We start from the raw sequence: 70,585 nt of genomic DNA on the forward strand, positions 1-70,585 counted from the left end.
CCATCTGGAACCAAGAAAAAAAAATTAAACGAAAGAAAAGAGGCGAAGGCGAAGGAAGGAATACCTGGGGGCGGACGAAATTATTATATTTTTTTATTTGGCAATTACTGGGAGCCGGCACCGTTCTCAACGGCAAGGCCGTACAACACGCCCGTGTACTTCTCCATCGACCCGTTGAAGAAGAGCTCCTTCATCTTCCTGAAGGCGGCGGAGGTGAGCAAACTATCGGATCCAGCCTGGTGGCAAACGCCGACCCGCTCCACGTCCAGCAGCTCCGCCAGCTTATTCAGGCCCCCGTGCAAGCTATTGCAGAACTTCATCAAGTGCTTCACGTCGTAGAGATTGGGGAAATAGAGATTGATGAGCTCGAAGAAGCCCGCCTGCGAGTCCGGCAACGGCCGGCAAGTGAGAAGCTTCAGGAGATAGCCGAAATCGTACCCGCTGTGGAAGGTCACCCAGTGGACGGCGTCGTTGAGAACGACGCCGGACGACATCAGCAGTTCCCCGAATCGGACCGCGTCCACGCCCCTCTCCGTGTTCTTCGCGAAGTCAATCCCTGATTGGCGGAGCAGCTCGACGGAGTCGTTGGCGAAGACGTCTTCCTGGGGGTTGAACTCGCGGAAGTTGAACTGCCAGATGCAGCGCAGGCCGGCCTCGTTGGTCGGTATGTTGCCTCGCTCGTCGGAGAAGGTGAGCCCGAGCTGGATCAGTTTAAGGAGGTCCACGTTCGCCTTCAGGGTCTGGTAGTTGTACTCGGCGTTCGTCTTGAAGCTGCCGATCGGGCGGAGCACGATACCGGGAAACTCCGTGTCCATCGCCACGTACGGGTAGTCGTCCACGATCTGCCGGATCAGCGCGAATTCCTCCTCCAGATTGTCGTCCCACACTTCCCTGATCTGGATCGCCTCCCCGTTCTTCCGCGCGAGCGCCATCGGTCTGATCAGAAATCAGATCAGAGTCCAGATCCGTGATTTCCTGATTGATCTGATGGAGAACTCACCGTAAAGGAATCGAGAAGCGGCGATCACTGATCCCGTCGTTCGCAGGAGTCTGCCGCCATCGCCACTGCAAAGAGGAAAGGTGGATTTGGGACGGGGGGGGGAGGGGGGAGGAACTAAGGAAGAGGGTTTCCGGTAAAATGGACTCGCGGAGGGGGGTGGAATAGGGAGTGCCTTACACGTGGCGTGTTATGAGTGGTGGACGAATGCCGACGTGAAGGGGTCACAAGTTTCTCTGGGGGTGTAGGTTACCGGCGGGGTCCAGTTACTGATAGAGGACACGCGGTGCTCCGTGGTTCACTCTTTTTTTTTCCTATTTTTTGGAATATTTAAAACCGCGTAATTGCAATCATTAATGAGAAAAATGACAGGCAAAAAGTCCAAAAAACTTGGACTTCGGTAAAATAAATTTTCGTTTTTAAAATAAAAGAGGACAGAAACTGACCCGGGGGACAAGGATGGCAGGGTGCGTCAATTAAAGCCGGAGAAACAGGAAAATAATGCCCGAAATTTGGACCGATGCCCCCCTGAAAAGACAAGAGAAGAGTTAAGGATTTTGCGTTCACCAGCCTACATTTTATCGTTTTCGAAATGCTTACCTTCGACTTGTCTTCTTCATCTTTACTGTCCTCGTCCACTTCATCATCATCATCATCATCATCTTCTTCTTCCTTATCATCATAATCATCGAAATTCAATATACAATCATCTTCTCATTTTTCAGGATCGTCGACATCAGCATTATCCTCTTCCATTTCATTATAACTCTCGGTCCCTTTTTCATCTTCATCATAATCCTTCTGTTGCAATCATCATCATCGTCATCATCTTCTTCTTCGTCAACTCCATCGTCAACTTCTTTCTCATCATCATCATCATCTCTTCTTCTTCTTAGTAGCGTCGTCATCGACATCGTTTCTTCTTCGTTGTCATCGTTTCCTATTCATCTTTTCTCATAATCATCGGCATCATCATCAACATCTCTTCTTCTTCTTCATGATCATCAGCATCATCATCTTCTCCTTCGTCTCCTTTTCCTTCATCTTAATCTCCATCATCAACAGCATCAACATCATCATCTCTTCTTCATAATCATCATCATTTTCTTCGTCTTTTTTATCTTCATCTCCATAATCGTCTTCCTCGTCTGCTTCATCTTCATCTCCGCCATCAACAGCATCATCATCATCATCAAGTGGGGAGCAAGTTAGCTCGCCGCAAGACCCTCGTCGTCGTCAGTAGAAGGCTCTGCTGCACCAGCTGACTCACAGCTCGCCGATCATCACACATCTCTCGTCCTTCTCCCGCCATAGCTTCAGTAACCCGAGCTCGAGGACGATCCTCGGACTCTCCATCGAAGGCGATTTCTTCTCCTGCAAGTTTCAGCCATTCAAGAATACCTGCAGCTCGATACTGCGCCAGAGGAGATCCGATCAGAGCAAGCTCGAGGAGAGACGAAACGATCCCTGTCTCGATCATCATCCGACGGTGGAGAAACGATCTCTGCGCCATCGCCAGAAGCACGAAGCTCGCCTCCTCTTGACACCTCGGCGAATCCGACCAATTAAGAACATCGATCAGGATCAAAAACGATTCCGACGTTTGGCTGATTGCTGTTCTTCCCTCTGCTGTAGAAACGATGAAGGATAACACGGAGAGGACCTTCTCCGAGACTTGCATGTCTCCGATGGCCGCCATGAGATCAGGAACAAGGCCGGAGGCGATGAGACGTGGCACGTTGTCGGGAGACATGGCGAGGTTCAAGATCGCGCGGATCGTGTCTAATCTCGCCTGATCGCCGAAATCCACGGCTCGGAAGGCCTCCACGAGGAAGGCGATCGCGCGGGACGATCCGATGATCTCTTTGTTCTCATCCAGAGCGCTGAGATTCAAAAAATTGGCGATCACCGCGTCGGAGACCGACCTGGCGATCGATCCGCGGTCGATCAACTTGTTCATCTTCTCCACCGCTCCCGCCGCCACGATCGCGGATTTGTTCCTGCAAATCCAAAAACCTCCTGAAATAATGAATCAGAAGGAAGAAACGAAAACGGAATTTCGAGGAAGAACTGAACGCACGCGTTGTTACCGATCCCCAGGTTGAGAATAGCATATAGCGATGCCACCTGCATGTCTGCCTGATCGGAATCGAGCATTTCGATCAGTGGAGGAATTGCGCCGAGCATTGCAAGAGTCTCGCGAGCGGAAGCGTCGTTTCTCGCCAACCGCCTCAGCTCCATCGCCGCCTCCTTCCTCGATCGATTCCTCTCGCATTCTTCCGAATCGTAGGCCTGCAATATACGCACCGCGCTCTGAAGAACCGCCAGTTGCTCGTTCTTCATCTCCGCCTCGTCTAGCTCCAGATCCGACATCTCTACTTCGAGAAGCTTCCACAACCGCTCCAATGGCGGCGAGACCGCGGAATTCTTCGGATTTTTTCTACTCACCTTGAAATTTCTCCGCCGTGGAAGACCGCAAACGAGTACGCCGGCGATCTTTTCCTCGATCTTGATGCTGCGAAGACGATCGAGCACCGATCTAGAGTTTTCGCCCTCGAATTTCGCCATCAAGGGCTGCGACAGAGAGTTCTATCCGGTAGTCGTGGCTCAGCTACCGAAACGCCTCAACCGTTGGTACCGGTCGCTTTAAATAGGGATAAGGACTGAGCAATTCCCTTTATGCCCCTTGTCTTCTCAACAAAGCCAAGGTAACTAAAAACGTTATTTTGAGAAAAAAGCAGTGGCAAAAAGAGGATTTCTTCGGGTAATCATGAAGGGGAAATCTCGACCGCCGGATGAGAGATCCGCAATCATGATTTACGCGTGGGAAACATTTTCGAATGGGTGTTGCCACGTGGCGTATGAGGAGTGGCTGCCATGTGACCTGTTTAATGCTGACGTCAGCTCCATGGGTGGGCCCGCAAACTACAGGCCTCGCTTTGAGCTCTTGTGGGCAGGGAAGGTTAGGTAAGAGCAACACTGAACTGGACCGACGGTCAGCCTTTTTACTATCTCTCGTGTCTGGTCACTGAACATCCAGTCTGGTTTTCATATCATGTCTAACTGCGGCGAAGACCGAGGATAATAATAGAATTATTATAGATAGCAATAAAGAGAGAAGTCCCTCGTTCGGTTCTTCTCAAACCTTCGCCGACACTGCCGCCGTTGCCACCACCAGTCGTTGCGCGAGCCACCACGTGAGTACTTTAATGCCGATATGGGCTCCGTTGGCGGGGCTAATCGTTAATAGCATACCACGTGAGTACTACAAATATTTGGAAGCAACGAGGATTTACAGGAGCTTGAGACTAATCGTTAATAGCATATCAGCTCCCTGCGTTACCCACAAATGCATTCTCATTGTGATCTATGATACATACAATTAATCACAATATGTGTTAAGTAACAATATGTGTGTGTCATCTAGCCGAAAGGTAATTAAATATATTTCTAAAATGAGATTATGAATTTTTTGGTTTTGTTGGTTAAGGATTTTTTACGTCATATTCTTAAACAAATTATTTTTTCTAAGTTTGAATAATCTTTTAAGATTTTTTCTGTTATATTAAAAAATATATAATTTTATGACTTGAATTTAAATTATGTACATTTTGTTGACTTATATTTTATTTAAATGGACTTTCTTTAATAAACATTTATTAATTCTTGCTCTTTATGTGTCCCCATTCAATCAAACGACGAGCAGTCTCAAAAATTTTGACAACAATTTTAGCACTTAATCGTTCCAAAAACATGCAACTGAAAAGTTGTGATGCCATCACAACCAATGATTTACTCAACATTTTTTCATTATGCAGGGTGGCATAGAAAAATAGAAAAGATGTATTTAGAATTGAAATAAATACATGCATGGATACCAATAAAAAAATTTAATCACTTTATATGTTTCTCAAGGTTAAAGAACATAAATGGTGGCATGTTCGTATAACATCATGTAATTGGAAAACAGATTGGAAAAAAACATTTGTTAATGTGGTGTTGCAGTCTGTACCACCACACCATAATTTTATTGAATTCATATTTCTTCATATCAGTAGTGACACACATTTACATGTCATTAATCAAGAGGGGAAATGATTGACATACTATGCGTCAATGTGTATATTGATTGATATAATGTGTATATTGACATAACATGTGTCGTCATGTCCTGCATATATTAAATATAATTATAGTTCTAATAGTTGTTCTCTTATTTTGTAGGTGGCATGTCCCTCTCAAATTTGTCAATTAAAAGCGGCAAGGAACACAATAACAAATGGTCGTAAAAAAATTAAATATAATTACAGTTATAATATTTTTCTCTTATTTTGTAGGACGCATGTCTCTCTCAAATTTGTCAATCAAAAGGGGCAACGAACACGCTAACAAATGGTAGTAAATAAATCAAATATAATTATAAATATAATGTTTGTTCTTTTATTTCGTAGGTCTCATGTCTCTCTCAAATTTGTCAATCAAAAAGGGACAAGGAACACAATAACAAATGACCGCATGTCTCTCTCAAAATTTTCAATCAAAAAGGGACAAGGAACACATTAACAAATGGTCACAAACAAATTAAGGGCCCAAAAAATATTAATGGATTAATACACAGTGATAGTTACAATGAAAGACATATTAATATCAATCAAATGAACATACAAGATTGCTATAATCATGTTGGGTTTTCAAGGCATAGATTTGGATGAACACAAGGATTCCATGAAGTAGAAGTTACATAACAAAACATTGAAACAAAGAACCTGTGCACAAATCATATTCGTGACTTCTTGAATCTTGGAGTAAAATGAGTTGAGCTACTCAAGTGTGCAACCTCTCGACGTATCCAGGTGATCCTCCTCACATCGAATCTCCTCCTTCATCCTTACGAACTCCATTGACCCTCCGTCGTCATCGTCGTTGCGTCATTCCAATCGTATTGAGAGTGAAGAGGAGGTGTGGAGAGAAGTGAGAAGGGGAAGGCCCTTGAACAATTCTTTATTGAGTGAATTTTGTTCACTGCCTTCCCTATTTATACTGAGTTGGTATTTTTCATAAAATACATGAAACTTAAGTATATCTTCTGACGTCTAAAGATCATTAGCATGAGACCCTTTAGGCCCATGTATCAGTCTAGCTAACGACTTCAATGACCCAATAACTTCTATTGGCCTTCAAAATTAATAAACTATATCATCATATAGATTAATTACAGTTAAATTGATTTTAACCTAATACATAGTTGGAGTCTCTAATACGTAGGGTGTTAAGCTACACCTCGTGCTCTATAAGACACAAAGGAGTTTGTATCAACTCGCTAATGGAACACATTCATCATCAGTTCTATGCATGTAGAGTCCCTCATCCATGTGACACTACTAGCATGACTTAAGGTATAGGTATGGTCAATTGTCAATCCCTAATTGGTCATCCAACGTAAAATTGATGCATTCTGAAATCATCTAAGAACGCTGCTATGATATTTCACTACCTTCGCCAAGGACATCATCAGATCATCTTCCTTGAGCTATCTCCTCTTATACCAAAGGTAGACAATCACATCTTGAATACTTACTCATGCACTCAAAGTAAAGACTATTTAGAATCTTATGATTAGAAACACATGTATCTAAATCAAAGTACAACTATGCATCGCAATATATTTTTGGTGTCTCCGATCAAAGGACCACTTATGCAACCGTGACGTGAATCAATCTGATTGAAAAATTGGTGTAATACCATTCAGGGATTTGTACATAACAGTGCAGTGAAATCTTTCCACTAAAGAGCAACCATTATTTATCCTTAGTGTCTCTAGACTAATGGTTACGAGATCGGCCATACCCATCATATGAGTGAGGCTATATAGTGTTACTGTTGGGTTCTAGAGGCCTTGACATGGATGAATAAATCAAAACATTATGTAGCGGAAGACTCGAGCGGAATTGAATGACATCATTAAAACTATGAAACGAAGTAGCTTTGCACAGATCACATCCTTGATTTCTTGGATTCTAGAGCGAGACGAGTCGAGCTGCTCGAGTGTACAGCCTCTACGCATATCTACACGATCCTTGGCACGTTTAATCTCCTCATTATCGTTGATGAATCTCGTTCTACCGCTACCATTGTTGTTGCGCTATTTCGATTGCATCAGGCATGGAGAGGGGTGTTGGGAGTGGAGAGAAGAAGGGAAGGGCCCTAAACAATTCTGGACAGGGTAAATTTAGTTCAGGTCCTTCCCTTATTTATGCTAAGTGGGTATTTTATAAAAAAACTCCAAAGCTTAAGTATATCACATGACGTCCAAAAGAACATTTGCGTGTGACCCTCTAGGCCCATGTATCAGTCTAGTTAACGACTCCAATGGGCCAATAACCTTTACTAGAATTCTAAATTAATTAACGATATCATCATATAGATTTAACCCAATCGATAGGTCGAGTCTTCAACACCTGGGGTGCCAAGCTACACTTATAAGATATAAAGGAGTGTATCGACTCACTTACGGAACTTGGTCATCATCAATTACCATGTATGTATAGTCCTCATCCACTTGACCTTCCTTAGATGACTTAGGGTATGGTCAACTGTCAAACCCTAATCGGTCATCAAAGTTAGTACTAATGCATTTCGAAATCATTGGAGAACTCTTCTACGATTTTTTACTGCTCTGGCCTCGGACTTCATCACATCGTCTTCATTGAGTTGTCACGTATTATACTAAGTGTGGACGATCCTATATTGACCACTCAATCGTCTTCGCGAACTTGTTGATATACTCGAACTAAGACTATTTAGAATCCCATGATTGAAGACTCAGTGGCCATCGTCAAAGTACAACCGTCCGTCCACAAGACGTCTTTGGTGTCTTAGGTCTAAGGACCACTTACACAACCGTGACATGAATCAAACTGATTAACAGTTCGGTATAATACCATTTAGGGATTCGTACGGATCAGTTCAGTGAACTCTTTCCACTAAAGAGCACGCATTATTTATCCTTAGTGTCTCCACACTAATGGCTAGGGTAACGGCCATACTCATCATATGAGCGAGGCTAGATAGTGCTATTCTATCTGGATACTTCGATGTCCTTCTCGCATATCCTTCAAATAGAAATGTGTAGAACACATACATAAAGACTAATAATCTCCGTTTTATGATCTCATCATAATTCATTTAGTCTGATCATGTATTCATGAACTTCATTATAAGCATCACACGTGCACTATAATGAATATGTTCTATTAATGAACATAGAATGACATGTGGAATGTGTGATTAGCTTGCCGGCCACATATATTTCTATTTATTACTCTATTCGGATGTTTCTGTGTAGTATCCCTTGAATAAAAATATTTAGAATACATGCTTAAAGAGTAGTGATCTCCATATTACATTTCATCATAATTCATTGAGTCAGAACATGCATCCATGAACTTCATTATAAACATCACATATGCACTTTCATGAAAATATTTTATTAATTAACATGAAACAAGATATGAAATGCGTGATTGGTTTGTCAGACACATATATGTTTATCACTTTAAAGATTAATGTCATAAATCTAAAAATTTTGATTAAATCGAATTTTGAGGACAAATTGATCTTTCTCCCATCTTTTTGTGCCCTTGTACTAGGAATTGATGCATGTTTCTTTGTGAGGATATCATTAAAATTGTTTCCTATATTTTTTGTGGAAATTTTGGAATGGAGCAACTTTATTGAGATCCATTGAGCTCATTCTTGGTGTCGTGGGTGTTTGAGAGAAGACAACTAAAAAGATGAACTTACATGCACTCGCAAATCACCGTGATCATGGATGGACATAAGAATCTAAAGTGTCTTTGCCTTACATAAATTGTTTGGTTAAAGCATTAAAATCACCGTGATCATGGCAGGACATTAAAATTTTCATTATCATTGTTTGGTTAAAGCATTCATCCGTATCACTATCACGTCCTTTTGCATGTCTATCATGTCTTCCCTTTTTCAATGCATCACGTGCTTGACATCTTTCTGTCATCCCGCTTACATAAATTGTCATATCATCACATACTATCGATACACCTATTTTCATATTTTGTGATCATCACTTCATCCCCTCTCTTGCTCATTCTCATTGTATTGTTAATATCATCATATCTCTCTATAGTCCTTCATATTGATTGTCTTAAATATCATTAAAGATTAACACTTCTTGCCTCACATTTTCCATGTCAGTTTGTCTATATTTTAGAAGCTTTCGTCTTATTTCCCGATCAATATTTATTAATGAGAGGAAGATCCTTATGAGTAACGAGACATATTTTATTTGGCAAGTTCTTTAAATATTTCATTGATTAAGCTCTGAACCCAACAATGAAGAGCCATGTAATGACCTAAAAATTCCATACACGTACGTGTTTTTTACATGTATTTATAATAAATGCTGTGGAATGGGCTAAAAAATGCAATATACTTTATTATTTTTAAGACTAAAGATATGATCAAGAAAACAATTTCTCAAGATATTTGGAGAGCATTGTCTCCTATGAGATCAAATACTATTCTCTTAGGGTTCCCTCCTTTGAATGAATGTATGATTAGAATAATTAAGTTACAACTTATACATTGACTTCACAATAGCAAGAACAAAGTTAATGAATGGAACACAATGATTGTCACATCAATGGACCATTCTTGCCATGGTGGCACCATGAACGAGACAAGTAGGGAATGACCGTTTTGGTCTCGGTATCAGTTTTTGGCAAATACCTATATCTATAGCTATATTTAGGTACGGTCTCGGTTTAATCAAAGATTTATTTCAGTTCCGTAAAACTATAAGTTGGGTCACATGCCAATGAAAAAGAAAATATTGAAAGTTTAAAAATTGAAGTCTATATTTAGGTAAAATATTAATTAAAGAGTCAAATAAACAATGTTACTAGGTAAATATTCCATATTTGTCCCTATACCTCTGATGGCGCAGCCCCACCGGACGTCATCGAGCCAGCACGTGAGGAGCCACCGGACGTCATCGAGCCAACACACGAGGAGCCACCGTCGTCATCGAGCCCGCCACCGACGCGTGTCCAGCCGAGACGACGAGCCGCCGCGGGGACAGGTGACCCCGAATTCAGATACTCGGCGTGACGTACGCATCGTCTCACCATCAGAGCATTCTGTCTATCTTCCCTTTGTTTTGTTTTCGTTTCTTATCTCCTATCTAAGTGTTTCTCATGTTGTCGTGTAGTGAGGGGAAGAGCCCATATGAGGACATCTTCCCCTCACATGGGCCTGACAAGCCCATTTCCCCCTTCATTTTCCTATCTATTTTTATTTTCCTTTGTTGCTTGAAAGGGGGGCCCACCTTCACCCATTACATAAGGGGGGGGGGTGGGCGTCCAGAGACTCACTCTTGAATTTGGGAAGTTATGTTTTAAGAATTTGAAGAGTCACGTACGTGAGAGGAAGGATGAAGAAGAAGGAATAAGAAGAAGAAGAAGGAAGAAGAAGGAGAAGGAGAGGAAGAAGAAGGAAGAAAGAAGAAAGGTCGCCGCTCGACCCCCCTCCCCCGCCGCCGCCCGCCATCGGTCGCCGCCGCCCACAGCGCCGCCGACCGCCGGCCGCCGCCGCTTGCGTCTTCCCCCGACGCCGTATCCCTCGCCGCCGCCTGGCCGTCGCAGCCTGCCTCCCCTCGGACCACGCCCTCCCCATCTCCCTCTCACCTCCGTCCTCTTCCTCCTCGCGTCGACACCGTCACCATTTCTTGTTTTTTTTTTAATCTCCCGCCCGCTATTCTCTCACCCCGCTCCATCGCCCCGCATTCTTCCCCTCCGCTCCTGCGACGCGAACGTCTCACCCCCTACCAACTGATCACAACCACCCCGTCCCTACTCCTGTCTTTTCTGCCACCCATATTCTCGTCCTGCGGCCGAAAATCGAACCCGCTCCCCCCGCTCACCGGATCCGCTCGCCGCTGGCTGGCTCCTACCGATCTGTGCGACCGTTGGGGTGGTTGCTGTGAACGCCCAGCCATCCGAAGCGCTGCCCGGATCGGCACGCCGCGCTCGTTCGACGTCGATCTGCTACCGGCTTGCGACCTGCCCTCATCGCCGCCTGCGGAACTTGTTCGGTTCCCGACTCTAAGATCCTCACCGGCTTCTGCGATCATCCGTTGCGGGGTGTTGGCTGCATGGGCAGTACCCAACACGGTTGCGCGCGTGCCGCGCACGTACCACGCCCCGCCTGCGCTCGTTCGCCGGACGCTTTGCCGCCTCCCTCCCTGCTCTCCACGCCTTCAAGACATCGTGGACGACGTTCGTTGCCCACAACCGATCCGCGAGGACGCCTACGCCGCGGAACCTATCGATACGATCAGGTACTCCCTGCCCTGCTCTCTTTTCGTCTCTTACCGTCTTCAGTATACTTTCGCATTGCCTCCTCCGCGCTCTGGTTAGATAGGTGAGAGCGAGACAGGTTGAGAAAACGACGAATATTTCTCGAGAGTCTTGACCCGTCCGGTACGAGTCGGGAAACCCCGACGCGTGTGAGCACTTCAGCGGAGATTCCCCGTTCGGTGACGTACTCGCCCTCGACCCCCTCGGGCGAGGTTCAGGAGGTCCGTCAGGCCTCACTCAGGCAACCCGTCACTTCTCTGGAACGGCACCCACTGCTCGTCGGCGCACGCGCGTACGACATTAGGACTTTCATACATTCATTTTCGTCATTTATATCTGTCCACTCGCCTCCATCGGACGATATCACTTGACGTAGTCCGATTAGTTATCGATACGACACCGAGCTCGTACCCTCGGTGACGACCGGACGACGTCATGACGCCGTCCGGCACCAACCTCTATGTTGGGTCGTTAAATAAACAACGTTACTAGGTAAAGATTCCATATTTGTCCTATACCAGGAAAGGACTCTGGAGGAAGATATTCCATTTAGGTAGAAAATTAATTAAATGAGTTAAATAAACAACATTGCTAGGTAAAGATTCCATATTTGTCCCTGGGCTAGAAAAGTTGGGTCGCTAAATAAAACAACGTTACCAGGTAAACATATACGTTGTGTCACATGCCACTGGAAAAAAACGGGTTGGAAGTTTAAAAATCAAAGTCAAAATTTACGTAAAATATTAATTAAAGAGTTAAATAAATAACGTTACTATGTTAAGATTCCATACTCGTCCTTAGACCAATATGTTGGGTTGTTAAATAAACAACACTACTAGGGAAAGATTCCATATTTGTCCCTAGGCCGGGCAAGTTGGGTTGTTAAATAAACGGCGTTTCTAGGTAAATGTGTAAGTATGGTCAGATACCATTGAAAAAAACATATTGGAAGTTTAAAAAAGAAAGTCAAAACTTAGGTAAAATATTAATTAAAGAGTTAAATAAACAACGTTACTAGGTAAAGATTCCATGTTTGTCCCTATATCAGGAAAAAACCCGAGAGGAAGAAGTTCCATCCTGGCCGTTCATCTCGTGGTCCCAATTTGGACGATTCAGATCCATCTCGATTGGAAAAAAGACATCCGGTTAGAAGGAATAATTACTGTCATTTTACATTTATTATGTAACTAGACCGACCCATCGTGGCCGTCAGATCAATGGACCTGAAGAGTTTTATACGAAAGGTAATCTTGACCGCTTATCTAATGCCCCTCAATTTAACGGTTCAGATAATCTCGAAATTGGAAAAACAGACGGATTGAGCCTTGTCCCCCTTTAAGGGGACGGACCCGCACGTGCAAACGAGCGAGATAGGAGAGAGAAAGAGAAGACAGAGAGGAGAGAGAAAGAGAAGAGAGAGAGACGAGAGATGAAGAGAAGAGAGAGAGACGAGAGATAAAGAGAAGAGAGAGAAGAGAGAGGAAGAGAGTAAAGAGGAGAGAAAGAGAGAAGCGAGGAGAGAGAGAGAAGAGAGAGGAAGAGAGTAAAGAGGAGAGAAAGAGAGAAGAGAGGAGAGAGAAAGAGAGGAAAGAGGAGAGAAAGAGAGAAGCGAGGAGAGGTGTAGGAGAGAGAGAGAGGTGATCGTAGAAGAAGCGGAGAAATTTGCCAGGGGAGGAATTCGGAGAAGGATCGTCGGAGGAGAGGGGAAGATGGCGGCAATCACGACATCTTCATCTTCGTGTTCATCTGTTTGTCGTAGAATTGCACTGTTTACTGCAATTTTTTCGTTTCAAAATGCGATGGATTTCGACGGATTTTGACATGCAGAGATATTCCTCGTAATTTACTCCTTAAGATGTCTCTGATCCGCAAACTTTTTAGCCGGAAATCGCCTGAGGGGCTTCTGGAAATATCAGAGAGAGTCTACGGTAAGATTTCGGCCGTCTTTTGCTCCCGAATAATATTGATTTGCTATTTTCTACGTTCAGATTCTCGATGTTGTTGAGTTCTCTACCACATTATTCTATAAAGTTCGTTGCGCGTCGAGTCCTAGGCGTATTTCTTATTTTTTATTTTTTCTAGTTCATCCAGGATGAGACCGTTTTTTACACAATTTTCTTTCAGAAGACGTTCACGTTACTGTTTTCTTAATTGATTCGGCGAAATTTTCTTAACTTGCGACGTATACATGATCTAGCCTAGTTGATGAATGCATCAACTTCATCTGCGTTCTTACTGTGATGATTATGCTGAATATTGATTCAGAATAGTTTATTTTGTACAAGCAATCCTGACTATTGCAGCATACATGATGTAATCCTGACGATTGATTTGCAGTTTTCTCTATTCAAATGCTCGCTGTTTTTGATTTCTCCATCTCATTATTCTATAAAGTTCTTTGTGCGTCGATTCCTTTCAGTTCGTCAAGCATGAGAGCGCTTTTTACACAATTTTCTCACCAGAAGACGTTCGCATCACTGTTTTCTTAAATTGATTCGGTGAAATTTTCCTAACTTGCGAGGTATACATGATCTAACCTAGGTAATGAATGCATCAACCTCACCTGTGCTGTTACTGAGATGATTATGCTGAATATTGTTTCAGAATAATTTAATTTATACAAGTAATAATCGTGAATATTGCAATATACATAAATTAATCGATATGATGAATGATTCTGCTTCGCCTGTGCTGTCACCAAGATGATTATACTCTTGGTTGATTCATAGATACATAAACGGTTTTATAAAGATTACTGACTTCATTTCTATCCCAAATGTGTCCCAGTTTTTGACTGCTGTCTCTCAATTAATGTGCTGGAGGAGAATTATTATAAGGCCCACTTGGGAGACGTTGCTTCTCATCTCAAGGAGCATGATCCAGATGCATCTTTCATGGTATTTAATTTTAGGGATGGTGAGACACAGAGTCAGACGGCTGACATACTCTCCAATTATGATATGACTGTGATGGACTATCCAAAGCACTATGAGGGCTGCCCATTGCTAACAATGGAAATGATTCATCATTTCCTGAGGTCTTGCGAAAGCTGGCTTTCTCTTGGTCTTCAAAACGTGTTGCTTATGCACTGTGAGCAGGGTGGCTGGCCAGTTCTTGCGTTTATGTTAGCAGGACTTCTAATTTACAGAAAACATTATACAGAGGAACAGAAAACACTAGATATGATTTATAAGCAAGCCCCTTTAGAGCTTTTGCAGTTTTGGTCGCCTCTTAATCCGTTGCCTTCACAGATGAGATACCTCCAGTATATTTCTAGGAGAAATGTATCATCAGAATGGCCTCCACTAGACAGGGCACTGACATTGGAATGCATTATCCTTCGGAATCTGCCTCAGTTTGACAGAGAATTTGGCTGCCGGCCTATATTTCGTATTTATGGCCAAGATCCTTTAATTGGAAGCGACCAGACCCCTAAAGTCTTATTTTCAATGCCGAAGAATTGCGACTCTGTTCGTCACTACAAGCAGGTGAAGCATAATTTTACACAGAACCTCTTTTTATCGATTTTTATGATAGAAATATCTTTATGAGGGAGTCTTGAGTAATCAAAGTTAACTCACTCTGTCTGCCATTCCTTTTTATTTACCTGTTGTAGGGCTTCAAGTTTTACTTTTAGATTGGAAGTTATATTTTTAGTTTCTTATGACTGCTTTTTGATCTATTACCAATCGTTTCATGCAATTATTTATTGTCCTAGAACTGACATTCAGCCAAAACAGACAGATTGTGAACTTGTTAACATCAAGATTCACTGTCATATCCAAGGAGATGTAGTACTGGAATGCATTAATGTTGGCGAGGACTTTGAACGGGAATTGATGATGTTTAGGATCATGTTTAACACAGCTTTCATCAGATCTAATATTTTAATGGTCAATCGAGATGAAATTGACGTTCTATGGGATGCTAAAGAAAATTTTTCTGACGACTTCAGGGCAGAGGTATGATCACATGAAATTTGCTAGGACTTCCATTTCAACCCGTTTCCTTTTAGAAAAATGAACTTAACTTTTTCATTTTTTTGTGAAGATTCTTCTTTCAGACATGGATACTGCCTCGTCGTATGTTCCATTTGAGTGCTCTTCCCCTGATGTGAAGGAGGGTCTTCCTATAGAGGCTTTCTCTAAGGTGCGAGAGATGTTTAACAGTGTTGACTGGCTCAATCAAAGCGCAGATGGTGGAATCCACTTAATAAATCAAATGCTGTCATTGAACATCTTGGAGGACGAGGAAAGCAGTTTATCTCATCATCAGGAGGAAAGCATTTTGCAATTTTTCTTGAAATCAAAGTCTGATAAATCTGAAAGTAGGACGAAGAAATCATCACTTTCCCACATAAACGTGAAGAATTTTCACACTACTTCAGGAGGGAAAGAGGAGATTGACATCTGCTCTCCAACTTCTCAATTAGCTCAGCACCCTTTACTTTTTACGCCAAAGAATCATATTTTAAAGTCTTCTGCTATTTCTTCCCAGAATCTCTCGCAGCAGATATCATCTCCTCCACTCTCACCTATTCAAAAATCACATGATTCAAAAGCATCACATGCCAATGTCAAAAGCACTCAACTGGCCAAGGCATCGTCACTCCCTTCCTTCTCTTCATTTTCATCTATGCCTTCTCTTTTGCCTTTATCAATTTTTGAACATCTGCCTCCCTCTCCTACTCTCCTTTCTCCACTATCGCCTTATCCACTCTCTCCACCTACATCTCTCCAATCTCCTCCATCTAAAGACGTTTGTCTCGAGTCAGTCAAATACCAACTTCCTCTGTGTCCCACAACGAAATCTATGTTAGCGACTTCATATCCAACCCCACCACCACTGCCGCCACCACCACTACATCCACCACCACCACCACCTCCTCCTCCACCTCCTCCTCCACCTGCTCCTAGTCCATTGCCCAATTCATTGATTTCAAGATCCCCTGCAGTGTTAATCAGACCTCCTCCTCCTCCTCCACGACCAGTCTCAAGTGCAACTTTAAACATGCCTACATCGCCTTCTCCTGCCCTAAGCTCTGGATCAACATCACCCAGTCCTCCGCCTCCACCTCCATGCCTTGGGCCTCGTAATTCTGTCGGTCTAACGTTACAAAAAGGATCCCAAAGTCCACCTGTTCCACCGCCACCTTTTCCTAATGGTTCGCTAGGGAATACATCTGTCCCACCTCCTCCCACTAGGTCCATGAGTGGCCTCTCAAGTTCTACAAGCTCTAGAAATACATTTTCTCAGCGCTCATCATCTAATAAAACACCTTTAAAGGCCCTGCACTGGATCAAGGTAACTAGAGTGATGCAAGGAAGCATATGGGCAGAGTCACAGATGCACGAAGAATTATCCAGGCATGCACGTACAAATTATTTCTTTTCTTGATAACGTGGCATAGAGCTCGTAGCAGAATGTTTCATGTTCAAATTGCCATAATCTTTGTAACTTGATACAGGGCTCCTGATTTTGACATGTCTGAACTGGAGAGTCTTTTCTCTGCATCTCCAGCACAAGATGTTCACAATGCGACAGAAAAATCAAGACGTCCATTAGTCGGGTTAAAATCAGAAAAAGTGCATCTGGTATTTTTCAAGATATATGTTTTTTTGAACTAGATAGAATTTAGAGTTTACTTGAAAGTTAAACTCATGAATGTGATTCAATTTTGAGTATGATTAACAAACAGCTCTGTGCTAGTAATTTCTTGATGTTATTTTCTGTATTTTTAAATTTAACTGATATTTTTGGATGCTTCTTCTAGGTTGATCTAAGGCGGGCTAATAATTGTGAAATTATGCTTTCAAAGGTTAAGATTCCACTGCCTGATTTGGTGGTAAGTTTTATTATACATGCTAAACCTATTCTTTTTCATTTCTTATGTCTTTTGTAAAGTCTTTGAAAGAGATAAAGAGTGTGATAGGGCCCAGTGAGCTACATATTATCCAACTGTCTTAGAGGTCCCACTCAAGGAGCATATAAGTCATTAGTTCCAAGCTTGGAACACCAGGATGCCCTCGATGAATTAAGAGGATATTCATTAATAAATCTGCCATTTGATCTCCTGATGAAACTGTTGTGGGGTAAATCAACTGTGGATTAGCTTTCTCTGATATGATCATTTACCCCTGATGCTATCTTCAACGCTCCAGCCCATTAGGGAATTTTGGTTATTTGGTTCTTTTTCCCCTTTCTCTTCAAATAGATGTAACCCTCCCTTTGGGGGAAAGGCAAGAAGTATCAATGGAATGGTCATAGGTTTGTCCTTTTCCTCCCATCATGTTGTAGTTATCCCTCCTCTAGCCTCTTGCTGATGATCTTCCCTCTAGCTATTGCAACAGCTCCTCCCTTTCCCTTACGATGAGGGTCCTGCTGTTTTCTCCCAGTCCCTTTGACCATCAATCATACCCTATGTCTTAACACTTGTCTCACTGTGATCATCTGCCCCCTCCTCCATCATCAATCACTGACTATCAATAACCCATCCCTATATCTCTTTTCCATCTATCTTGGGCAATATTTGGAAACGATGCTTTTATATACTTTTAGTGTTCTATCAATAATATCGCGGATGAAGTGACAGTCCACCTTGATGTGTTTCCTTAGCTCGTGCAGTATTGGATTATTGGTGATATGGATGACCACCTAATTATCACATTAAAGATATTGTTACGATCCTGTCCTAGTAAGGTCAACTACAAGGTATACGGACTGGTAGAAATATCCTGACAGTAGATCTTAACAGAAATTTCAAGATTTCAAAATGTCACTCTTGCCGAAAGTCTCAAGACTTCAGATCCAATATAAACGAAGAATAATGAACACATAGTCTGAATGTAGTAAGGAGTAAGACAATCTCAAGAACACATAAATGTATTGGATTGGCTCTCTCATCCAATCCTCGATATTGGAAGGCCGGATCGGTCTTCAGGCAGATCCAAGCGGCGGAGGATCTCCTTCTTCTTGAATAGACATGGGAATAACGACTTCTTGATACCTCTAAATGGAAACCACCCCATTATATAGTGTATTCCCGCTCTAATTCAAAAGGCTTCCATGTGCGACAACAGTTCGCATGTGCTGGGCTTGCCTTGCGCCACTTGTTGCTTTGATAAGTCTTCATCAGAGGTTTATCAGATAAGTTCAGAACACTCAAGACGAACCAGAAATGTCACAGTTCATCCTGGAGTCAAGAATCCAAGTTGACGAGCAAAGGGAGGTAGATGTATTTCAAGATTCCCCCTCTCTGGTGATGCCTAATGTTATGCTGGACTGATTCAGCATGGGAACACGAGTGGCAGAATATGAAACAGACTGCTTGGTCAGCTGGACCAGAAGCATGTGCTGAAGTTCCTCATCAGTCGGCTTGATCTGCTGAGGTGAATGTAAGTGCTCACTGGCAGCTACATGAGCATGTTAGGGATCTCCATGGATATTAAATGATGTTTCTTGAGTACACCCTTTCAGGCATGCACGGTCAGAGTCCTGATGGCCCCATCATGTGATCGATTGATGTAACTGTTAGGATACCGACTAATTGAACGAGACGAGATAAGAGTATATGAAACCTTTGAATATTCTTCAACCAATACTGGGCAGAAGTGTAAGATGATCGCTAACAATCCGTCTAACAATCAAGTTCGAAACACATTGTATCCAACGATAGTGGAATAGGAAAAAGATAAGAAAACACTGGATCAGGGAGATATGACTGGGAACTCCTGATCTGAAGACTAGCACCGAGACCGCATCGAACGCCGGCACTCTGACGGTGAGGAGAATCTCCTGGCAGCTGTGATCTGATTCTTCTCGATGCCTCTTCCTTAGCTCGCCTTTTCCCTTATACTGAGTCTTCTCTCCTTCCCGTTCTTATTCTGTTACTCCCATGTGCCAGTCAGCTGGCACGTGTGGTGTCATGTTCCCTCCTCCGCTTTGTTTCGTAAGTCCTGGTTCGTTGCTTATCAGTAGCCCTGAGAATGATCCCATGGCTACGGCTTTACGGTGGAATAGTGTCCATCAAAGCAGAATTACCAGCCACCAGAGTTTTAGCCTTGTCCAGGGAAAGGTGCAGATGGTGTAGGAGGGTCTGTTGAGATAACTGTTACAGAAAAAACACTGCCAGAAGTTGGCTGTGTACAGAAATATAGTCGGAAGGGAGACAATGAATACAATTCAGGATGATGTTTTAAGATGGGAGCTTACGCATACCCTGAAGATCAGCAGTGGCAGGGGCCGACCATCCATCAATAGTCACATTCATCGACCATTGTTGACATTGACGATGACGTCAACGTTGATGATTTTTTGGCTGGTGGGAAAATTTTCCATTGGCAGTTCAAATTTGCAATGTTTCATGGATATCAGTTGTCAATTTAGCTAAATTCTAGTTAAAAAAACCGTCATCCCTGGTAATGTCAAAGGTGCTAGTTGACGATGACGTTTATGTAGACAGGCTTTTTTCAATTAATGGACGGTCGATGATGGTGCTGATGTTTTTTTTTTTCGAAAACATATGAGGCAGCCACCCGAAAAAATCGGTAACCACCTGTCAAGTACATGGTTCGAGCCCTAGGACTCTACATGTATACATCTTCCTCTTCCCTCTTCATCCCCGTCACGAGGAAAACCATGATGCTATAAGACCTTCTATCTCATGGGCGAGCCTGTCTGTAGAGGCCTTCCCCCCTCGGAAGATCACCTCATTTCTGTATAGCCTGATTCCCCAGAGCACTGTCAGTGCTCGGCCCCCCACTTCTCTATGTCTGGGACCGGTCATCTGCATGGACTCCCAAAGGCCTCCTCTGATGACGTGTTCACCGCCAACTGTGCTTGGGTGGCCCAAACTGTGCGTGCAAAAGGGCATCCAAAAAATAAATGATTACAATCTTCGCCATCTCTCGTGCACAACACGCATACCGTCGAGGCATCTGGATACATCCTCTTGAGAAAGACGCGGGTGATCAATCTCTTTCGGAGCAAGAGCCACCCAAAAATCTTGGCCTTAAGCAGAACCTTAAGATGCCAGATGGCTTGACACGCTTGGATCATATTTTTGTCTTCCTCGTTGCCCTGTCGGATCCGTGCATAGGCTTTCCCCACCGAGAAAGGAGCTCTTGTCCAATACCAACCTGTTAGTGAGACATGGGATAAAGGGGAGTGCGGGTGCACTTGCGAACCCCTTTGCGAAGGGCGATGGGCCAGCCAAGATGATCATCGTTGCCATCGGAGGAAGGAGGTCCATCGCCGGAAGAAGAGGGAGCGGAAGCCTGAGTAGGAGGAAAATCAGGAGAACAGTCATGAAAAGAATCCTCGTCGGGAGTCGGCAATGACTCGCCGAGAGGAGAGGAAGTGTCAACCATCGGAGAGGAAGAGGCCTCAGGAGGAGACCAAGAGGGAGCGACATCGAAGTCGGGAATAGGAGGTGCTGGAAGAACCTCAAGAGATGACGAAGAGGGGACTGGAGGGTCAAAGGAAGATAGATCATGAGACGATGACACGGTCGGAGCAGTGGGCTCCGCGGACGGAACCGGTTCCAAGTGAGGAACCGAAGGATCCTCATCCAACGGAAGGCGGGGTGAGGAAGAATAATCTCCAAAGTAGGGCTCGTACTCGGCAAAGGTAACATTCGCCGAAACGAAGAACCGCCTGGAAGGCGGATGATAGCACCGGTACCCTTTTTGGAGAGTCGAGTACCCCACAAACACACACCGTAGAGCTTTAGCATCCAGCTTCGTCAAGGTCGGTGAAGTATCGTGGACGTACGCCGTGCATCCGAATACCCGTGGAAGAAGGCCGGTCTTCAATGGAACCCCCGGGAACGCCGCACCGAGACGGTCAAGAGGCGTAGCAAAGTCGAGGGATTGGGATGGGAGGCGATTGATGAGATGGGTGCTCGTCAAAATCGCCTCACCCCAATATGTCCACGGAACCGCATAATTCTCCAAGAGTGTCCGAGCGGTCGAGGTCACATAGCCGATCCGCCTTTCTGCCATACCGTTCTGCTCCGGTGTAGCAACACATGAGGACTCATGCAAGATCCCTCTTTCCGCAAAGAACGCATCGAGGTCGGCATTGAAGAAGTCACGGGCATTGTCCGACCGGAAGCGCTGAATGCCACGGCCAAACTGGGTCTGGATCATGGCACAAAAATGTCGGACAGACCCTGACACATCGGACTTGGCCCGAAGTAGATACGTCCACGTGCACCGGGTGGCCTCGTCAACAAAAATCAGAAAGTACCGATGACCCTGCAGGCTCGGTTTGGGGGCCGGTCCCCAGACATCGCTGTGAATGCGGAGGAGTGGCGTCGAGGTATGAGACTGAGATGAGGGAAAAGACGACCGGCGGTGTTTAGCCAACTGACAAGCCTCACACACAATAGTCTTCGGGTCCAAACCCACAAACAAAGTCGGAAACAAACGCTTTAAAATAGCAAATGACGGATGCCTGAGGCGCTGATGCGTCAGATGTAGTCGACCCCTCCGCTGCTCATCGGCCGGCCGAAGACTGGGCTGCACCCGGAAGCACTGCGAGGTCCCCCATTCGTCCAGCAGCAGCAACCCGTGCTCGCGTCTAATCGGTGTAGTTCTCCCCACCTTGTTAGACAGAGACATTCCGTCAGGTGTCAGGTGAAAAGAACAAGACACAGAATCAACAAGACGCTGAGGGGACATCAAAATGGCTCGCAGCAACGGAACATGCAGAACCCCTTGAACCACTCCCAGACCATCGATGTAGACTGCCCCAATACCCGCCACGGGAAGACGTCCACCACCCGCAGTAAGAACAGTGCGGCCCCCACCTTGTCGCTCGTACGAGACAAACCGGTGGTTGAAGGGGGTCATATGTTCCGTTGCCCCCGAGTCAATTACCCAAGTCGTATCCGCAACCAGGGGAGCCGTAAAGGCGGTATGACCACAGTACCACTCCGTAGTGGGTAGGGTAGAGCACGCACCAAAGAAAGACGAGGAGGGCACCGAGGTGGATGTCTGAAGAGCAGAGAGCTGGGACGTGAGCCGAGCAAGCTCGGCCTGCACACGGTCAAACTGTTCTGCCGTAACATGCTGAGAAGCGCCGGAAGGAGACGGAGCAAGCAAAGCCGACTCTGTCTTCTTCTTCTTCTTCTGTTCAGCGAAGTACTTCTTCCGACAGCGGGATTCCACATGACCAATCTTGCTGCAGTAGGAACAGACCGGGGCAGCGCCTTCCTGGGTCGATGCAGGGGTGGAGGAGGGCCGAGAGAGGAGGGCCGTCGAGTCCCGTGGATCCTCGGAAGCTTGACGGCCAAACTTCAGGATATGACTCTCCTCTTCTTGAAGCTCTTTCACCAGCTCGGAAATGGTGGGCAGACCCTCCGTGCGGTACATGGCAGCGCGTCGGATGTACTCATATTCTCGATTCAGCCCCCTGATGAAGCCCAGCAAGCGAAAACGTAGCGTATGTTGATACATTAGGCTGGAGGTGTCCGGAGGGAGGTAGTGATCAACCTCATCCCAGATGCGTTTGTGGGCCAGGGCATACTCCATAATGGACATGGATCCCTGGCGGAGGGAATATGCCTGGTCCACTAAGTCAAGGAGGCAATTGTCCCCATCTTTGCCACAAAAGAGGTTTGCTTGATCCCAAAAACCCTTGACCGTGGCCTGGTGAGGAAATGTGTCCGCAAACTCCGGAGTAAGGGTGTGAAGGCGAAGCCAATTTAAGATAAAGTGCTCCTCCGCATCCCAGGCAGCATAGTGAGGGTGGGAGGTCGAAAGAGCTGGAGCCGTGCAATGCTTGAAGAGTTGTCGAGCTCTCAGCGTAGACTCGACGAAGCGGCTCCATTTCAGAACATTGGGCCCGGAAAGACGCCCCGCGTCGGGTGGATGCGGTAGGGGATTAACCACTTTATGGGAAAGCGGTTTTTCGAGGAAGTCGGCGTCAGAGAATTCGTCGGCCGTGACGGTGGCAGCAGACTTGTCATCAGCCATGGCTTGGACAGACGGCTTCGACACACAGCAGACGGCTCACTGGGCAGTCGACGACACCAGATCTTCACCAGATCTTCAGCAGAGCCGTGCAATGCTCGGGATGTCGCGGTTCCACCTGCGCGGTCAGGTGGCGGGGGTCGAGGGGGCAGCGCCCCCCGCGGGGTTCGGGGCGGAGCCCCGAAACCTAGACGAAATCGGAGAAGCCGCGCCACGAAATCTAGACGAAATCGCAGAAGCAGAGTGTTAGTCTGTGCGCTGCGGGCGGCGCGGACGGCGGCCGGCGGGCTGCTAGCTGGGCAAACGGCGGCCTGCGGGCGTAATGCACAGCAGATGGGTGCACAGCAGAGGTCGGACGGCTGGCCGCGCGGACTGCTGGCTGCGGGCGGACGGTTGCGCGGACGGCTGCCTGCGGGCGGACGGCGTCGCGAACGGCTGGCCGTGCGAACTGCTGTCTGCGGGCGGACGGCTGCCTGTGGGCGGACGTCCGCGCGGAAGCTGCGGCGCGCGGACTGCTGTCTGCGGGCGGACGGCAAGGGGGCGCGGCGACAAGGGGCGGCGCGCGCGGCTTCCTGACGGCGGCGCTCGCGGCTAGGGCTGCACACGCGGCTAGGGCTGCGCGGACTGCTACCTGCGGGCGGCGGTCTGTGTGCGGCTAGGGCTGCACACGCGGCTAGGGCTGCGCGGACTGCTACCTGCGGGCGGCGGTCTGTGTGCGGCTAGGGCTGCACACAGGCTGGATGGCGAACACGACTAGAGTCGTGTACCCGGAGGATGATGTCAAGTCCTCCACTAGGATCAAGAGCTTGAGCTCTGATACCATGTAAACCCTAGAGGGTCTGGGGGAGAAGAGACGTTGAAGGAGAATAGAATGTAATGACATAATGAATGAGAGTTACAAGAGGGGTATATATACCCTTAAGAGATAGAATAGAGAATAGGGCTAATGGGCTTATAGAACAGGGCCCATTAGCCCATAGAGGACATGTCTCACTAACACAACCATCTGATTCCCCCGGGTTAGAGCGGACCTGATTTAGAGCTTGTTGCAAGCCCAAGAAATCAGTTAGTCGTTGGTCTGACAAGCACCTTCAATTATTGGACGGTTGATGTTGACATTGAGGCTGTCACTGTCGAAATGCAGACTGTCTATCAGCATCAATGGCAATGTTCACAGTACTGAACCAGGCGTTGATCACTTTTCATCATTCCATAAAGTTCCACCATGATAACAATTAGCTGAGAAACATTGCTTGCATACATTGGGTTCCAAGTGCTTACTAAGTTTCTTACAAGTAAGCACCCACGACGGCAAAGTCGCTAAAATAATGGTTCAGATGAGACTGTGCTGTCGGGGTGTCATGGTGATACTGTGTTCAGTATCAGTTTGGGTATAGCTGTGGTCTGGCGGTCAGAATATCTCTCGGACTGGAAAATTAAAGAATAATGTATGAAGAGCTGAATTCACCAGAGGGATAATTTTCCGCCAGATTGTGAGGAAGATTCAAAGTCTGCAGCAATGGCAGAGTGGGAGAGATGAGAATACAGATCGAGAGAGACGAGAGTGCCCACAGAGAAGGACGGATTGGGCCTTCTCTACCACTGGATGCAGATGCCTTCTGCGCCAGCCTTCAGTTGAAGCTGCCTTTGAATAGCTGTTTTTTGAAAACAGTTTCAGGTCCCTTGCTCCCTCCAGCTCCCCCTTTATTTATTGGCTTTTCTCCATGTGACCACTTACCTTGGTCTCTTATTTGTTTATTGCCATTATTTTTGTGAAAAGAACGTATCACATGGTGATGGGTGAGTGATGATGGTGACAGGGCCCCAAGTCGCTTGTGACCCTGCTACCATGTTGAAAGCAATATAATTTACATTGAAATCTTTTTCAGGCATGTACGTAAATAAGGATAGAGATAGAGACATGTAGCTAGATATATATCTACTTGTCTCGAGAGGGTCCAATGGGCCTCGCAGTATCTATCTGCTGTTACTAACCTTTTCCTATTTTTGATTTGTATTTTTTCAAGAATGGGATTGGGGCTGGGATCAAATCGGATCGAATCAATCGAATTTTGATCAAATGTTTGATCGATCAAAATGAGATTCAATCGGAACTGATCGACTCAATTGAGCAAGCTTTTCAGTCCAGTTCGATCTGGATTTTTGATAAATTCGATTTGAAAAATGGAAATCGTTCATAAACAATTTGAACTGTTTGAACGAAATTGAAGAGTTTGAGAAAAAACAAGAACTCCCTATCTCTCATGCTCCCTCACTCTTTCTCTCTCTCTCTATCGGTCGTTCTTGTTCTCTCTCTTCTCTCTCACTATATATATATCTCCATCTCGCTCTCCCTCTTTCTCTCTCTCCCTCTCTCGTTCTCTCTCACTTGTTCTCTCCCTTTATGTTTATCTCTATCTTGCTTGTTCTTTATTTCTCTCACCTCTGGCTCTCTCTCTCTCTCGTTCTCTTTGTCTATCTGTCTGTCTCTCTCACTCTCTCTCATTCTCTCTCGCTCGCTCTGTCTCTTTCTCTCTCTTTCTCTCGCTCTCTATATCTTGTTCTCTCACTCTTGCTCTCTCTGTCTCACGTCCTCTCTCTCTCTCTCTCTCTCTCTTATTTCTCTCTCTTGTTTCACTCACTATTCATATTTACTTTGTTTATTTGTTTATGATTTGAAAAATTCGATCCTGTCCAATTTGAGCTGGCCGGATTGAATCGAATTGGATCGGATTATTTGATCCAAACATTTTACCAGATTGAAAAATACAATCTGAACCCGATGTGAAGATAAAGTACGAATTGAATATTCTGAGTCTGATTGAAGTTCAGGTTCGATCATTTGAATGCTCGATCCATTTGAACATTCGAATGAACAGATTGAATATCCGATCCCTAGCAAGGAATACTGCTTGGTTAAATCTAATATAGGATGTTTACATGTTCGATTTTTTCAAATGAATCATTGGGAATTCTATTTGCCCCTTGGGTTTAGATTATCTAATGGGAGACGGATGAACCCATGGATAATGCTTGTGAACACGTTTGGCGTCAATATAATGAATCCTCTATGAATTTTCTCTGTTCTGGGATTGCACAGGGACGCATAAGGCATGTTTTAATTTTCTTTCAAAATCATGGATGGCATCTTTTTTTTCAGTATTTAAGTTCCGTTTCATATTTTTTTGAAATTTCCCCATGCTCTGCAGACTTCGTTGCTTGCTCTGGACGACTCTGTGTTAGACATTGATCAGGTGGACAACCTCATAAAGTTTTGTCCCACAAATGAGGAAATAGAGATGCTGAAGGTGAAAATGTTCTGGCAACAATGGGCTTGACTTATTTTCAATCATTTCCAATCTTTCTGTCAATGTAGAAAGAAGTAATTCTCTATTCGTAAATTAACAAGGCCTAAATTTCTATCCAGGCTTTTAAGGGGGATAAAGAAACCTTGGGAAAATGCGAGCAGGTCAGAACACTTCTATTTTGTCTTTCTATTTCTAGAATATTTTTTTGGTATGTTTTATGCCTTATTTATCACATTCATGTATCTTATTGAGTCTTCCTTTTCAAAAAAAATTCCCCTAATTTTCACTTCTTTCTGATGTGTTCCTTCCTCGGTGATGATGAAACTACAGTTCTTCCTAGAGCTGATGAAAGTTCCCCGGGTGGAATCAAAGCTAAGAGTTTTTTCTTTCAAGATTCAATTCCGTGCGCAGGTTGGGGGAATTTCAAACCACCTGCTTGTCTTTTAGGTGGGTAATTATTTACGGGCTGTAATATATTAATGTTGATTTCAGGTCGTGGATCTTAGGAACAACCTGAATACCGTAAACTCTGCATCGTATGAGGCAGGATCTTCTTAATCTTTCCAACCATTTTTCCTCCTCGAAGTCATATTTTTCAAATTTTTTATTTATCTGCGTATTCAGGTTAGAAATTCTTCCAAGCTGAAGAGAATAATGCAGACGATTCTCTCTCTGGGAAATGCGTTGAATCAGGGAACCGCCCGTGGTGAGCTGGTTCACATTGTCTTTTTCTTCCATCCCTTTTGATGCATAATTAGCTCGAATGACCTCTGAAGCAACATGCAATTGAAATGGAACAGATCAACCTGGTGACCAAATTAAAGATGGGCCCCACCAATATTTTTTGAATATTAAGTAACCGAAACCAAATTTAGCAGGGGGAAAATATATTATATTTCTGTAATATGAATGATTTTTGTTTGAGATTTGGAGAAAAAACTATATTTAATATTCTTTTGCAGGGGCTGCACTCGGGTTCAGATTGGATAGTCTTCTTAAACTCACTGAAACACGTGCTCGTAACAATAGGATCACTCTTATGCATTATTTATGTAAGGTAAAGCTAAAATACCCCTTTACCTATTATAAACTTACTTGTTTGGATAAGTAGGTTGCTTAAATTTTAATACAAATGTGTTCAAATTTTTTCACCCTATTTTCCATTGATCCTATTGGCTTATCCATTGGAATAAAATCTTGTCCAATAAGATGCATTTGTGGATGTAAAATACACAAAATTCAACTAAGACAACAAATAGACAATAGGGATACATGTTCAAAGAGAGATATGAGAGGAAAGAAGAGAGCCTAGAATGAGAGTGATGGGATTCTCAACCTATGTTGGAGTAGTCTCAACATGTCAGCTTACAAAGGCATTTCAGTCATTTGGTTATTGAGTATTTTCTTTAAGGTCTCTTGTCTTCCCTCTCCATGTTTAGGTCCTCTCTCTCCCCCTATGGTCACCGTCCCTCATGATCGTCTCTATCTCACTGCATCTTCAGGCGTCTTTGTCCCTGGTCGATCCCAGCATCATCAGTTTGACCTCCTCTCAGATCATTCCCATTTCTCCTCTCTACCCCGTGAACTTCTACCTTGGCCCGCCCTCTACTAACATCCGATACGAGCCTAGATGGAGGATTGTTATCTCAGCATAATCCGGAGTACATGGCATAGAATTCTTAAATTTTTATCTTTCCTCTTAGTTGTTTTAGGTTGGGTTGCTTCCCTTGTCTTTAAATACCTGTAGCCCTTCCTCTAGGAGGAGAGTCAAGAAGCAAGTTATGAGTGCTGCTTGGCTCACATCTCTGTCGCAGTCACATCCCCTTTTATGTCCAGAGATCCCTGACTCCTACGATTGCTTCACCAATCTTCAGATGACTCCCCTCTAACTAGATCCCTACCCCCACTGGTTGCTTCACATTTTGGCTTTCTACGATTCCTGTCGTGTGATCGACAACCTTTCACCGCATATTCAGGTGGCTCGTCCCTTGTCAATTCCTTCCTCCTCTGTTCGACCTCTCCTCTTCTCCCTTCTAGATACTAACTTAAATCAAGCTTCATATCATGCATTTATGATCCCCAAAAACTGTCAAGGTTATTTTGGACATTTTAGGTTTATTTTTCATCTCTTTGAATTCATATAGCCCTCCCTAATGAGGGCAGTCAAGAACTCAGTTGAATAGAGGCTGGGAGATGCTCTCAGAGGAGGTTTAGGACTGTAACTAGGTTCTCTCTGTCCCCTCTATCTCCCCTCTCCACCATTCCAAGATCCTTCTCCGATTGTAACTGATATTTAGGTCTCTGAATGATTTACTACTGTATTCTTTTTTAAAGATTTACACCAGTATTATTCTCTGGATGGGGAATTTTACCTTTGGATTCCACTTGAAAAATCATTTTTTTAAAGTTTAAGGTGGAAGATGTCTCTTGGCTATCCATTTACAAAAAAATGTTAGTCTCTTTCTGTGCTTTGCATCAATTTTTTCTCACTTTTGATGCGATTTCTTCTACATGTTTGATTATTTGTGTTGATTTTGTGGTTTTTATTGAGGAAAAGGTGCTTGCTGAGAAACTTCCAGAGCTTCTTGATTTCAGCAATGACCTCGCGAGCTTGGAGGACGCATCGAAGGTACTATTTTCCTCTGGAAAAATTCAAAGCTTTTACTTTATTTGATCCAAGGTCAGAAAACCTACTGAAAGTTGTACTTGAAACTTTCAAATATGTTAAGTAATGATCTATTGGCTTTTCTAGGTGCAATTGAAAACCTTGGCTGAGGAGATGCAAGCTGTGACCAAGGGATTAGAAAAGGTTGAACAGGAGCTGATTGCATCTGAAAATGACGGCTCAGTGTCTCTCAATTTCTGTCAGGTACAGAAAAAAGTTCTCTAGAATTATAGATATAAAGAATCAAAGCCAATATTTTTGATTAAGCCTGAAGAAGATCCTGTTCTCCCAGAAACTAAGATATGCAATACAGTGTTGGACCTTACTTATATATTTTTGTGTTTATATCTCTGTTGTATATCTGTGGATTACCGAGCCTTGATAACCTTTAATGTACATTTTGCATTTTTTGCTTAACACTGTATCAGAACTCTATTCTGTAAATAGTCAATATTCTTCCCTAGTGGGCTTGCAAAATAAGAGGAATCATGACACTCTAAAAGAAGCTTTCCACTCTAATAAGGCTCCACAACTTCCCCAATTCACTTTGCCTTGTCAGCTTCATCAGAGGCTGCACACCTGCAATTGTCCTCCATGCCCATCTCGGTGGCTTATTGACAAGGAGATTCTGGCAATAGTCTCCAAGTGATTTTGCATCCATTTATCTTGCTTGCCTAGTTACTAGTGATTGCAACAATAACTGTTTCTAGTGCTGACCTGTGACTACTACTCAGTATGATCTTGATCGGGATTCCTCCCATTGGTGATAACTGAAATCCACTCTTTGGTTCTACCATTGAGTCATCCTGAGCCAGCAGTACTATCACTTCAGAAATTTCTGTCTACCAAAACCTTTTACTGGTCAGTTAGATTTTCTTGTTTACCTTCCATTCCTGCTGGTATGATCAGCACTTTGGACTTAGATTCTCTGCATAATCCATATGTATTGTTTTGTGACAGTTAATACTTACTTTTTAAACTACAAGACATGTTGTTAACTTAGCTGACCTGTGTTGGATTTGCGTGTTAACTTACTTTTATTTGACTTATGGCCTCAGATTGTCAGGCAACAAGACTTCGTCGATGAATTTAACGTTATAGAAATGTCTATCTAACCTATGAGTAAAAACATAAATTCAATGGGGGTATCAGAGAACACCCAAGGTACTTTAGAGCCATAATTTTGATGATGTTTATCTATTTTGGTGGAAATATTAGTTTGAAATGGTACCTCTCGACCGCTGATGTTTAAGTATTTAATTTGTCTTCTCCCTGGCTGGTGGCTCTAGTGTGAAACTTAGGTTTGCGCTACATAATCTTTGCCACATCTGCGGGGTAAACAGATGACCCGTCATGACAATTGATTCATTCAACTTTGGGTGCCATACATTTTCATTTAATGCCACATCAGTAATTAATCCTCTTCATCAGCGTCGTCAGCTCCTTGTCCTCATAAAAAAGGCCACACCAGCCAGTGTTTATCATCACTTCTCACATCAAGGTGATGCGATCCAGGATGGATGTATCAATGAAATCGATAGAACTAAGCTTGATGAAAGAAGGATTCCAGTTCGTAGGTTCTGATTCATGAAATTTTCTACTGTAACTGTGAAAATCTCCTAAGAATGAAGAGAGCAGTACTAGTGAAAGGTGGAGATGGTAAGGAAATAATGAGAACAGATAAACTTGAAGAGGAGGACCAGATCGATTCCTAGCTTCCCTGTGGACTGGGAGAATATGTGTGAGATCTGACACTGGTCAATGCCTTTCACCAGAGATCTTCCCCTTTATTTAAGAACAATTTCATGCTCTTTTCTCCTGTTCGGGCTCCCTTGGGCCTCTTTTGGTGACGCATACAGATTTGGAGCTTCTTGTGCCTCTTGCCATGATAATATTTGGGATGATTCTTATTACAAGGACTTCCTTAAAGATCGACTCAAGTTGTGATTGTCTCACAGAACCCAACCTCAAGACACCTTGCATACTCAGGCCACCACGATGCAGCCATGGTCTGCCCCTAGTTCAGTCAGATGTCCAGCCACAATCCAGCATGTAGTTAAGTGGTAGTCCAGCCAGGTGTTCCCTACTATCCAGCCTGAAGTTTGTTACGATCTACTCCCTCTAGTAAGCCCATTAGGGACATTATTGTCTTTCCCTTCCGTCTCGCATTTCCCTTTAAATATGTAGCTCTCCTTGTATTACAAGTAGTGTTTCCCCTTTGGTAGCTGTCATCTCCCCCGACGACTTCCATTCTGTCGGCTCACATTCCTTCCGGTGACACCCACTCTGCCGCTCCTCCACTGCCCTCGTCCCTCGGTGTCGCCCATTCCGCTAGGGCCAGCTCCGTCCTCCTTCCGTCACGTTACAATCCATGGCTGGGATTATATCGCAGTTCATCCATGGTCATTGGGTCATTTTCTCATCATGGGTGTTATGGTGCTATTGGACCATAACCATGGCTGATTTGTCTCTACTGACTTTCTTGAGCTATTGGGTCCTTTCCTTGGCTACTTTGTCTCCAATGGTTCTGGGGCACCATTTTGGTATTTTTTCAGCCTTTTTAACTCAATGGGTTTTTTAGATCCATTGGGCCATCTCTTGGTCACTCAAATGTCTCCTCTTCCACATTAGCTTTTTGGGTTGTGTAATGTCACTTATGCTCCATGCCGTAGGCCAACTTTTCTCCATGAGCTGTCTTATGTAACTACTGGGCCATTTCCTTGGCCAATTTGTCTCCTTGAGATGTCCTGGGATCTATTGGAGCGACATCTCCTCATGGCATCCATGTGATGCTTTTTGCCGTCGCTATGGGGCTTTTATTCTGCTGTCATAATTTCTTCATTGCATTCTTGTGTCTCCTTTTCTCTTGGCATGGCTTTTCACTCTCCTTTTCGGAGTTGACTTCGGGTGATTACTCGCCATGACTGTTCTTTACTGGAAAATTCTGCTGATTGAGGCCTTCTTCTGGTGTCAACTCTCTGTTGGTATTTTGGAGGGTTTGTCTTTTTAGTTTGTTTTTCTTTCCTCAATCCCTCATTGAATCTGCTCCGAGCTTTGAAAGGAGCCCCAGTCATCATTTTGAGGGTAAGTGTTTGAAGTAGGATCTTTCATGTAAGTTTTCTATCCCTTTAAAGGAGCAGGAAACCTCTCATGTATCAGAGTCTGTTTTGTTGAGTTTTCTTAACTTCTCTCCATCTAGCTTCCTCGGGTGGTGGAATTATTCTGATGTGATTCTAACTAAATCAAGAAACGAATTCTTGAAAAAGAAAATATTTACTCACAATGATAGTTGCAGTGATGATAACTCTTCAGACAGAGAGGAAAATCTTCAGATCTGTATCGCTTTCCCGAACTCTCCAGCCGGATGCAGCTTGAGCTCAGCAACACCTCCAGATCTCCCAGTTCTTCCTCAAATGACCGATGCCCCTCCAGTCCGGAGGGGGCTTCCTCATATAGGAGTAAGAAGTCCTTGCTCCTAGCCCGGGTAGTTAGTTACTACCCTGGTAAGTTACTATCTTGATCTTGGACTACATGGACTCTACACATGTGGACCCAAGTGCGGCCCCATGTGCAGATTCATTCACGTTCTCCTATCTCTGTCCTCATCCTTCTTTCTCTAATACGTAATCCAAGGTATTGTAACGTGTTCTTGATGGCCTTCTCTTTCATCTCCTCTCTCTTCCATCTCTTTTTGTTTCCACATAATATTTTTTCTGTAGAGAGTTCAACAAAGGTTTAGGAAGAGGAGCACATCCGACATATCAAACTACTCTGTGATAATAAATTTACCTTAGATATTGTGATACAATCCCCATCCTTTCTAGTGGTATTTAAGGTTTTTTCAGCCAATAGGTGCATTTTAGTCATTTCCCTTTGAGGTTATTTTTTCCTTTAAATAAATATGACCTTTTTTTTGGAGTGTATTGATACCCTCCTCGGGAGGACGAACTCGAATTGAGCAGATCTGAGACAGGAATTTCAAGAATTGTCAGAAATAGACGTCTCCAATTATATAATAGTTCAAGATGAAAAGAGAACAGAGAGAGAAGAAGAGTAACAGAAGACTGCTAGAAGAGCAAGCCAAGACTAGCCGGATCAACCTAGTCTCATGCTGTATTGGGAGGATCTCCCGAACTCATGCCCTTGTTTGCTGTAGCTACTGACTCCAAGAAAAACTTCCTCCATTCCCCATCCATTTTCCCTTTATTTATAGGCAAACGGTTCAGCCAGTTGCCCCATCTTTTCTCATGAGCTGTTTGAGTTGCACATGTTTGTGTGCATGCTTCCTCCTAAGGTATTCTGGGGGTAAGTTCATATAATGTAGACTATAAGATTATTGAAGTTGTCTGTTCACACATGTATGTCTCTCTGCAAAGTTACATCTGCCGAGTCTTCCTCCCTTGCCATTGTAGATAATCTTTACTGAAGGTCCCAATGATGATCTTACATATGGTTTTTCTCTTGTCTCTTCCTCTTTCCCGATACAAACTCCTAGTTCTTCTGACGTTCCACACAATCAGTTCACCATGGTCGTACTAAGCACATAGAAATGGATTGACAATTCGTCAAGGAGAAGCAGGAGCAGAGCGTCGCTCCTCATGTTGCATCTGGGAATGTTCAATTCACATAGGTCTTCACAAAGAGCTCTTGGACATTGGGAACCTCTCCTGTATGTAATTTTTACGAAGGGTTCTTTCTCCAACATAAGGATAGGGAACCTCCCCTTATGTAATGGAGTCATAAGTTTCCTACTGGGATATATCATAAGCTCAGCTCCTAGGGCAGTGGGAAGCAACTGATATGGTCCTACTGGGATATATCATGGTTGAGAGAAAAGGAGAGTGTTAAGACCTTGATCAAGGTCTACCAGAGACGGAAGACTAAACGATCCCCTGTTATCTCGGCCCAAAAGGGGGCCATCTCGGGCCCCGCCCATCATAAATTATGACTTGCGGGAGTACCGCGAGTCATAAGAAGGGGAAGCAAGGGCAAGGGCATCAATCAGAACCTTCGTAAGTCCCTCCTTCCTCTCCTCTTTCCCTTGCCCTAACTCTCACCTTTCTCTGTTTCTCCAGCAAGCTGTCGATAGTGCAGCAGAGCTTCTCGGCAGACAGAGCGGACTGCCGTGCTCCTTCCCCACTCATATCTCTCTTCCTATTTTTCTCTTCTCTCCCGTTCCTCTTCACTTTGATCCGAACTTGCCTTGTGAATTGAGTTTGAAGCAGCATTGTGATTTAGCACGAAGGTCTTGACAGAGAGGGTCTCCAGGGGGGTGGACAAAGTTGAGGAGAGCAAGGGCGAGGAGGGACCAAGACAGACGATGGCCAACGGAGTGGACCTCGCTGGTGTTATTGCCAATACAGATATTCACTTCTTATTGAATATCCTGCTCTTCAACAAGGAGGACTACATTTTTATAAGGGGAATGAGGAGATGAAAAGGCCCATAATGAGCTTGCGATAAGAGAGGTCATAATATTACTCCCCTCGCCCAGCTCCAGCTTATCCTCAAAGCTGGTTGTTGGTGACATCTCTGGCTTGTGGTATGACCTAGCATGACAATGTGAATATTGAGGTTTTTGAAACAACAATGGCCGGGCCTAAACTTCTCATTGCACTGATGACAGGGCACTTGGGCTTTGCATTTGACAAATTCCTCTTCGGTTAGGTTCAACTGTTAAGAGTGGTGGTGGTTGCTCGTTTGACGGTGTCCATCGCTAGTGGGGAGGCTGTCTGATCCGTTGGGGTGCAGGATACATGGGGTGGACAGAGCCAAGGGTCATCAGTTTCTTGTAAAATGGCTTCAGTTTCGAAGGCGCAGTCAATCAGGTCTTTCATGTTTTAGGGGTTAACTCTGCCTCAACTTTTGAGATGATTGGTTTATGAAGGACATTAATGGCCATCTCTTCAAAGAAAATTAATTTTTTTTCTTCAAAAAAAAATTAGTGGCCATCTCTTCGTTTGCATCATTCAGATGTCCTACAAACTCTATAAACTCGTTCACCAACTCATCTAATGTGCTGACTTAGCACAAGTTGAACTAGAAGCATAGGCGTCGTGAAACTTGACTCCGAAGCATCTGTTGTGATTGAAACCAGACCAAATGGATTTTTTCTGTATCATCCATTGGGTACACATGGAATTATTGCTCCGTACATCTTAATCATCAGCCAGGATCAACCCCTGAAAAGATGAGAGTGTCAGCCATGAGGTGGTGAGTTCCGAAGGGGTGATGAACAGCATTCCCCAATTGTCGCGCGAGGGGTTACCTCAAGGTTGATAATAAGGCTTGTTGTCATCGTCCCATGAGTTTTCGTCGACGTGGTGCACCAGACTGCAATTGAGGTGAGGCATGATCGGTGAGAGACAAACAGGTTGGTGAGACACCTGAAGGTTGGGTGTCTTTGGGAAGTCACCATCACATGGGTAGCAGCGAGATGGAGAAAGTTTGGTTTCGGCCCACTTGAGTTAGGCCGTCCGCCCTAGGAACGGGGGTCACGAAACCTAGGGTTTGCGACCTCCCACTCCCTTCGCCAGTGCACCGCCACCGGTGGCGCGAACGATCTTGGCAGCGGAGCTGCGTGCTTGGCCTTTGACGCCTCCACCTTGGTGGCCGGTTGCGAGCTTGTGGGGGGGAATGCAGAGAGCGGCAGTTTAGATCCAGTGGAGATGGAGTGGGGGTTGCAATGGGTGATGGCGGCCATGGTGGAAGCCGAGGGTCGTGGCGGGAGTGTCGACTGGCGTGACTGTGCTGGGGCCTGGTGTGGTGGGTGATACGGGATCAGATGCAGATGCAACCATGGTCGGTGTGGCAGGACGGAGGCGACGGGCATGTTTGGCGGCGACAATTGCAGTGGCGATGATGGCGGCAGCGGCGGAGTGAGTTGGCTTTGATACCATTGATAAGAACCTTGATCTAGGTTCGTATCGGAAGGTGGTTGGAGGACGAGGTGAGGTAGAAGTTCCCGGGGTAGAGAGGTGAAATGGGAACGATAAGAAGGGTTGAACAGAGGGGGTAGAGGGGTCAACCAGGGACGAGCCGGCTGAAGATCCGGTGAGACGATCGCAAGGATAGGGGACCGTTGGACGGTCAAGGGGACGGGACTGAGATGAAGAGGATTGAGATAGTGAGCCAAGCGGCCAATCTTACCTTCAGTCTTGTCTGCCCTCCTCAAGGGAGGGCTACACATATTTATAAGAAAAGAAAACAATCTACCCTAAACATGAAATGACTAAAATGCCCCTAGTGGGCTAAACTTCCTAACATACCCTTTGGGGGTAGAGGATTGTATCAATGTCTTTGGGAAGTCACCATCACATGTGTAGCGGCGAGATGGACAAAGTTTGGTTTGATCTTCCTTGTGGAGTGGCAATACAAATCTCTCGGTGAGTGGCTCAGTTGGCGTGAGGGCGTGTGGGGGCGGTCCCCTGTTGTTGGCTTCGAACTAACATTGCCAATGAGGGGCCCCAATGGCCTGGGGCTTTTAGGGTGAGATCCATGGTGGGGGTGGGCATCGTAGTGGGTGGATGGGTGCAAGGAGGCCTAGTGTTGTGCAGGGTTTGTGTGAACCTGAGGTGTGGTGCTCGATTGGTCTTCTAGGATGGTCAGGGCGGCCAGATGTGGACCCATCAAGGCCTTGCTAGGCCTGTTGGCAGTAAAACCCCCGTGCCCAGCCCGTTTGCTTGACCATCGTCAGAATTCGGGCCATAAGAGGCTAAAATGGGCCGATCATGGGTTAATAACTCTTTTGCGGCCTGGCCTGTTTACTTGGTTTCCTGCCTGAAGCGGGGCCATGACGAACCAAAACGAGCTGGTTGTGGGTAAAAATGTGTGCCCATACCGTTTTCTTGATCTTCTGCTTGCTCTGGGCCGCGGAAAGCCAGGATGGCCGGTTGCAGGTGAAAACCCATGCCCAGCTCTTTTCCCTTCTGATCGGAATCCTAGTCTTGCACTGGCTGCCCTTTTCAGGTCAAGATCAGCTAGGGTGGTCCTCAGCCTCACCCCTTTTGGTTGAGGGCAAAGGCCCTGCCTAACGATGACGATTGGTGGGGCCGGCAGTGGATCCCTAGGTGGTGCGGCCTTCAATGGTGGAGGTGGTAGTGGCGGAAGTGGCTCCAATGATAGGGCCAGTTGACAGGCTGTAGTGGCCGATGCCAGCTGGCGGGCAACGACGTACATCAGCGCTTGCAGCTGCACTGTGAGCTCCACGAATTTCTTAGAGGAGGCCACGCGATGTCGCTTGAGGTCCTTTTTGAGTTTGAGGGCTTGCAGGGTGGTGGTCTTAGCATTCTTGAGGGCAAATACGTTGGCTAGCGGTTCTTCCACAATGGGCATCGGAGCTTCTCTTGACATGGGCAGATTACGTGTTGATGATAAGGGCAATGGCCAAAGACGACGGTGGCGTAGACGAGGTGGTTCCAGTTCTATGGATCTGATATGACATAGTTGACGATCGTGAACAAGAGAGAAAATGAGGGTCTTTGATGGGGTGGACAACACCGAAGAGAGTGAGGATGAAGACTGTTTGCTGAGTGGACATCACCAAAATGGGTTAAGACTTTGGAGTGGACGTCTCTGGTAGGATCATTGTTACTAAATGGGAGATTCTCTTCTTACTCAATATCCTGCCCACTGACGAGGAAAAGGCACCTATTGGGCTTACAATCAGAGAGAGGATGTAAAGGAACTCCACTTCCCTGTGTTGTCTTCCACTCTTTCCTTCTCTAGTCTCCTGCGTCCGCTTTCTACCTACCTCGTACAGATGGCAACTTCACCATTTTTACTCCAAACTGGAAATGGATGATATCTATTCACTAGTTGGACTTTCCGTATATCCGTTTGTAGCTTTTTATTTATTTATTGGGTTGTCTCCAGCACGTAATATCCCACGGGAGGAAGGTATAGATTGACAAGAGAGAGAGATGGGGAAGAGGTAATGATGGGCTAAATCATCATCACCATCCTACCTTCAAATGAGAGATAATGACAATTTCATCATTGTCATCATGACGAAGATGAATGATGGCAACGACTCATCATCATCCTCGCATCATTGTCATCAGTGATGACCAACACAACCTTAATATGAATCATATAAGAAGACCATAAAAGTGACGAAAATTACACTACTCCCCCTTAGTCCACCACCGCCCACTAACACCGTCTTATATAAGTGGGTTGATATTAATATTAAATAATACTTTTAAGTAATAATAAAATTAGTGTTTGATATTAATATTAAATAGTTTTTAATTTAATATTTCTTTTAAAAACTTGCTAACATAACCTGTGGTTCCCTCTAACACAGAAATTGAAGGACTTTCTTATTACCGCCGAATCTGAAGTGAGGACCCTTACTTCTCTTTACTCTGGAGTGGTGAGTGACTCATCTTGGATTGTTTCATAAAATATAACTAAAATTCAGGAAATGCGGCTGAAAATATAATTTTTCATTTAAGCCTTGCTTATGTGATGTATTTTTGGCATGTTATCAGTGAGCGAGAGGCATTTAGATCAAAATCTCAATCTTCGCTGGGAAAAATTTATTTGTAATAGTTATTAATTTCTAATTGGTTTCTTCAGGGAAGAAATGCAGATGCCTTGGCGCTTTATTTTGGGGAAGATCCGGTGCGTTGCCCATTCGAGCAAGGTAATATCAATAAATATGTTGTCTTGTAAATTTAGGAATTTACAAGACAACATATCAATAAATATGCTGGCGTCCCATATATGATAAATTTAGGAATTTTACTAGATCAAAATTATGGTTCAAAAAACTGATGATATAGATTTCTAGTCAGTTATTTCCTGAATTTCGGTCAATCCCTGATTGATTAAAGCTTATTGAATTGGCTAAAAACCTTCTCCTCTTCGGCCCAGTTGTAATTTACCAGAGGCCAATTTTCTCGGAAGTGCCAATATTTTAATTAATTTTAAATCAAATATGATTCTTTTAATGTTTTTTATGAGTCAGTCTAATTATCTCGAGCAGTGATTGATCTTTAGTAATTTCTTTCGTCAAAATTGTTTAACTCATTGCCTCAAATATAATCCTTGGAAAAAAAACCACCAGGAGGCCAATTTTTTCATTTTCCTCTCAAAATTATTTTGCGTCATCTAAATTATAATCATCCAGAAGCCAGTTTTTGTTCAGATCCTTTTTCTTGTAATTTGTATTCTCCTGCGAGTTACTCCAGATGCGATTGATATAAATTTCGAGGCTTTTTTATAAGAATAAATTTTGCAAAGTTTTCATCATACATTTTCTCAAAAACTTCTTCAAGTGTGATGATTTGTTAAATCGGAAGTGCTAACCTTGATGATTATGTCCATCTAATATTCTTATTTCTTGCATATATTTTTTTTATTGTGATCCACTGCAGTGGTTTCTACGCTGTTGACTTTTGTCAGAATTTTGTATTCCAATTTTTTCTTATCCTGTGAGCTAGTCCAACTGTGATCGATCTAAACTTTGGAAATTTAAGATCAAAATTTTTCTCTATCAGAACTAAAAGACATTCCGGAAGCCATTTCTCTCAAAATTTTCTCGAGTTAGGATAATTTTTTGAACAAAAAATAATTATTTACCTCCATCTAATCTAATCTTCTTATTTTTTTTCCTTTTGATCCACTGCAGTGGTTTCAACGCTGCTGATCTTCGTCAAGATGTTCGGCCGGGCCCACCAAGAAAACTGCCGGCAGCTCGAACGGGACCGCAAAAAAAACCGCCACGTGTCCGAATCCGATAGGCCCAAAGTCAACACTCTCAAACGACTTCCAGGTCAAACCCTCTAGTCAACGGTCATCCCCACAAAATCCGAGTAAGAGCAATCTTCACCCTCATGGGCCCCACTTCCAAGGGCAAAAGTGTAAATTCTACTCTTTAATTAATTTAATATTATTTCTCTTTTTTTGGTTGATAAACATCAGATCTCGGAAGGGAGGTGACAAAAGTTAAAACCTCCGGCCCGCTGCAGCCTTTTTAGAAAAGCCGACCTACGTTCACATTCGGAGTCCAAAAGTCGAATCTCTCTTTCTCTGTGTGATGTCAGAGAGGCGGTGGGGTTGACTTTTTTAGGCTAGAGAGAGAAAGTTAAGTCTCCAGAAAATGACAGAGATTCTCAGAACAGGATGTGTTGACCATTGATTTCTGCGGTCAAAGGGGATTTAGAATAAGGACATGTGGCAGTGGCTCAGAGAGTGGTCAACGCATTCTGTCTAAGTTTCTCTCTCTAGGTGAGAACTTTCCAAATCTCAAGGGTTGTTTGTCCTTGAACTATTCCCTCTCCTGGAATGAAGAGAGAGAGAGAGGAAGAAGAGAGAAAAATCAGGGAGAAAGAAAGAGGAAAGGAGTAGAGAGAAATAGCAAGAGAGAAAAAAATGAGTGAGAAAGAGGGAGGAATGGAGAGGAGAGAAATAGCAAGAGAGAGGAAGAAGAGAGAAAAATGAATGGGAAAGAGGGAGGAAAGGAGTAGATAAGAAGAAAGAGAGAGAAAGAAGAGAGAGAAATGGATGGGAAAAGAGGAAAGGAGTAGAGTGAAAGAACAAGAGGGAGAGAGAGAGAGGAAGAAGAGAGACAAAAAGGAGTGAAAAAGAAAAAGAAAGAAATAGAGTGAAAGCACAAGAGAGAGTGAAAAGAGAAGAAAGAGAGTTGGGAGACAGGAAAAGAGAGAGAGAGGAAATGAAGGAAATAACAAAAGATAAAATAACTGAGCGAGAAAGATATGTGGATAGAGAGAGGCAGAACGTAAGAAAGGAAGAAAGAGAGAAAATTGCAGATAGAGAAAGGGACGTATAGAGATAAACAGAAAGGTGAATGGAGAGAGAGAGAGAGAGAGAGAGAGAGAGAGAGAGAGAGAGAGAGAGAGAGAGAGAGAGAGAGAGAGAGAGAGAGAGAGAGAGAGAGAGAGAGAGAGAGAGAGAGAGAGAGAGAGAGAACAATTGGCACGGATAGAAGCAATCACTCACTAATTCACCAATTCACCAATTCACAATCACAATCCAAGAATTCTTCCAGAGATTGCAGATGCAAGGGCAGAGGTGAAGCTGGGGTCCCTAGTCAAGGAAGAAGCCATTTGCTGCACAAGCTCTTGAAACTGCGCTGAGTTTGTCGGACTCCCCACTTTCGAAACCGCCATCCCCTTGCCACCGCCCGCACCACCTGCCACTGGCGATCCAGACCCTGCCCTCGTCCCGGCCGTCGTCTCCGTTGTCGGGTGCCCATGATTATGCTCTCCCTCGTACGTTGCCACCAGTACAGATCGATCCTCTGCGCTCCTCTGAACCTATGTTTCATAAGACAGTACGACTGTCAGTCTTTGGATTCATGCGCTGATCACTGTGCTAAAATCTATAGCTGACAACCGGGGTTGTTACTATTGGCTCTGATACTATGTTAAGATTCAACTACCTAACACTGCACCAAAATCTATAGCTGACAACCGGAGTTGATACTATTGGCTCTGATACTATGTTAAGATTCAAATGCCTACTACTGCACCAAAATCTATAGCTGACAACCGGGGTTGTTACTATTGGCTCTGATACTATGTTAAGATTCAAATACCTACCACTGCACCAAAATCTATAGCTGACAACCGGAGTTGATACTATTGGTGCTGATACTATTGTAATATTTAATTTCGACCACTGTGCCAAAAGCTATAGCTGATACTATTTGCTATGCATACAATGTTCACATTTATACAACTACCACTATGCACACCAACGATGATACTATTGAATCTGATACTATGTAAGGTTTCACGTCCCTAGCATTGAGACTTTGTTAAGATTCAAACGCCTGCCAATGCGATAAAAGATATAGCTGATAGCAAGGGTGCTACTTTTCATCTTAAACTTTTCTCATAACTTCAACACTTAGCACAATTCAGGATCTGCCTCAAAGGGTTAGATTTAGGGTTTACCTTCTTCTTCACGGGGCAGGAGGGAGCGAAGGAGCAGCGGAAGTAGGCCCTTGGAGAAGGGTTGTCCCTAGTCACCTTCTGTCCATACTTCCTCCATTGGTAACCATCTTTCACCACCTTCAAAACCCATTCAAAGGAAACCAGGTTAGGGTTTCCATTCTATAGAGAGAGATGAGAAGAGAGAGAGAGAGAGAGAGAGAGAGAGAGAGAGAGAGAGAGAGAGAGAGAGAGAGAGAGAGAGAGAGAGAGAGAGAGAGAGAGAGAGAGAGAGAGAGAGAGAGAGAGAGAGAGAGAGAGAGAGAGAGAGAGAGAGAGAGAGAGAGAGAGAGAGAGAGAGAGAGAGAGAGAGAGAGAGAGAGAGAGAGAGAGAGAGAGAGAGAGAGAGAGAGAGAGAGAGAGAGAGAGAGAGAGAGAGAGAGAGAGAGAGAGAGAGAGAGAGAGAGAGAGAGAGAGAGAGAGAGAGGGGGGGGGGGGGGGGGGGAGGGGGGGGGAGAGAGAGAGAGAGAGAGAGAGAGAGAGAGAGAGAGAGAGAGAGAGAGAGAGAGAGAGAGAGAGACAGAGTGACAGACAGAGACAGAGACAGATAGATAAAGGCAGAGAGACAGAGACAGAGAGAGAACCAGAAAGTTACTGGCGCAAATAGAGAGAGAGAGAACTAGAAAGGTACTGTGGTGGAGGGAGAGAGAACTAGAAAGGTACTGTGGCAGAGGGAGAGACGAGAGAGATAGAGACTGAACAAGAAAGAGAGGGAGAGAACCAGAAGGAGAGAGAACGAGAAAGAGAGAGAGAGAACGAGAAATTGAGAGAGAGAGAGAGAACGAGAAATAGCCAGAGAGAACCATAAAGAAAGATAGAGGCACAGAGAGACAAGAGAGAGAGAGGGAGAGAGAGGGAGAGAGGGAGAGAGAGAGAACCAGAAGGAGAGAGAACGAGAAAGAGAGAGAGAGAGAGAACGAGAAATTGAGAGAGAGAGAGAGAACGAGAAATAGCCAGAGAGAACCATAAAGAAAGATAGAGGCACAGAGAGACAAGAGAGAGAGAGGGAGAGAGAGGGAGAGAGGGAGAGAGAGAGAACCAGAAGGAGAGAGAACGAGAAAGAGAGAGAGAGAGAGAACGAGAAATTGAGAGAGAGAGAGAGAGAACGAGAAAGAGAGAGAGCGCGAGAGAGCGAGAGAGAGAGAGAGCGCGAGAGAGCGAGAGCGACAGAGAGAGGGAAAGAGAGAAAGAGAAGGGGGTAAGAGAGAGAGAGAGCGCGAGAGAGCAAGAGAGAGAGAGAGTGAGAGAGAGAAAAAGAGAGAGAGGGGAAAGAGAGAGGAGAGAGAGAGAGAGCGAGAGAGCGAGAGAGAGAGAACCAGAAAGAGAGAGAAAGTACCAAAGAGTTATCAGCGGGGCTGGATCGGACGAAAGCCTTGGATATCTTCGCCTTGGGTCGTTCCTCTTGGACGGGGTTCAGCCCGGCGCCCTCGCCAGAAGAACTCTCCGTAGTGGCCGTGTCGCCGCTGTCTGCCTTTCTCTTTCTACACATCGACGAAGCGGCCTTCTCCGTCGAAGTGCTCGCCTTCAACTCCGCGAGCTGCCTCTGCAACACACCGTAGCGATTGTAAAACTCCGCCAGAGTCTCAGCCAGCCTTCGATTCTCTTCGCTGACTCTGTTCAGCTCCGCTCGCAGCGCCCCAGCCTGAGAAACCCGAGAGAAAAACTCACGTTCAATTGCGCTGATCGGCTTAGTTTAGAGAGAGAAAGAGACGGAGCGATGATCTCCGTTTCGTAGCCCACCTCATCCGTCGCCGTCTTGAGCCTCTTCGTATCCTGATTTTAGAGAGAGAAAGGGAGGGAGTGCGTTAGAAGGAGAAGACTGGCTAGAGAGAGAACATACGCTTCAGATAGAAAGAGAGAGAGCGAGGTAAACAGAGGTGAGGGAGAATAATGGGGGTGGAGAGAGAGAGATGAACTGAGGTGAGAGAGATGAACAGAAGAGGGAGAGAATTATGGGGGGGAGAGAGATGAACGGATGTTAGAGAGAATTATGGGGGGGAGAGAGAGAGATGAACGGAGGTGAGAGAGAAATATGGGGGTGGAGAGAGAGAGAGAATATAGGACGGGGAGAGGGAGAAACATTATGGGTTGGAGATTGGAGAGGAAAATGGGTTAGAGAGAGATATTCCAATTGAGAGAGAGAAAATGGGGTGGCCTGGGCTAGAGAGAGGAAGTTTCACTTCAGAGAAAGAGGAACCTGAGCCAGAGAGAGAAAGCTTCCCTATGGAGTAGAGAGAGAGAAACGGAGACAAAGAAGAGAGTGAATGAAGTCGGGGAACTGGAGAGGGAATTGGGGCAGAGAGGGAAAGAAGAAAGGAGTGAATGAAATTGGAGAAGCGGGGAGGGAATTGGGTTATAGAGAGAAAAAAGTAGAGATTGAATGAAATCGGAGAAGTGGAGGGGAAATGGGTTAGAGAGAGAGAAAGAAGAAGAGAGTGAATGAAATCGGAGAAGTGGAGGGGAATTGGGTTAGAGAGAGAAATAAGAAGAGAGTGAATGAAATTGGAGAAGTGGAGAGGGAATTGGGTTAGAGAGAGAAAGAAGAAGAGAGTGAATGAAATTGGAGAAGTGGAGAGGGAATTGGGTTAGAGAGAGAAAGAAGAAGAGAGCAAATGAAATCGGAGAAGTGGAGAGGGAATTGGGTTAGAGAGAGAATGAAATCGGAGAAGCGGAGAGGGAATTGGGTTAGAGAGAGAAAGAAGAAGAGAGAGAATGAAATCGGAGAAGCGGAGAGGGAATTGGGTTAGAGAGAGAAAGAAGAAGAGAGTGAATGAAATTGGAGAAGCGGAGAGGGAGTTGGGTATGAGAGAGAAAGAAGAAAGCAAATGAAATCGGAGACGTGGAGAGGGAATTGGAGAAAGAAGAGAACGAATGAAATCGGACAAGTGGAGAGGGAGTTGGGTTAGAGAGAGAAAGAAGAGAGCGAATGAAATCGGAGAAGTGGAGAGGGTTGCAGAGAGAAAGAAGAGAACGAACGAAAACGGAGAAGTGGAGAGGGAATTGGTTTAGAGAGAGAAAGAAGAGAGCGAATGAAATCAGAGAAGTGGAGAAGGAGTTGGGTTAGAGAGAGAAATCTCCACCTGAGAGTCCTCGTCGGGGAAGCAGAGGGTGAGGCCGAGTGCCAGGGGAGGTGGCTCGGCCCAAGCGGACGCAGCTGCCGATTCCATCGCTTCCCTCGTCGGAGGAGAGAGAAATTTGCGTTCCAGAGAGAGAGAGAGATAGAAAGATAGAGAGAGATAGAAAGATAGAGAGAGAGAGGAAGAGGAAGAGGAAGAAAACTCCAAGCGTTCAAGTTCTGAGCTTGAACTAGTCCAGCCAGCTGAGCTATTTATAAGGAAGGTAGGAAAGAGCGCTGCAGCTTCTTTGAATAGGGACGGGTCGTCAACAATTATCACGCCAACCAGGAGATTAGTAGAGAGAGAAAGAGACAGATCGATAGAGAGAGAGAACGAGAGGAGACGAATCTAAAGAAGAGCAAAGTCAGCTCTAAAGACCATGTCGGCAGGCCAGACACGGCTTCAGGGGACTCATCAAGGTCAATGTCAAAGGTCAAGGAAACCAGTCCAGAAGAAACGAACCCTTTTCTCCTTATCCTCTCTCTCTCTCTCTATCTCTTTTTCTCTCTCTAAATGTTCCCTTTTTTTTTCTTCTTGACAGAGAGACCGGCGGAGTCCTTAATTGCATCTTCTGCTGTCTCTGAAGAGAGATGGAGAGAAGATCTTTGTATGGTGTGGACGATCGCTTAAACAAAAGAAACAAGAGTGACTATATAAAAATTATGAATTAGGTTAGAGAGAGGACGAGAGAGAGAGAGAGAGAGAGAGAGAGAGAGAGAGAGAGAGAGAGAACAAGAGAGAGAGAAAAAGAGAGAACAAGAGAGAGCGAGCGAGAGAGAGAGAGCAAGAGAGAGAGAGAGAGGAGAGAGAGGAGAGCGAGAGAGAGGAGAGAGGAGAGAGGAGGGAGAGAGAGAGAGAGAGAGAGAACAAGAGAGAGCGAGAGCGAGAGCGAGAGCGAGAGCGAGAGCGAGAGAGAGAACAAGAGAGAGTGAGCGAGAGAGAGAGAGAGAGAGGAGAGAGAGAGAGGGAGAGCAAGAGAGAGAGAGAGAGAAGAGAGAGAGAGAGAGAGAGAGAGAGAGAGAGAGAGAGAGAGAGAGAGAGAGAGAGAGAGAGAGAGAGAGAGAGAGAGAGAGAGAAGAGAGAGAGAAGAGAGAGCGAGAGCGAGAGAGAGAGAGAGGAGAGAGAGAGAGGAGAGAGGAGAGAGGAGGGAGAGAGAGAGAGAGACAACAAGAGAGAGCGAGAGCGAGAGCGAGAGAGAGAGAGAGAGAGGGAGAGAAAGAAAGATCTTTGAACGGTGGCGAAGATCGGTTAAACAAAGGAAACAAGAGAGACAAAATGAATAATAAAAATTCGTTTCGTCTTTCCTCGTTGTCGCGGGGTAGGTTTGGAGGATGGCGACGGCGACGCGGTGCCAAATCCCGGAAGAAAAATAAGAGGGCGCGAGGAGAATGTCAAGTGAGAAGACAAAGACTTTAACGAATCGAGGGAAAAAACGATTAGAACGCGAATAGCCATCTTCAGGAGCGAAATTTTTGACTTCTTGCCTCCCGATGCTGACCCGTTTACTTCTCTCCCTGTAGAGAGAGAGAGAGAGGGAAAGAGAGAGAGTGTTTGTGTGAGAAAAAGAGAGTTTATGTGTGAGAGAGAGATATTTATAGAGAGAGAGAGTTTGTGTGGGAGAGAGATAGAGAGAGAGCCAGTGAGAGAGGCAGGAAGAGAGAGTGAGGAAGAAATACTCTCCTAGAGAGAGAGAGAAAGTTTGAGAGAGAGAGACGGGGAGAGAGAGTGAGGAGAAATCCTGTCTCAGAGAGACAGAGAGAAAGTTTGAGAGAGAGAGTCAGAGAGAGAGAGAGAGACAGGGAGAGAGAGTAAGGAGAAATCGTGTGTTAGAGAGAGAGACTGTGAGAGAGAGTCACTGAGACAGACGGAGAGAGAGAGGGAGAAATTGTGTGTAAGAGATACAGAGAGAGAAAGTTAGTGGGAGAGAGGAAAATTTGTGAGAGAGAGACAGAGAGAGAAAAAGTTTGTGATGGAGATCTAGAGGAAGTTTGTGTTTGAGAGGCAGAGAGAGAAGCAGAGGGAGATAGAGCGAGAAAGAGATGGAGTCGGAGACAGAAATAGACGGCGATACGAAGAGTGATTGGGAGAGAGTGAGTGATTGTGGGAGGAAAGAGAGAGAGAGTTAGTGTGAGAGAGAAAGGGTGTGTAAGAGAGACATAGAGAGAGAAGGAGAGAGAGTTTGTGTGTGCGCTAGAGAGAGAGGTGTGCCTTGTCTTTATGGCTACATCCTTTGACCTGGTGTTGATGTCAAAGGAGAGAGAATAATAAGAAGAAGATAATGATGAAAATGATGGTGATTAGATGATGATGCTGATATAATCTTCTCTCTCTCTCTCTCTCTCTCTCTTTGTGTCTTTCTCTCTCTAGTTCAGTTTAAAGGAGGCAAAGAATTCTCAAATCCGTGGGACTATGATCTTGTCAGTTCATAGGAAGAAATTTGCACAACCCACTCTCTCTAAAAAGTCAACATTAGTGTCCAATTCAGCAAGTTGAAACTACTCATTAAACACTGTTGACTGCACTTCCTTCTCTCACCTTCCTTTGGGGTTTGACTTTCCCTCTTTTCAACGCTCACAGAGAGAGAAAAAAGAGAGATTATCTGTTGGCCAATAAGATCCAGCCACCTGGATTGTTAAAGTCAACCAGATTCTGCCCTGTTGTAAGCTCTGGTTTAAGCAGTTGACTTTCATAAGTCAAAATCTGGGTCAAAACCCCTTCTCCATCATCATTATGATCATCATCATTATCATCCTCTCACATCCGTTTTTAAGAGTATGAGAGAGAAGACTAAAGTACATGCATGCCAATAAATGTACTTAGATTACTAGTATATAGACTAAGAAACATCGTCATCACTAACCGATACTTATATTAGTACTTATAGTAGTATTACCATCATGTTCTTGGGTATTTTAGTGAGTGGAAGGGAGATAAAAAAAATCTCTGTGGAAGGTGGTTCCATAGAATCAGAATCGATGCATGCCCATAAACTATGAGATCATCATGATAATTATAAAATTCTTCATAGTCATCTTAATTTGGAAAAAATGCTTTCTTATACATCCTCCATAATCTAATTTGGAAGCTGTCTCCACAGGGTAATCATAATTATCATGAAGGTACATCAGATATAGTAACAATCGGCATCTTGTTTTTCTCCTTGCCCTTCTTCCTAATATTCCTAATTAAAATCATCATCATTATGCAAATCATCACACTCATAATCATCATCATCATCCTTTTCTTTATTTTCTTCATTATCACCCTACTCATCAGCACCATTACCGTCTTCACCATCATCGTCTTCTTAATCATCTTACATGTCATCTTCATCGAATAACCATCATTATCATCTTCTTATTATTCTCTCTCCTTTGCCATCAGTACCTGGTCAAAAGACGAGTTCCACTTAAACCATTGGCTTTAGCCATTAAGGCACCGCCGCACCTCTGTCTCTCTCTCTACGTCTCTGTCTGTCTCTCTCTGTCTTTGTCTCTCTCTCTCTCTCTACATTCTCTGTCTCTCTCTCTCTCTCTCCAGCTAATTCCAGTAAGTGGGTCGAATAAATGGACCCTCCAAAGTCAACGCCCCACCCAACTTGGCATGTTGGAACCGCTCAATAAACCCGTTGACTAGCCGGACCTCCGGATTTTGAGCTCCCCCTCTCTCTAAGACCAAGACAGCGATCGGAATAGTGAGATAGAGAGATAGATAGATAGAGAGATAGATATATAGAGATAGTGCGGGAAGAGAGAGATATAGATAAATAGAGAGCAAACGAGAGAGATATATAGATAATTGATAGATAAAGAGGGAAGGAGAGAGAGAAAGAGACGCATAGAGAGATAAATAGATAAATATAGAGAAAGAGACAGACAGACAGACAGATAGATAGATAGATAGATAGATAGATAGATAGAGAAGGAACGAGAGAGAGATAAAGAGAAGGAGAGATAGATAGATAGATAGAGCGAGAAGGAAAGGGAGAGAGAGACGTAGACGTAGAAAGATAAAGAGACAGAGACAGCGATAGATAGATAGATAGATAGATAGATAGATAGATAGAGAGATAAATAGATAGATAGATAGATAAATAGAGACGGAAAGAGAGAGAGAGGGAGGAATAGACAGAGAGATAGATAGATAAATAGAGACGGAAAGAGAGAGAGAGATAGATAAATAGAGACGGAAAGAGAGAGAGAGGAAGTAATAGACAGAGCGATAGATAGATAGATAAATAGAGACGGAAAGAGAGAGAGAGGGAGAAATAGACAGAGAGAGATAGATAGATAGATTGAGCCGGAAAGAGAGAGAGATATAGATTGAAAGAGAGACAAATAGATAGAGACGGGAAAGAGAGAGAGAAAACGAGATATATAGAGAGAGAAAGAGAGAGAAAGCGAGATATAGAGAGAGAAAGCGACAGATAGCGAGAGAAAGCGAGAAATAGCGAGAGAAAGCGAGAGATAGAGAGAAAGAGAGAGATTCAGCGTTGGGAAGCGATCAATTTCCAGCTGCAACTCTTCGGTCAATCCAACGTACGCGCCGCCGCCGCCAACAAATCAACCGCGTGCTTTGTTGTGGGCGCCGACCACGGCGGATATCCAAAGTCAACGCGCCACGTGTCCCCGACGACTTTCCCATTTCACCGGGGCAAGTTTCCTCTTCAACTTGACTCCAACGTGTGGACCGAGCGCTGACCTGCACGTGCGAAAATATCAACCATCAACAGGCAATTCGTTGGGGGGGGGGACCTCTCTGGATCTGAAATCAACTCTGAATTTTGGGGGGCTTTAAGGAAAATTCCACCATTTTCTTTTTGGGTTAGTCTGCTAATCTAAAAGCCCTCAACCCACGGCTTTGATTTAAAAGAAAAGATGTTCTCGATCAGCTAAAGCCTCATGCATACCTTCTCAATCGGTGAAAGTTTCACACCCTCTTGCTTATTTACAAAACCCACTCTTAATCACTTAATTATGCACCCATGTTGAGTTATTTGTTAAGGTTGATACTCAGATGACGGAGTGTTGTCACCCGTTCCGTCCCGAACTGTTATCCGTCATTGTCCAGACTAGTGGAAAAGTGAAAAGTCACTGACATTTGCGGTTATCTTTTTTGTCCCTGGATTGAAATGACTTTCCAGCTTTGAAAAAGAGACACCTTTTTTGCTGTATGAATCTTTGTTGGTACTTTATCTCCATAGCCAATTTTGGATTGCGGAATGAAACCTCAAAGGCGAAGAGAATCGGGCTTTTCCAAAGAAATGAAAATTTTACAAAGAGTTTATCTAACCTTCAGAATGAGCATCTGAAAGAAAAAAGTTGCATAGCCAAAGCTCAGGTTGTGACTTCTTTAGGAATGGATTCATTTGTCTTTGGCTGAGATTACTGGAAATCAGAGCTTATCAAACCCTCATCAGAGAATGAAAAAATATTATTTTGGATCCTATTTTTTAAAATTTTGATTATCTTTTGTTGAAGTAATATCCTGGGGTTCGCAATGATAAATTTGTATATCTACTGTACAACTAATTTTTCTGCCCGAGATAACTTATGACTAATGAAAGAAATGATAAAACTATGATGGATGACAAGAGAAGAAAGCAAAGTGAAATATTTTTGAGTCAGATAATTAATGTTCTTAAATATGCATTCTTTGTTGTATAGAACATAAACCCCACTTTAGGAGCAAAGATGAATCAACATTACAAAGCCAAAGAAACGGAATAAAGTTGGCTTCTTTCTTGCAGAACAAACAAAACCTTCTATTTCAGACAATGCCTATGTTATAATATAATTTTTCTTGCCAATGTAAAATGGTCATGCCAAAAAATAGAGGTAAGCTTATTCTTATTTTACACGTTACATGGCTTCTCACTATTCTCAATATACTATACGATTAATAAGTCTTATGACTACAACTACCCCTAAGATGACAACTATCACGACATGATGGATGACGATGGAAGCATCATCAACATCAAACGACATTAACTTAAGCATCCTCAATGATGAGAAAGTCTATCTTTGACAACGACTACATCCCTCATTGGCGACGCCACCTCTGTGGATGATCACAATTGCTTGTACACGAAGAAAATGAAGACTGTTTCTATGACTACAATGAGGACCATAAATGAAAGCTTCGTTGATGAGAATGACAAGGGCCGTCAACGATGAATTTTTGTAGACATCAATGGTGACTATTTTTTTACATTGCCAGAAGTGTCGTTTATGGTGACGATGACTGTTGTCAATGAGGAAGATACTTTTTGTTGATGATGAACAACATTGACAAAGCATCATCGATAAGGACAATGAGTGTTGTTGAGTAGGTCAACAACTATTGTCAACCATGCATTGTTATAGATGATGATTACAATTTTTTATGATAATAATGAACTGTGTAGCTGGAAGCATCATTTATATAAACACCGACTCTTGTTGATGAGGACAACTGTGATATGTGCTACATTTTTGTCATGAGCAATGACGACGACTATTGCTTAGAAGATGATGACCAACATTTGGTAGAAGCATCATTGATGGGGACACTAATTGTCATTGAAGATGAAGTTTTAGTGATGATGACCATGACAATTATCTCTATGACAATGATATGGAATAAGCCCAAAAGGTCGTTTACAAGGATGACCATTCTCATTAATGATGAATTTCTGTCGATGATGATGTAACACCCCGTTGATTCAATGAAGGCAGGAAACATCTCCATATGCATCATATTTGGGGATCAGAAATATTATTGATGAGAATGACCACTATCATTCAAGATGATTTTTTTATCAATGATGATAATGACAAAAATCATTATGCCGATGATGGGTAACCTCACGAAGAGCATCGTCGATGAGGATGACAACTGTCATTGAGGATTTTTTTTCAGCGACAATCATGATGAATGTTGCTCCAATGATGAAGAGTAACCTTTCTGAAGGCATCATCAACCAGAATTATGATTGTCATCAACAAGGGTGGAAACTGTTATTGAGGATACTTTTTATTGATGATGATGATGAAGATTAATAAGTAAGACTACTGGGTTCTGGTGCGATGGTTCAATCATGCAAAACATGTTTTTCCCAAGAAGTGGAAGCGATTTCGATTCCCACTAAATCTTAAAATCATGTATCATATGTACCTTTTGGGGAACTTGTTCCACCCTTGACTTGCTCACTCCAATATTGTTTTGAAGCCATTCACATGCCCCACCTCTAGAAGTCGCACGTTGATCTTGGATCTCCACTTCTTCTTCTCCAACTCTTCTTGAAAATCTTGAATATCTTCTCACCATGAAGACTGTAACCTTGGTTGAGTGTAGAAAATCCCCAGAGTGGAGAAAGGGGGGATCCCAGTTTTTGTTGGCCTTGGTGCCTAAAATGGTTGCCCTTCCCCTATTAATATTTCATTGAAGGTTTTCTCAAAAACTCCATAAAGTAAAATATATTCACCAATGCCCCTATATGTGTGTGACCCTCTAGGCCCATGTATCATTCTAGTTTATAAATTTAGCGGCCTAATAACAATCACTATCCAACTTTATTAATTAACAAAGGATTGATTTAACACAATCAATAGGTAAAGTGTCCAGCCCATGGGGTCCCAAGTTACACCTTGTGCTCTTGAATATACTAAGTAGCATTCAAACTCTCTCATAGAACCTTTATTGTCATCGGTTACCGTGTATATATATATAATCCTTCATCCATGCAAAACTCTCAAATGACTTAGGGTAGGGTTGATCATCAAAACTTAATTTGTCATTTGATTAGTACTGATGCGTAATGGGGATCATTGGAAAATTTCTTATCCAATATCCTCACTATCCTAGCCAGGGATTTAGTGCATCGTCTTCCTTGAGTCAATCTTCTCTTATACCAAAAGCGGATCATCCCCTCTTGACCACTCAATTATATTTGTGAGCTTATTACTAATTCTAAGTTATGACTTATTTGAATCCCATCATTAGAGGGTCGTAAGACGTTGCCAAAATGTAGTCGTCCATCCATGAGATGTCTTGAGTTTCTCAGATCAATGGATCACTTATACAACCATAACATGAATCAACCTGATTGACATTAGGTATAATACCATTCAGGGATTCTTCAGATAAATCCAGTGAACTCTTTCTCCAAAGAGCACTCACTATCTGTCCTTAATGTCACCACACTAATAGCCACAAAATCAAATATACTTATCATATAAGTAGGATCAATAAGTGCTATTCTATCCGGATAATTTGATGTTCATCTCGGCTATCCATCAAATAGAAATATTTAGAATACATGTTTAAGACTAGAAATCATTGTATTATGATCTCATCATAATTCATTGCACGTATTCATGGACTTCATAATAAATATTACACTAGAATAATAATGAGCACAATATTTTATTCAATAAAATTAAATAAAATTATGGTGATGTGATTTGGTTTGACGGCCACATAATATCCATCAACAACAATGGTAATGAGATGGCAACATAATGAGAGAGACTAAATATTTGGGTGCCTTCAAAGTGAGGTGGATCCACAAGCCTGTGCTAGCATAGCATTGTAAGGCTGATCTAATAGAAATATTTTTAGCTATCAAGCCAATCACACATTCCACACCTCCTTCATTGTTCATTAATACAATGAATTCATTACAGTGCACATGTGATGCTGATAAAGAAGTCCATGAATACATAATCTAAATTTGTGAATTATAATGAGATCATAATATAGAGATTACTAATATTTAAACATATTATCTAAGTATTCCTCTTTAAAATAAACTCAAAAAAGGTATTAAAACATATTGATAGAATAACACTGTCTAGTATCACTCATATGATGAGTATAGTCAATCATGTCACCACTAGTGTGGAGATATTGAGTGGTGGTGGGTATACTTTGGGGAAAGAGTTCATTGAATTGATATGTACAAAGTCTTGAATGATATTATACCAAACAATCGATTATGTTGGTTCATTTCATGTTTGTGTAAGCACTCCTAAACATGAGAAACCAAAGGCATCTTTTGGATAAATGGTTGTACTTTCATAATTATTTTCGAGTTCCTAACCATGGAATTCTAAACATCCTTAGTTCAGGTGCAGGAAGAGGTTCACAAAGATGATTGAGTGATCAAGATGTTATCTTCTACCCTTGGTATAACTAGAGATAGCTGAAGGAAGATTATGCGATAAAGTCCTTAGCCAAGATAGTAGTATATCATAGAAGAGTTCTCCGGTGATGCCCAAAAGTGTTAGTACTAACTTGGATAACTGTTAAGCTTTGAAATTGGCCATACCCTATGCCTTATAAGGTGCATCAAGAGGATGATGGGCTATATATACATGATAATAAATGATAGACATGTTCCATAAGTTATTCAATGCTTTCCTTCGTATCTCAAGAACACGAAATGTATCTTGGCGACCCAATGGGATGGAAACTCGACCTATGGATCGTGTTAAAATGAATCCATCATTAAATAATGTATATGATGATATAGGATGTCCCAATAAAGGTTATAAGGATATAAGAGGCATTTTGTACACTGATACATGGCCCAAGAGGGTCACATACAAATGGTCTTTTGCATGTTGAAATATATACATTAAGTTTAGAAGTTTTTATGAAAATTACCACTTAATATAAATAGGGGAAGGCCCTGAACCAAATTCACTCTGCCCATAATTTTCCATGGCCCTCCCCTACTTCACCCTTCTCCCCTTTGCTCCTCTCCATTCCCAAGATGATTGAAATGAATAGGGGAGACAGTAGAATGTGAATGAGGCTTGTCAATAGGCAGGGATATTCAACATGCCACAGAATCCATGAATATGTCTAGCGGTTGAAGTCTTGAGTGGCTTAACATGTCTCAATCGGGAAACCAAGAAATCTTCGTTCCGATCCGTGCACTAGTGATTTGATCAATGGTTTTGTGAATGTTTTTCTGATTCTGCCAAAAGTGTTCCAATTTAGAAATCATTTTATTTTCATCCAAATCAAGACCATAGAGCTCAATAAGGTCACACTTTCATCGTAATCAAAGCGGGTATGCATGTGAGAGTAAGATAAACATTTCAAGTCTATTTCATCATCCATTATTTCTCATCGGTTATCTAATCACCAGTGCACGGATCAGAATAAGTGATGCTGATAATTTGGACATATTATGGTGGAGATGAAAATGAACCCCATGAGAGGTTGAATAAATGGGCTGTTGTTCCGTACAAAAATGCCATTGGTTGTCCATTCAACAACCCTAGATCTAATTGAGCCTATTTCCCAATAATTTGTAATATATTAATTTGAATTATTGATTTATAATTATATACCAGATTTTAAATGTATATATCTATTTCCAGATATAATAATGGTGAATTATATTTCATTTCATCATTTTAAATAAACCAGATTTTATACGTTCACAAAAAGGTCAAGTGCCAATGATAAGTCCAACTTTAGGGGTTTTATGTCGTTGTTTTGATTCAGACTTAACCAACAATTTTTATGAAAATTTTCCACTTAAATACTCTATAATTAATATAGGGCAAGTAAGGGGTTGATCCATAGAGAGGAATAAATTTAATTTCAGAATTTTTCTCAAGCTTGGAATGAAGGAAGTGAGTTTAAAAGTGAGAAATATAATTTCTGAGATTTTTATAGATTTTAGTCAATTTATATAAATTCCTATGATCTAAATTGAAGCAGAAATACGAAGAAAAACACTAAAAATATTTAGAGTAATTTTCATAATTTTAATTAACACTAGAAATAGGAAATAAGTATTATTTTGAATTTTCTTAAATTTAATTAACACCCAAAAACACTAAAAATACTAAAATGAGAGTTAAATATTTTTTAAGAATTTTTATAGATGTTAAAAATACTGAATACTAATTATATTGATTTTCTGAGATTTTCTGATTTTTTGGGAAAATTTTAAACGTATAAAATAAGGAAAATACCTTTTCCGGCTATCGCCGACGGCAACGGCGGACCAGATGAGCCGGAGGTCCTTGTGTGGACCGTATAGGGATGACCTTAGTGGGTCAGCCCACTAAGGTTCAGCACAATGAGGCTAAGTCAAGACTTAACCAAATGGGCTAAGCCCTATTGGTCAGGCATTTTTCAATGCAAACAAGAGACGAGATTGAATGAAAACTTCAATAAACTTACATTAGGCAAGTTAAACAACCTGGATCCTAAAATATGCCTTGCCCTGCTGGCCAGCCACTTGCTAGAGCACATTCAGAATGAGGGGAAATGAGGGAGGAAAAGAGTATTTACACATTTTAAGAATTACTAAAATACCCCTTGTGGCATTTTCTATTTTCTTTTCTTGCCATTTTTCCTCTTTTTCTCCATTGGTTGAGAGCTTTGCCTTGTAATTTACGGTTTGTTTCTTTTGTAAGATGTTTGAAGGCCCAATAGTTAGGTCAGGTAGTGGCCCAAGCCCCTCTCATTTCTCTTTTAAAAGCCCACAAATCCTGTTTCATCATTTCAGCACATTTTGATAATCACTAAGCTCCCAAAAATTCTCCAATTTCCTAAGAATTGTATATTCTAATTCCTGTAAATTTCTGCACATTTGGAACTATAAAATATCATCAGTAATAAAACTGATTGACTTCTTAGAAGTCAATGAAGTCAGTGAAAAATAATCATAATGTGCAAAAGTTGGAATTTCTAGATAATGCATAAATATTTGGTCAATTCAAATAATAATATGATAAATTATAAATTAATAATACTAAAACATCTAAAATGTATGGAAATATATGTTCGTTTATCATGTTATTAATCACTCATCCAACAACTCTAAATCCAAGTTAGACTATTTTTCAAATAATTCTATATATATGTATATTTCTTTCAATTTTTTAATATCTGGTGATATGAGCCAGTTTTTATACACATATATATTCCAGCAATAATAATGGCAAATTCAAATTCATTCAATCATTTAGAATTAACCATATCTAGGGGTATAATAATTGTGTGATGTAGGATGACTTGGAGTGGCAGGGGTAGGCTAGACTAAAGGTCAACTAAGGAAGGATAAATCAGACCACAAATCAGCACAATTGTTTTCAATCATTAAATTTGGAGAAAATGTTGATGGTGTAGCCCCTTTTCTCGATCGAGGGCAGAAGGTCTGTATTACAATCACTACGGTGAAAACAAAGCTCTAGATCCAATATCCCGAACATTTGATTACGAGAAGACGCAAACCTATTCCACTAACCTATTCTACTAAGTCTGTCAACGGTGGAAAAACACACAAGAAAACACAAAAGAAAATAATACAGATCACCAAGAAGGAAAAATGGACCTTTAGCACCAGCGTAGTTTGATGGGGCGATGCTAGAAGTTGTGGAAGTGATGTAATATGATGATGTCGGGATTGAATGGCTCGTGTTACACCATAGGGTGAGGGTGTATGGTCAGATATGCAGCGATGTAAATGTGATGCAGGAGAAGTAAAATCAAAGAAAATATATGATAAACGCCAGGGATGTAGGGCTGTAAGACCAGAGTAACGACATGAGGGGGTCTAGGGCAGCGGCCAGCTCCCAATGACCCGCGTAATCAGCTCGAAGGCAGACGTGGTGAGAAATAATCAGTCTCTGTGAGCATTCACCATCGTCACCGAGAGTGATATGAATCCGACCCCGAGAATAAAACTCTCTAATATGAGTTTGGTGGCTTACCCTACTACTCGAAAAGGTTCCACACCACAGCAAATGAGGATAAAATAACGAAGGTAATAATATTGAAAGATGAAAAGGAAGAGGCGGTATGACCTGCTGGCACGGGGGTGCGATGCTCGAGGTAGGCCAAACAGACGCTGGTCAACCAGTCGGGAGCGACCCCGGGGTCGATCTAGAACGCTGCAGCCTGAGGGCGAGAGTCGGCGGTGATCGACAATGATTACAGCCGAGGCAGTGGGTTGGGTGTTCATCGCGGGGCACTTGGAGGGTTGCGTGTTGCTCAAGGCTCGGCAACCAGACAAGTGGTATGGGGGCAGAGCAGGGCCTGACATGGCAGCCTAGGGCGACTTCATTGGCAGCAAACGGCCTAGGGCACCATTGGGCGGCCAGTGGGAGCGGCTGTGGTGACCAAGGGTCGTCGGCGGCCAACTAGGGCACCGTCGGGCGGGCTATGGGAGCGAGTGTGGGCGACCACAGGTCCCCAGCGGCCAACTAGGGCACTGTTGGGCAGGCTATGGGAGAGGTTGTGGGCGACAAAGGGTCGCGGGTGGCCAACTAGGGCACCGTTGGGCGTGTAACCAAGGGTGCCATAGGCGGCCTGTGGGGGTGGCGAAGGGCGACCAGGGGTCGTGGGCAGCGACCTAGGGCATCAATGGGCTGCTCCTTTGGGAACGCTCGCGGGGTTACCCAATGGTCACGACAACCTATGGTGCCATCATGAGGCCTATGGGAGTAGCTGTAGCGACCAAGGGACCGCAGGTGGCGACCAAGGGCATTGCTAGGCTGCCCCTTTGGGAACGACCACAGGGCGACCAGATGGTCGTGGATGACAACGGGTTGGGGGGCCAACGAGCGACCAAACGATCTTCGACGGTGGTGAACATGGGCATTGGCGGGGCTGCCTGATGGAGCGCCCATTGGCAACCTAGCTGTCGCAGATGGTGGCAGTCGAGGGTGACGTCGGATGGCCTGACGGGCAGTCATGGTCGACTTAGAGGCACTAAAGGACGGTGGATGAGGGCACTGAAGAGGCTACCTAATGGGCAACTATAGGTCACCAAGCAGCTGCAGATGGTGGTAGCAGCTTTGGATTTTCTTCCAATGACATCAGCTATTGCGGCGACTGTGAACCTGGTTGCAGCGCGGTGATGACGCTTGACGTACTATAAATCATGCATGCAAATCAACAATTTTTAAGGGTTTATGAAGTCACATAATGAAATGAACATGCATTTTTATGTTAAATTCCATTTTTAAGCAATTATTCATTCATTATGTAAAATGTCATATTTTTAATGAGTTTTTGTATTGCAAAAAAAATTAGTATGAAACTCATTGATTAAGCAGAAAGAAAATAAAAAATAATATTAAGCATATGTATATAATAAATAAATAAGATCCTAAGGAACTGCCAAGGTGCACAGCCAAGGCTGCTGCACCATCGACGCCACTCGTAGCCGCGGCCAAGGCCGCAGCTGTATGCGACACCCGTAGGTGCAACCAAGACCAACTTCTCAAAGCGACTCCAAGGTAAGAGTAGCCCGCACCCAAGGTAAGTCCATACTATTTCAATTCAAATCGTTATGCGTTTTGTAGTGTATATATCTCTCTCGCTTTCTAAAATGACAATATAGGATTGTTATACAAGATCACTTTTCAAAGGATTGAGCCGTGCCATTGATGGCAAAATAATGATCGCAGCCCATCGGCCCACGATCTTAAGAAAATACAAACAAAAATAGACCAGGTTTCGAGCAAACCCGGCCCAAAGCCGGTATCGAATCAAGCTTTTCTTAAGATGTCGATATAATCTTGACCTTCGATCTTCTCTTTCAAGATCGAACTGTCAAGATCAACTTCTTTAATGCTTTTTTTTCTTTTCTTCCATTTTCAGGTGACAGCTCATCACGGAGTACCGACGTGGACAAATCAAATGCAGATAAGTGGAATCAGCAGTGATGAGGCGCCGCAGATGGAGCAGGGTCCACGGGATCTAAAGAGGGTCCACGACTACAATTTAATCATAGCCATTGATCCCTCTCATAGAGGATAAGACGGTCGTGAATAATCTCAACCGATTTCCTCCTCCCGCTGTCGTCTTTGTCACAAGAGACTTCACTACGACGACGAGAAGGTGGATTTCCACCGAATCATCGCCGGAGACGATGCTAGAGTTATCCCATACCAGTGAGGAAGGTCACTCAACCGTTCCTGACTTAAAAAAAGATGTAAATCGCCAGAAAAACTATCTTTTGCCACCAAATTCTGAGTATCATTTTTGAAATAATATTTAGGGGGAAGTTCCTCGTTCTCTTCCCCTTTCTCCTGATTCTCTAGGCCAACGGGTGTGACAGGCCTGTGACCTGAAGGAAGAACAGTAGGGAGGGTTAGAAGAGAAGAGAAAGTGAAATGCTTACCTGAAGGACGATGCGGCCGGAGAAGGGTCTGGAGTCGTCGGCGTCTCTGAGCTGGTGCAGAATCGGGTGAGTAATTCATTTTTATGGTTAAAATTTTAATTGATTTAGATCTTAGTATAATCAATGATTGATGAAAGATCCTGAATCCAACTCCTCAAAATCAATGTAAATCAATCTTGAGAAAACCAAAGAAAAATAAGTCAGAATTTTTGTTCTGCATTTCTTCAAACACTTGATGTGCGTGTATGCTAAACAATTTTTAACCAACCATTTTTAAATATTTTTTAACCAATTAAAAATTGATACAAATATATAGTAAAATCTAGGAAGATAAAATTCCTATTCTATATACATATTAAGATAAAATACCATAGAAACCACTTTAGTTCATTATAAAAATACAACATAAATCCATTTCCTTTTGGACAATTTGTCAAACAGCTCGTGTTCAAGATCTGATTCTTAAAAATTCCTATACCAAATGACTTCTAAAAATTCTATAAAAAATTCCTAAAATCACTAATAAATATGAGATGTAAATAAAATCTTTGGATGGGATTACCTTTATAAAACCACTTACAAATCCTTTTTTGTGCTCTCCTAGATATTACAACAAACAATTAGTGGTGTTTGTTTATTACTATTGAAATACATTAAAGATCCATTTAATCTTCGTCTAAAAATTCATAAACACTTCCATATATACTATTCAAATATTAATGATTGCATGCAATTCCTTATTAGTATTTTCATTATAAAATCCGTTCTCTTTATATCCATAACTCATTAGTTAAGTCTACCTCTAAGAACCAATTCCTGTGCAGATGACCTTACTCACAACTATACATTCCTGAATAAGTTTAAAAATTTTATTTGATTGAAGCGAAAATAATAACAGCAACAAATTTAACACCCCATTTTCGCTTCGTCAACGCTAAAGACTGCTATTGACGAACGAGGATACGCAACGGCGGTGAGTAGCGATGACTGTTCTTCTGGTAGCCATAATGGCTTTGTGGGTGTGGGTCATCCGCCGTTGTTGGCCTTGAGACTTCTCTAGAAAGCGGTAAGATAAATCTCCATGATGTAGAGGGCGGGAACCCCAAGGAGACAAGACACTCAATTTTCAATTTTCATCAATGGAATTCCCCCCTGTTCCTTTGGTCATACCTTCCCTTTTATAGGTAGGGAGGGTTGCCCTAATGAGCCCGAGTAGGGTAATGTCCAACGTGGAGGACTTCCCCTAATGGGCCGAACAAAATCGAAAACATGAAAAAAGGGCATGGAGAGCCCAAAACACGGGGGGCCCTTGATAAAAAACCATAAAGAAAATAAATATGCAAAAAGTAAACAAACTCTGGAGGTCGGTTGACAAGCTAAATACTTGAAGTTCGGGTGCTTTGCGTCTGCTTGGGCTTCACGACATGGCTGCAAACAAGCTCGGGCTTGATCTTCTAGATGGTCCTCCATTACGAAGCGTTCAATGGTGGGAACGGATGATGTGCATTTTGCCCCTCGTAGAGTTCACAGTAGTACTTCAAAATCTAAACAGTAAATGGGGCACACAGTCGCTGAGGCCACGCACTGAGAAAAAGATGTCTGATGTAGGCCATTGCAAAGTGCATGGGAGGGTGTCACCTGCACGCGGTGGCCGTGTACACAACTAATGCGCGATGGCTGTGCAGGTGGCTGCAACACTCGTTGGCCGGGTGGGCGATGTCGATGTGTGAGCGGACGGTGGCGTGTGGTGGTTGAGCAGGCGAGCAGCGGCGCGCGAGTGTGGACTGTACCCAATGATCATAAAAGGGCACGAGAAGGGCAGCCTCCTCTTAATGGCAACAGCGAAAACGAGAGGCGGCGAAGGTAGAGAGGAAACCATGGAAAATTTTGAGAAGAAAAGTTCAATTCCCAAAAATGAAAAAATGATCCATTACAGAAATGGACCATTTATAGGCCTGGAGGAAAGAGAAAATTACTTAAGGTTTCAAACAAATTTAAGGAATCAGATATAATAAACAAAATTTGGATCTCGGGTCTGAAGTTGACGATGTCGATGTGTCATGACACAGGTCATCTCCTCTTGTAATGGTGGTGGCGTTGAATGATGGGGTATGGTCGTTTGCGCCACCATTGTGATCGTGAGTTATTGGAGGAGTCAATATGATGGTGAGACGTGATAAAAGACGACGGCCGACAATTGTGCTCAACAATGGGAGAGGTGGACGTGGGAGAGTCCTGAGTAATTGGAGGGGTCAATATGATGGTGAGACGTGATAAAAGACGACGATCGGCAATTGGGCTCAACAGTGGGAGAGGTGGACATGAGAGAGAAGGATGATGAGAAAGGTGGTTTGGGAGGAAGAGGGAGACCATAGTGGACGGTGGTTGACCCTTAAGAGGAGAGGATGCTGGTCAATGACAAAGTGGTGGAGTGATCAATAATGGTTGGGCATCGATAGAGTCCAAGAGCGTCAGAGCCCTAGGGTGATTGACGAAAATGGAGCCCTAGGGGGAGCATGAAGGTGGGGATGTAGAAGGGAACTCTAGGTCGGTGGAACCCTAGAACAACAGAGGGGCTCGGTGGTGAGGCACAATGACGGAGCCCTAGAGAGGTGGTGTTTGACATACGATGGCCTAGCTGAGCAATAGGTGATGCCCTAGCTTGGCAACGGAGCCCTAGGCAGGGTTAGACAATAGAGCATGATGGTGGGGCTTGGTGGAGACACTCAATGATAGAGCTCAGTGGTGTGCTCAATGATATTGCTCAACAATTCCAATCAATGTCTGTGCTTGACGCTAGAGCCCAAGAGAGCTGAATGATGCCCTAGATGGAGCCCAGGCTGGTACTCTAGCTTGGCGGCACATGGTGTCCTAGAGTGATGGTAAGCAACACCCTAACCTAGAAGCTCCTTTGCTGATCAACTCGACATCAGAATGATGGGGATAGGAGTCGGGATAGGGTGAAGAGCAAGAGGTGCCCGGTGAGAAGGTTTTCCTTGACAAGATACATTCTCTTTCACAATTTTTTGTAGTCCTAGTTGTTATTTTGGGAAAGGGGTAAATGACACTAGCAGATGATGATAGTAGCTGGTGGAGCAAATTGGCTGTGATTGGGAAGAGCGAGCGATGAATGGTGGTAGACAGTGAATGACTAGAGGTGACAACAAAAGGCTGCCATGTTGAGGACCCTCGAATCCCAATGATCGAGAACTAGCAGGAGCTCGCGACATAAGCAAGACCCTATCTAGATAGAGATAGAAGGGCTGACAATAGTCAATGATGGTTTGACGAGCCACTGGATTCATGGAGTAACGGGGTAATGGGCTGATCATAAAATGGTGAACAAAGGCTAGAGAGAAGCAAAAGATGGCAAGTAATAGTCGTGGATGACAATCACTCAAAAGGCCAGTAGAGATAAAAGAGATATTGGGATCCATGGATTGAGATTTAGAGGCTGCTCACGGAAGTGATGAATCCACAGCCATGATTGTGATCAAGGTATGGTCTAGGAGGAGGTGATTGAGATGATATAGAAGGCAAAGACGACGAATAGTTAGAGACATGTGGAGGAATGTGAATGGCATGCATCTGCCACATGGGATAAATTGAAGGTCAGAGTGAGCTAGACAATGATATATCATAGTGACAGTTTAGTTAGAGAACTCATGTTGAAAACTATGTTGACATTCCAAGCCAAAGTGGTAGCAAACAAGGAGTCATGGTGGTGCTTGAGGAGACAATCTGTGGCACCACTCAGTGAAAAGGGTTTGGAGGCACTTGAGACAGCGGTAAACATGACAAGGGTTCCAGCTCAATTTCATAAGGTAGGGTGGAGGAAAGGATAAAAGTTTGGATAGGAGAGAGACACATCACCTGTGTTATTATAGCGGGCGAGAAGGTGAGATGACCTAAGAGATGGCAAGGATTTACTTTGTGGCAGCTGTTTCCTGAGGATACATGGATTGATCACCGTGCAAGGCGAAGCCAAAAATACACGGTAGGTTGGGAGGAGTAGATTAGGCCTTGCACTATAGACCCACGAGGAGCATTCCCACAACTCCCCAATCTAGAAACAAGAGACAAAAGGAGAGTTCAAGCTCATGCACGGAATGTTCCACCAATATCATACCAAACCAGCCATCAGAGGAGGGCACACAGAAAGCCAGTAAGTGAGCTTAATCGAGACAAGTACAATGGGGTTTCAAGTACCGTGCAAATATTAGAGGTTACCATACGTGACTCCTAGATCATAGGGCATTGGGAACTTCAGAGCACAAAGCGGGCACTTTACGAAGTCTAATGTGAGATCAACATACAATAATATAGATGTAGTGGGCCACAAGTTCAGAGCACCTATAACCCATTATCTCCAAGGGGACACATGAGTTCAAAGACTAGGCAGAGGAACGCAACATCATGAAGATACAGATGATGAGGAAGGCTAGGGGATAGTGGAAACTTGGGGATCCATGGCGGTATAGTGCGCACGGAGGGACAAGACCAGAACACCCATCAAAGGAGAGTAACGATGTTTCAGACATATGTCGAGAAGGCACTACACTCGAGAATGTAGAGAGGGGTGGTTTGCAGAAGATGTCAAGGAGGGGGGCATTGACGGTTTATCTGCCCACTAAAGGCTAAAAGGGAAACCAGCTGTGGTGGGGGGAGAGGAGCTAGGATGCATACTCCTCCAATGGTGCTTGATGTCCCAGGCTCAAGAAGGTCCAACAAGATGTATGGAAGCATTTCCCAACAACGAGAATCACATATGTATGGAATCTCAGTATATGATTTTTCTTCATCCAAGGAGCCTCTATGGCTGCATTAAGGATTTGATATTCGTAACCTAGTGATAGTGTGATGAAAGAGATAGCTATAAAATACAGATTCAAGTGAGGAGAAAATGTGAGGTGAGATAATTATAATTAGTACTATAGTTAAGATGATTATAGTATATAATAGATGATAATAATAAAGGTTTTGTGTAATTAAGCGAGAGCAAGGATGAAATGAGGGTAACAAGAAGAATGCATGGAAATGACATAAAGAGCGAGTCTGATGAGTGAGGTAACAATGAGACAGTTACATAAAAATTGTAAGATGAGACTAGAGAGTGTATAGACAGTGACATAAAAATGGCCATGGAATTGATGTAAGAACATAAGGTGATGATACTGACCGTACATCCTTATTGTCCACTAGGATCACAGTGATTTGTGAGTGCAAGTAAGCTCCCCGTCTTTTCTGTTTCCTCTTCCCACGTGACACAAAGAATAGGTTTGATGGATCTCATACATTCACTATCTTTAAATCAGCCGACATGAGTAAGAAGAAAGCTTTGGGATGATTTTGACGATGATCCATGCCTCTATTTATAGAGGGTATGGATGGAAGGGGGGGGGAAGATGAAGCATCCCTCAAAATTCACCTAAATTAGCCTTCTAGATTATCAGATATCAAGCTTTGAAATTGGAGATTCCTCGCTGCCCATTTTTCTTTCTCCTCATCATCGACATTGATGCTTCCTCTTTTTTTGTTGGTGGTTGAGATTTCCAATCTTCAATCATTTATTGATTGATGGGATTGACTTGTCTTCCACAAAAGAATGGTTACATATCATTATATTCCTTGTTAAGTAGTGGTAAGTCACTTGTGCCATGTGACAAGATTCATCTTTTGGTTGTTTTCTAGTGAATGGCATGCTAATGCATGTTACTCACATCAGAACAAGGGGGGTATTCCTCAATGATTACTTGATGTGGCATGCCTTTATGTGTGCCACATCAGCATCTCTCTCTTTGTATTCAGTTGCAGTGATACACGTGTGGTCCATGTGTATCGCCACGACTTTTGACTTTTCATTCTATTTTTTCTTATTTTTCTTCTCAATCCACCGTTCACACTTACTGTAATTTAAAACCCTTATTTTTCTGTATTGGTCCACATCACCCTATGAATAAAAAACCAGAAATTGTTAGTTAATGATTCGGGTATTGTGGCAATACTCGTTTTTACAATGATCAGAGAAGTATTCACTTTGAATGCTTTCAGGTGGCCACCATTCAATCAAATGGAATGTCGATACATGGCGGGGTTCTTTTTTAAGGCAAAAGTACACCAATGAATTATTTTAAATAATACAATATAAGGTAAAAATACAATAAGTATACATTTTGACTTAGAAAATTTTATTTTCATCAATATAAGGTAAAAAATTCAAGAAAAGATAATCCAAAGCTTATACCATAAATATCATTTTTGAAATATATTTAATCATTTAAAGCTTGATAACATGCATTTATAATTAATTAAATGCATAAACTAGTACATTTCACATATATAACTTAATATTTTACGTGTTATTTTGGGGGGAGGGGGTGCAAGGCCACTCATAGTAGAAACCCAAGTCCTGTTGAAATACGAAAAAATGGTCGAAACCAGAGAGAATTGTCTAGGCATTTGGCTGACTGCATAGTATGATTTCAATAAAATTGGTATTCAAGGACCCCAACATGGTGATAATGGAGGTGGAGGTCAGTGAGATATCTCACATGCATGGGCAGACTTGGCTTTAAGGGCCCACATACAATTTCATAATCGACGTGAAGGAGAGATTCACATCGACAGTGCCAGGGACCATGGGGTGGTCAGGTGCACTGTGTAGAGAACAAGAAAAAGCCTGCCAACTTGGTGAGGCAATCAGAACATGAGACATTGATCAATTCATTGTCCTCGAATAAGGATTGACTTAGTAGGGTTCTACTACTAGTATATGTATGCAATATTTGTAATCTGATATCGCAGTATCCATTATCCCAAAACTTACAAATGTAGACGATATCAGATTTGGATATTGATAACAGATAGCATTATATCTTACTGAAAGGACAACAATTTTAGATAACTTTAGATGGAGGTGATAATGATAAGGATAAGGATGTCGAATACAATATTGGCAAGAATAATAGATACCACACAGAAAATTGGGTTTTTTTCATTATCAACCAAGCAAGATATTCAGATTGCTTTTTTAATTTGTAATTATTATATGATAGATAATGGAAAATGTATATAATGTGATAACGTAGATAAAAAAACTTCTAATGCTAAATTAATGTTTCACATAAATGTGAATCTAGGAAACTTAACCAAACTTCCACTATAAAAGTAAAGATGGTAAGTGAACATAACAGGTATCATTTTGTGAGATTGGGACGACATAGTATTTCATTCCACAAGCCATCTGTTGCCCCCATGGGAGGTTTGGGGTGATGGAGGTAGCCTACAATAGAGACTACGGGTGATCGATATTGGACAAAGTTAATCATCCATGTGGAAAAGTTATAGCATCTCTTGAAGAGGTGGTCAGCCCATGGGTCAAAGTACATATGACAGCTTACTAGGATGTGTTGCTCGGCTATGGGGTCAACTAAAGTCATGTGAAGGCTTGCAAGGATTCATTTTGAGCTAGCCTGAATCAATTTGATTTGCTATGATGAGATTGGAAGAACATTGGTAGTGGCGCCTCCATAAATTACGTCAGCACCATTGTCATCATCAGATTCAGAATCAGAATTGATGCTGTTCACACTTTAGTCTTGTAGTTTCTTCAAAGTTGAAGGACTAGTTGCACACTCTAGCATGGTTTGTGTTGAGGTTGGGCTGCCCCTTCCTCAAGCAGCAACGTGATACCTGTAATGTACTACATCACACTAATAATATTTGATGTAAGATTCAAAAAGGAAGGAAAAAGTTCAACTCTTCTTTCAGCTAACAAATATCACATCGCCCAACAGTAGCAAATAGTGTCCTTAGTATCCAAAAATTAACAAAAGAGATTGTTTTTTCATGATTGAAATCAAAATTTTGGACTAGTCTTGCATCAACATAGCAAAGCTATATGAACTACATAAACTTATCGTCTATATGCCCTATCACTCAGAAGCTACCATGATGATGTAACACGATGGTCAGAATCGACAATTCGTGTTACATCACAGAGGTGAATCACTAAATGCAATGTTAATGACATGAAATAATGTATATTTTGAGAAATAATAACAAGAAGTACGTTAATTGTCGGATGAACCAAGTCGCGGCTCAATTGGATGACACATAACGGGTTTTATCATGCGATCAAGTTCCCAATGATCCACGTGTTTGAATCGAAGGGACGATGTAGTGGGGGACGTTCTTCGTCCGAAGGTGTCCACACTATCAAAAGAACGACCGGGTCCGATACCGACAAAGATATTTTCTATCACGAACGAGTGGTTATTCCTAAATTCACATTCAGATTCTCTCTCGGCAGAAGAGCAGTCGTAAATCAATACTGAAAGAAGTAATCAACACTGTGGAAAATGACGAGGGAAGAGATAGACCGATGATTGAATGATCAGCGATGAGGGAAGAGATAGACCGATGATTGAATGATCAGCGATGAGGGAAGAGATAGACCGATGATTGAATGGTCAGCGATGAGCCCTTGGAAGAACAGCTTGTTCAAGAGCATGATAATTGACCCACGACAGTCAAAGATGATGAGTGAAAAATGAATGTTATACGAGAAAAAAAACTGCAGCAAACCGATCCAACTTCCTCGAGGTGTGAGATAAGAATCTTTGGCCGACGAACTTCAAGCTCGATCAATCAATTTGGGATTGGACTATCAGACCCTCTCATCAACAGGAGAGGGTAAAGATCAGTTTCAGATCTACGCTGCAGCAATTTCCCACTGTCGGGTTACTTCCAGAAGCGAGGAGCAATTTCGTTACAGATGCCTTGATGTCGAATGAGCTGCTTGGCCCTGGTTGAATCCTCATGGGTTGAACGATTTGTCACTCAGGAAATTTCACGGATGTTCCGAGATATCGAGAACGTGAAAAGGGAGCCTGGTTCAACTGAGTGCCTTCACCATGGAGAGTTCTGCCGTCATCCACGATCGTGGATTGCCAAAAAACGATTGGAATCACGTGGAACCATAGGCTACTAGCGGATGTTCCTGCGAGTCAGAATTGACAGAAAATAACGAGTGATAAGAAGATGGCCGCACAATAGAATAAGTGATGCTCGGCGATGAATCAACATTAACAGAACGATCATGAGTCTTTTGTCGTAGAGATTAAATGTATAATTGGTGTTCATCGATCTTGTTTTTTTTATTCATAGAGTACACTTTAGGAATTGATTCGGTATGCAAAATACGATGAAATAGTAATGGGAAATAACCTGCAGTGGATTGTACCAACATGCTACAAATCCTTCTTTCTACTCAACCGATCGTGCAATGACTCAGGCGTCAACTTTTTTTTTCAGAAAACTAGGAAAAGTTCCAGGCGAGAGCTTTCTTCTTCAGCTAGAGATTCAACAAATGATGATTCAATCAGAGATGGACGAGAACCACGAGGAGGGCAATGAGCACCCCAGAATTCTTCTCGATAGAAACACATTCAATCCTTCTTCTTCTTCTTCAGAGAGCAAACACGATGAAAAACAACAAATAACTGCCACTTTCACAACAAGATCTGGATTTCACAATTCAACAAAGCCTGTCCTCCATGTTCACCCTCCCCCTTTTCTTATAGTGGAAAAGGGGCAACGGTTATGTGTCCATGGTGGGCCTCTCTTAAGGGGAAGCTTATTGGGCTTCCCCTTAAGAAGATCCTTTAGGGAGAAAAAGGAATTCCATCTAGGCTTCCTCCCCCCCCCCCCAAACAAAGGTGTAGATCAACAATGAAAAGCATAGACACAAACATATATGGGGGAGGCCCGTACACGCACAGGTGGGAGCCTCCCTACAGTCAAGAATGACAGATAAAATGACAAAATGAAGAGACACCGAGCCCATACACAAGGAATAGGCTGTCACAAACACAAAAGAACACAACGCATAACAAGATGAAACAACTGCGACTTTTTCAAACTTGGTCGTGGAAGCGGCGTTCTTCACGTCACCTCGGGCTCCGCAAAGGGTTGATGATGTGTTTGGACATGTTTGCTTGCATGGTTCTCCATCACATGACATCC

The 70,585-nt window shown here is 43.2% G+C and overlaps 5 protein-coding genes across 7 annotated transcripts; 1 reads left to right on the forward strand and 4 right to left on the reverse strand.

The window, feature by feature from the left end:
- Positions 1-73: 73 nt before the first annotated feature.
- On the reverse strand, positions 74-1,151 carry LOC144708201 (putative CCR4-associated factor 1 homolog 7). The gene is made up of 2 exons (XM_078581412.1): positions 1,001-1,151; positions 74-936 (listed from the first exon to the last, which is right to left on the reverse strand). The coding sequence occupies exon 2, from the start codon at positions 930-932 to the stop codon at positions 105-107; it is 828 nt and encodes a 275-aa protein (XP_078437538.1). The 5' UTR covers positions 933-936; positions 1,001-1,151; the 3' UTR covers positions 74-104.
- Positions 1,152-1,173: 22 nt separating this feature from the next.
- LOC144708200 (U-box domain-containing protein 45-like) lies at positions 1,174-3,604 on the reverse strand. Of its 3 annotated transcripts, XM_078581410.1 has the most exons (4): positions 3,088-3,604; positions 1,598-3,016; positions 1,444-1,525; positions 1,174-1,311 (listed from the first exon to the last, which is right to left on the reverse strand). In XM_078581410.1, the coding sequence occupies exons 1-2, from the start codon at positions 3,563-3,565 to the stop codon at positions 2,190-2,192; spliced, it is 1,305 nt and encodes a 434-aa protein (XP_078437536.1). In that variant the 5' UTR covers positions 3,566-3,604; the 3' UTR covers positions 1,174-1,311; positions 1,444-1,525; positions 1,598-2,189. The 3 variants fall into 3 exon arrangements, with proteins under 3 accessions (XP_078437536.1, XP_078437535.1, XP_078437537.1); XM_078581409.1 differs by lacking the exon at positions 1,174-1,311 and having other exon boundaries at positions 1,443-1,525; XM_078581411.1 differs by lacking the exon at positions 1,174-1,311 and having other exon boundaries at positions 1,443-1,525; positions 1,598-2,997; positions 3,078-3,604.
- A 9,189-nt stretch (positions 3,605-12,793) lies between these two features.
- Positions 12,794-40,247, forward strand: LOC144708932 (formin-like protein 18). Its single transcript, XM_078582381.1, has 17 exons — positions 12,794-13,319; positions 14,179-14,879; positions 15,132-15,353; positions 15,442-16,757; positions 16,859-16,985; positions 17,165-17,236; positions 26,576-26,674; positions 26,794-26,835; positions 27,005-27,085; positions 27,167-27,217; positions 27,299-27,380; positions 27,637-27,731; positions 29,232-29,303; positions 29,427-29,543; positions 38,647-38,715; positions 38,922-38,988; positions 39,976-40,247. Exons 1-17 carry the CDS (start codon positions 13,247-13,249, stop codon positions 40,131-40,133), a joined length of 3,444 nt encoding a protein of 1,147 aa, XP_078438507.1. The 5' UTR covers positions 12,794-13,246; the 3' UTR covers positions 40,134-40,247.
- Positions 20,532-22,934, reverse strand: LOC144708393 (uncharacterized). Its single transcript, XM_078581687.1, has 3 exons — positions 22,690-22,934; positions 22,355-22,607; positions 20,532-21,995 (listed from the first exon to the last, which is right to left on the reverse strand). The coding sequence occupies exons 1-3, from the start codon at positions 22,932-22,934 to the stop codon at positions 20,532-20,534; spliced, it is 1,962 nt and encodes a 653-aa protein (XP_078437813.1).
- A 1,040-nt stretch (positions 40,248-41,287) lies between the features above and the next one.
- Positions 41,288-45,615, reverse strand: LOC144708933 (putative WRKY transcription factor 40). Its single transcript, XM_078582382.1, has 5 exons — positions 45,382-45,615; positions 44,042-44,074; positions 43,638-43,943; positions 42,266-42,382; positions 41,288-41,623 (listed from the first exon to the last, which is right to left on the reverse strand). Exons 1-5 carry the CDS (start codon positions 45,466-45,468, stop codon positions 41,333-41,335), a joined length of 834 nt encoding a protein of 277 aa, XP_078438508.1. The 5' UTR covers positions 45,469-45,615; the 3' UTR covers positions 41,288-41,332.
- Between the last annotated feature and the right edge of the window lie 24,970 nt (positions 45,616-70,585).

This window comes from Wolffia australiana, chromosome 10, assembly GCF_029677425.1.
Source record: "Wolffia australiana isolate 7733 chromosome 10, ASM2967742v1".
NCBI classification, from domain to species: Eukaryota; Viridiplantae; Streptophyta; class Magnoliopsida; order Alismatales; family Araceae; genus Wolffia; species Wolffia australiana.

What these genes read in the sequence shown, in the direction of transcription:
- LOC144708200 (XM_078581410.1), bottom strand. Translation starts at nt 3,565, where the DNA reads ATGGCGAAATTCGAGGGCGAAAACTCTAGATCGGTGCTCGATCGTCTT. An exon ending in TATTCTCAACCTGGGGATCG is followed by an intron (nt 3,017 to 3,087) that starts GTAACAACGCGT and finishes TCATTATTTCAG; the next exon opens with GAGGTTTTTGGATTTGCAGG.
- LOC144708201 (XM_078581412.1), bottom strand. Translation starts at nt 932, where the DNA reads ATGGCGCTCGCGCGGAAGAACGGGGAGGCGATCCAGATCAGGGAAGTG.
- LOC144708932 (XM_078582381.1), top strand. Translation starts at nt 13,247, where the DNA reads ATGTCTCTGATCCGCAAACTTTTTAGCCGGAAATCGCCTGAGGGGCTT. An exon ending in AATCAGAAAAAGTGCATCTG is followed by an intron (nt 16,986 to 17,164) that starts GTATTTTTCAAG and finishes TGCTTCTTCTAG; the next exon opens with GTTGATCTAAGGCGGGCTAA. An exon ending in AGGAAATAGAGATGCTGAAG is followed by an intron (nt 26,675 to 26,793) that starts GTGAAAATGTTC and finishes ATTTCTATCCAG; the next exon opens with GCTTTTAAGGGGGATAAAGA.
- LOC144708933 (XM_078582382.1), bottom strand. Translation starts at nt 45,468, where the DNA reads ATGGAATCGGCAGCTGCGTCCGCTTGGGCCGAGCCACCTCCCCTGGCA. An exon ending in GCCCCGCTGATAACTCTTTG is followed by an intron (nt 42,383 to 43,637) that starts GTACTTTCTCTC and finishes TGGGTTTTGAAG; the next exon opens with GTGGTGAAAGATGGTTACCA. An exon ending in CCTGCCCCGTGAAGAAGAAG is followed by an intron (nt 41,624 to 42,265) that starts GTAAACCCTAAA and finishes TATGAAACATAG; the next exon opens with GTTCAGAGGAGCGCAGAGGA.
- LOC144708393 (XM_078581687.1), bottom strand. Translation starts at nt 22,934, where the DNA reads ATGTCCATTATGGAGTATGCCCTGGCCCACAAACGCATCTGGGATGAG. An exon ending in GAGGAGAGTCATATCCTGAA is followed by an intron (nt 22,608 to 22,689) that starts GTTTGGCCGTCA and finishes GCATCGACCCAG; the next exon opens with GAAGGCGCTGCCCCGGTCTG. An exon ending in GCCCTCCTCGTCTTTCTTTG is followed by an intron (nt 21,996 to 22,354) that starts GTGCGTGCTCTA and finishes CTGTCTAACAAG; the next exon opens with GTGGGGAGAACTACACCGAT.